Source organism: Tauraco erythrolophus, chromosome Z, assembly GCF_009769465.1.
Source record: "Tauraco erythrolophus isolate bTauEry1 chromosome Z, bTauEry1.pri, whole genome shotgun sequence".
Classification (NCBI taxonomy): domain Eukaryota; kingdom Metazoa; phylum Chordata; class Aves; order Musophagiformes; family Musophagidae; genus Tauraco; species Tauraco erythrolophus.
In genome coordinates this window covers 64,734,879-64,806,321 of record NC_141496.1, presented here as the reverse complement: position 1 = coordinate 64,806,321, position 71,443 = coordinate 64,734,879, and the positions used below count along the sequence as shown (strand labels likewise).

The 71,443-nt window shown below is 47.7% G+C and overlaps 1 protein-coding gene across 1 annotated transcript; it reads left to right on the top strand.

Moving 5' to 3' along the window:
- The first annotated feature begins 40,865 nt into the window (after positions 1–40,865).
- Positions 40,866–68,751, top strand: SLC49A3 (solute carrier family 49 member 3). The gene is made up of 10 exons (XM_086629574.1): positions 40,866–40,994; positions 51,276–51,434; positions 52,338–52,557; positions 61,678–61,754; positions 61,857–61,994; positions 62,557–62,673; positions 64,269–64,421; positions 66,253–66,410; positions 67,132–67,244; positions 68,597–68,751. Exons 1-10 carry the CDS (start codon positions 40,866–40,868, stop codon positions 68,749–68,751), a joined length of 1,419 nt encoding a protein of 472 aa, XP_086485700.1.
- Positions 68,752–71,443: the final 2,692 nt, after the last annotated feature.

The window sequence follows — 71,443 nt, the reverse complement described above, 5'->3', positions numbered from 1 at the left end:
CATGTTGCCCAGAGAAGCTGTGGCTGCCCCATCACTCGAAGTGTTCAAGGCCAGGTTGGATGAGGCTTTGAGCAACCTGGTGTAGTGGAGGGTGTCCCTGCCCATGGCAGGGGGTCTGGAACTAGATGATCTTGAAGGTCACTTCCAGCCCAAACCATTCTATGATTTTATGATTCTATGATTTACTGTGATCAGGTTTCATTGGAATTTCCCTTGCTCTAGGATGAATCACTGCTCTATAGTGGGATTAATGAGTACAGTGCCCCTCTACTTTTCTTCTATGTTGTTTGTTTCTCTCCTTCTGAATTCTCCTGATTGTACAATTCCAGTTATATCTTCTCACTACATTTTTCATCTGCTAGGTACTTCTCCATTTCTAAAGACAGACTTGCTTCAGGTTTCTTAATAGTGTCTTTTAAAACATAACTTTAAAATCAAACCAGTCATTTTTCTTTTTTTGTTACATTGGCTCAATTGGCACAAACCATTTTTGCTGCTTACTACAAAGGTTTCACTAATACACGAGCTTTATGCCGAAGTTTTAACTAATGTTCTCTACAATGACTAGAGATCTATATCACCTATTGTCTTGTGGGCTGAAGTGGCACATCTTTCCTTCCATGGGAAAAGACATATAGCCCATGCTATGATCTCCTGCATGGCTGGGAATTCTTGTAGTCTTTGATAGACTCTTTTTTAGGCTTTTCCTGAGCCTCCTTGTACTTTCCCCCCTAAGTTTTCAATTTCTCTGCAAGGTTCCTATATAGCATTTAGTACAATGATATTACAAGAGATTTATTAATTGTCTCAGAAGTATCTGGACAATGCCCAATATACCATTGGAAAGCATTCTCCCTGGTTAGTATACTTACCTGGTAGCTCATCCACATGGAATTGGACATGTAGTTATGAAAGACCACCAAAAGATTTATACATTTAGGATCAGCTTTCTTCTGGCAGAAAAAATATGGGGACATCCTGATGAAATGCTAAAGCTTGTGAGATCAACGTCAGTAGCAGAGAAGTTTCTGCTGATGTACTAGAAGGCAAATGTTTCAAGATGCTGCTGCAGCCTTTGAGGTGAAGCATGCTGTTGATCTATCAATCAGGAGAGAGCCAGAGGGAGAAAAGAAAGCTCAAGAAGACTCATTTACTACTATCAAGACCTCAGGAATTCATATGTTCAACTTGTAATCGTACCCATTTGTGAGACTGGCATATTCCTACTGCACCAGGCACAACAACCAACCACCTCACTCTGGAGAAATACTCATAGTCCATAATGAAAAGAGGTATGTTATGATAAGCTGCATCAGATGGCTGGACTTGAGTATAGCAAGAATAGGCTGCACATGCAGGCATGGGGAACCATGTCCTAAAATGGAGACGCTCTAGATGGGGTGGGCTGTGACTTTCCATTGTGACTGCGTCCAAAGGGGTACAGGGTTTCCATGTGAGACCTTCCATGTTAAATGATACAGAGGATACAGACTGAGCCATCCCATGCAATAGCTGGATCTGGACTGCATATGTGATTCTCACAGTCTTTTTCAAAGCAGGAACTACTTACACCACCACCTAATTAGCACGAAGCTCCCCAGGAGCATGTGAGACACTAAACTTTAGGCAGAGGCTCTCAGGACTGGAAAGCATTCAGATGTTCATATGTGAAGGGGAAGCAGGATATTTTAACCAGTTTGATAATGACCTGAGCTTATAAAGAGCTGTACTGCACCTAGGAAGCACTTTTTGTAATTTAATATCCAGTTAACTAGTGTGGCCCAGTGAAAAATAACTACATCTTCCCTCAGTGAGGACAAGGCACTTCAGTTTATTCTAAGTCAATTTCTTTCTGGTTGATCTTCATGATCCTGTCTCACAGGGGAACCAAAGTGCCTCGCTTTTGTAGTGTTTACTTTGAATAGTTCATAGTTACTCCTTTACCTGGGAAGGACAGAGAGACATAGCCAGGAGACAAAAAGAAATGTTTAATGGTAAGTGTAAGTCCCCAAAGTAGCTATTTCTTTGAGATGGGATATTGATGTCTTGAAGCCTATACTTTTGTGGCATAATTGTCCAAAAAGAGTCTTAGGCATGTCAAGTCAAGGCAAATCTCTGGTAGATGCTAACACTGAAATTGTTTGGACTCTACTAGTCTTTATTACCACAGAACACAGTTGTAAATCTTTATTTTGTTCCACCACCTCCCCCTCATCTGCTACTGTGTAGTGTTTCTCCTTTTTCTTTAAGAAAAATATAATCTGAAAACACAGAGACAAGTGAGAGGTAATTAAGGACAAGGTCATAGAATCATAGAATCATAGAATGGTTAGGGCTGGAAGGGACCTTCGAAGGTCATCTAGTCCAACCCCCCTGCAAGGAACAGGGATATCTCCAACTAGATCAGGTTGCTCAGGGCCTTGTCCAACCTGGCCTTGAACGTCTCCAGGGATGGAGCATCCACCACCTCTCTGGGCAACCTGTTCCAGTGTTCTACCACTCTCATAGTAAAAAATTTTTTCCTAATATCCAACCTGAACCTACCTCCCTCTATTTTAAAACCATTACCCCTTGTCCTATCATAACTGGCCCTCCTGAACAGCCTCTCCCCATCTTTCCTGTAGGCCCCCTTGAGGTACTGGAAGACCGCTATAAGGTCACCCCGGAGCCTCCTCTTCTCCAGGCTGAACAGCCCCAACTCCAGTCATCCCATGAACACATTTGCAACATAAGGCAGAGTTTGAGCCATCCTGAACCCTTGTGGATTCCAGGGACATGGCAGGGAAAGCAGGGAGTAAGAAGAAATCTTTGCCCCTAGCACAAGCAGGGAGAAATCTGCAGTTTTTTGCAGAGACAACACAGCTGTAGTGCTTGGGAGCTTTCTTTTAAGGTTCGCTGGTTGTCAGGTCAAGTAGAGCTCTGCTGCCATGTACCCAACAGGGAGAGGACAATCTCTCCCAAGGAAAGAAACAGTAGATAGCAATTGAGGCACACTTAAATTGTAATCTCAGTGTTTTCCCAGATCTCCTCTCTCATTCTGGCTGTACTACTTCTTCTGTGCCTCCACCTCTCAGCCAGATGAGGAGGAGGAAGAGTGACTGATCTTTCATTCAGCGTGTCTGAAGAGACCACATTGGTCTGATCAAAGGTTTCCAAGCTGTTCTGAGGTACCACTAAGCCAGCATGGGGGAAAAGGCTGCAGTCTGTTGAGGCAGAATACTGCTCTGAAATTCTTTGCATACCACTACTAGGACATATAACATAATTTGGTAATCCCTGAACTACAGAAAGAGGAAGAGGGATTCTGGATTCTTATGTCTAACAATTAAATGGGCAAATATGTTGCCTCCACCTTGAACCCTACCAGTCACCTCAGGGTCACTCTTTAGCATGCCATTTTGGTCCTAGGTTACATTTTGAAAATACCTCAGTTTTTAGGACTCAGTAAGATTAAAAAAATATGGGCCACAAAGTCAGATCATCCTTGGAATTTTGCAGGGTTGGTGGGCAGGTAAGCAGGAGTCAGAATTCCAGTGATGCCTTCAAAACATTACAATGAATAATTGCCCTTTCTGAGAGGAAGAATGGTTGGCCAGAGCATTAGAAATTATTTTTTTTCTGAGCTCAGGCAAGAGGTAAAAATCACACCAGGTTAACATTTCACAGGCAAGAAAGTGGTCACAATTTTCCTGTAAGTCAGAAAATGCTTCATTCTATGAAGAATGAGGGGAAAACAGAAAACAGCTAACTATCATGACAGTTATGATATATATGTCATATAGAATACTATATATTGACCATCCCATCTACCACCTAATCCACCAAGAAAACTAAACAAAAGTGAAGGATGAAAAAAGAATAAAAGTTGCTTTTGCAAGTATTAAATACAGTTTAGTCACAGTAGTCTGATTTTCAGACTGGAACCATTTTACCTCTTTTTATATCTGCCCAATTCTTTATTTAACAGTATTACTTCAGACATTTAAATACCTAACAAGACAATAACAGTTCTGTCTGTATCTAGGAGACCAGGCTGTCTCTAGGTTATGCATAACCATAAAAAAGTTTTGAAAAATTGTTGTTCTCCTAACGAAGGGCTTTAATTGAACTAAACCTTAGTACCTACTCGCAACCTATGGGAACAGGACACATTGCTCACTTTCTGAACAGCTTCCTAGTCTAGGTCAGTACAGTTATTAACTGGAGACCAGGAGCAAATGGTCATGTCAAATGGCCATTCCTGGTTAGGGAGAAATCACCTCTGTTGCAGAAGCAGCATTGACAGCTGGAAGGCAGGGGTGGCCACCATTTAATCTGCATACACCCACAGCCAGACATCTCTGTATTTGCCAGCCCTTGCAGAATCTTGCCCTAGGCAGAACCATCTGTGCTGTCTGCTTGCTTATGTCAGCCCTGCAGGGAGATATATGGCTCAAGGCAATAAAAAACATTGTGAGCTTTATATTTAAATTATTAAGTAGTTCTGTGTTTTCTGTCTGCACCACACTCAAGTCACGGACGGGTTTCCTACAATCCACTCCCTGAACTCAAATAGACATATTATAAACCAGGCCAAGCACCTTGTTGAGTAAGGCACACCTCAAAACCAATGCCACACTTAACTCTTCTTCAGAAAGTTTACTTCAAACATTTCTCTTCTCCTTTCCTCCTGGCTCTTCCCTATTTTTGTCGTACTTAAATTCTGCTTTGAGAAGGTTTGCACAACACTCCATGTTTTCATCAGGACATGTAAAAAGACTTGAAACAAAGGAAAATTTGGATTTATTTCATACTTTGATTGCAGCCAGAGATTTGGTAAGTTCTACTTTCCACTGCACCAACATGTAGTATATACAACAGTTCCTCAAGGGTGTTTCTGAAAGCTTCTCCCTCAAAAGCAGTTGTGCAGAGTCAGTACTTGCTGGTCGTTTTGAATGGTAGCACAATTGTCAGTGGACATGTTAGGTCACAGGTCAAATGCTAGATAAGTTATCTGCTTCAACATGAAATAGTTTTGAAACATTCTTAGCCAGAATAGAAGCTGAAGTTTTTCAGTATCATTCTCTTTTGAGGGCAGCTGTTTCAATGGGTACATTTCAGGTTGAATCATAGAATCATAGAATCATAGAATGGTTAGCGTTGGAAGAGACCTCAAAGACCGTCTAGTTCCAAGCCCCCTGCCATGGGCAGGGAAACCCTCCACTACACCAGGTTGCCCAAAGCCTCATCCAACCTGGCCTTGAACACTTCCAGGGATGGGGCATCTACAACTTCTCTAGGCAACCTGTTCTAGTGCCTCACCACCCTCAGAGTGAAAAATTTCTTCCTTGTATCTAATCTAAATCTGCCCTCTTTTCAGTTTAAAGCCATTGCCCCTTGTCCTATGACTACACGTCCTTGTAAAAAGTCCCTCTCCAGCTTTCCTGTAGGCCCCCTTTAAGTACTGGAAGGCTGCAATAAGATCACCCTGGAGCCTTCTCTTCTCCAGGCTGAACAGCCCCAACTCTCTCAGCTTGTCTTCACAGCAGAGGTGCTCCAGCCCTCGGATCATCTTCGTGGCCCTCCTCTGGACCTGCTGCAGCAGCTCCGTGTCCTTCTTGTGTTGGGGACTCCAGAGCTGAATGCAGTATTCCAGAGGGGGAATGATGAGAGCAGAGTAGAGAGGCAGAATCACTTCCCTCGACCTGCTGGCCACGCTTCTTTTGATACAGCCCAGGATACAGTTGGCTTTCTGGGCTGCAAGCACACATTGCCGACTCATGTTGAGCTTCTCATCCAGCAGCACTCCCAAGTCCTTTTCCTCCGGGCTGCTCTCAATCCGTTCTCCGCCCAGCCTGTACTCATGCTTGGAATTGCCCCAACCCATGTGCAGGACCTTGCAGGTCCCTCTGGATGGCATCCCTTCCCTCCAGCATGTCCACAACACCACACAACTTGGTGGCATCAGCAAACTTGCCGAGGGTGCACTTGATCCCACTGTCCATGTCACCAACAAAGATGTTAAATAACACTGGTCCCAGCACTGACCCCTGAGGAGCACAACTCGTTACTGGCCTCCACGTGGACATTGAACCGTTGACCACAACTCTTTGAGTGCGACCATCCAGCCAATTCCTTATCCACCGAGTGGTCCATCCATCACAACCATGTCTCTCCGGTTTAGAGACAAGGATGTTTTGTGGGACAGTATCAAATGCTTTGGATAAATCCAGGTAGACGATGTCACTTGCTCTTCCCCTATCCATCAATGCTGAAACCTCATCATAGAAGGCCACCAAATTAGTCAGGCAGGATTTGCCCTTAGTGAAGCCATGCTGGCTGTCACCAATCACCTCCTTGTTTTCCATGTGCCTTAGCATAGTCGCCAGGAAGATCTGCTCCATGATCTTGCCGGGCACGGAGCTGAGATTGACTGGCCTGTAGTTCCCTGGGTCTTCTTTTTTTCCCTTTTTAAAAATGGGGGCTATGTTTCCCCTTTTCCAGTCAGTAGGAACTTCACCAGACTGCCATTTCCTTTTAAAGAGAAGGCCAGCAGCCTGCTCGAAAACAGCCCTGCACTGCACAGATCACTGCTTTGTTGCCCTTTTGGAGAAGCAGGTTGCCATATGGAAGTATTGGGTCTCATCCTTTCCTGCACAGAGCAGTTTTCCTACCTGAGATGCTGATTCCCAGGATCTCTGCAAGTCATCTCGCCCCAGTGCTAGTATAAGCAGCTCAGCCCAGCTTCTGCTGCTCCCCTCAGCGCACCATGAGTGTTCATGGCAACCCAGCATAGAATCATAGAAGCATAGAATGGTTTGGGTTGGAAGGGACCTCGAAGATCATCTAGTTCCAACCCCCCTGCCATGGGCAGGGACCTTCTTGGGCAGCCCTGCCCTGGTGCTCTGGGGTGGGAGGCTGGGAGAGCACAAGGGACGCGTTGCCTGTTGCAGCCCTTAGCTGAAAGGAAATCATGGTGGTCTCCGAGAAATTCTCCCCTTTGGCTTTCCCACACTGCCGAGACAGTGATGGAAAGCTTACCCCGCGGTTGGCTGCTCTTTGGTCATGAAATACACACGTCCCGGAAAGCACAATAATGTTTATTGGGTGCAGAAAATGCGGATGCCGAGAGGACGCAGCTGCACCATGCTATTGTGTGGTTCCGGAGCAGCAGCAGGGCCAGCTGCGCACTCTCCTGCGCCCGACGGTGTTGGTTCCAGAAAAGCGGTGGGCGTGGGAGCTTGCTGGGAGATGGTGTCGGAGGGCCCTGGAGCCGCATCCGGCCTCAGTCCACAGTGAGGCCCTGGAGCTTCTCCTTGTCTTTATTGGTGACCGGGCCCCGGAGCTGCGCCCGGCCACCACCTCTGGGCATCCCCCGCAGCTGCAGCCAGCCTCTGCATGTGGGCATCCCCCACAGCTGCACCCGGCCACTGCATGTGGGCATCACCTGCAGCTGCACCCGGCCACTGCCTCTGGGCATCTCCCGCAGCTGCAACCAGCCTCTGCATGTGGGCATCTCCCGCAGCTGCGCCCGGTCTCTGTCTCTGGGCATCCCCCGCGGCTGCAACCAGCCTCTGCATGTGGGCATCCCCCACAGCTGCGCCCGGCCACTGCATGTGGGCATCTCCCGCAGCTGCGCCTGCTCTCTGCCTCTGGGCAGCCCCCACAGCTGCGCCTGGCCACCGCCTCTGGGCATTTCCTGCAGCTGGGCCCAGCCTCTGCCTCTGGGCATCCTCCACAGCTGCGCCCAGCCTCTGTGCAGGCTGAGGCCCTGGAGCTGCTCCCTGCCTCTCTTCACGGTTGTTCCCGGGAGCTGGTCCATGCCTCTGTGCACGGTTGTGCCTCACAGCTGCGCCCGGCCTCTCATTGCGGTCAGGCTGCTCAGGCCCGCTCCTGCCAGCCAAGGAGTGTCCATGTCCGTCCATGGGCCGACTGCGCAGGTCGGAGCGTCGGTGCGGGGACCGGCTGCGGGCCCTCTCCATGGCCGTCCCCCTGCGCAGGCTGGCGGGCGAGCCGAGCCGGTGCTCCCGGTTAGTGCCGTTGCCTCGCACGGAGCGCAGCAGCATTCTGCAAGGCTGCTGGCAGAGTGGGCAGTCCTGGAAATTCCTGATCCACCCCCGGATGCAGACCAAGCAGAAGACGTGCATGCAGTAGGCCAGGTACACTGCATTTTGAATGCTTCCCAGGCAGATGGGGCACTGGGAGTCTGCTGCTTCCTCTGCCAGCCCTGCCTGGGGCCGCTGGCTGCTGCTGCCGTCCCTCGCAGCAGAGCTGCTTTCCCCCATGGCTTCCTCCTTGCCCGACATTATGTCCTGCCAAGAGAGAAGTGCAGAGTGTTGGAGCACGTCTGATGGGGGGGTTTGCTCTCAGCCCACCGCAGGATGCACGGGTAGCAGAACCGGTGAAGGCACAGCATCACAAAGCTGGCCTCCTCCCAGCTGTTCAGGGACATGGGATGGTGCTTCTTCAGCTCCGTGGCCAGACTCTCCACGTGCTGCAGTGGGCTGGGGGGAGCTGGGGATGTCAAGCCGCTCCCTCTCACCGGCACTGCAGCAACGCGTGTTGCACAAGAACAGGAAGAGAGGCCACGATCGTGGGGTGGCCTGGGCAGAGGTGGAAGAAATACCCAGATGCCTCAAGAAGGACACCCTCCCAGCTCCCTGGCGTGAGGTTGCCCCACACAGCTCACCTCTGCTGCCGCAAGCGGTCCGCCCGCCTGTCCCGGCTGCCTGAACCTGGCAGGGCCAGGGAAAATCCTTGAGAAATGGCTCTGGGGTCGGACACTGAGAGTTGCAACAAACAACTTCCCAAGCACGATGCCAGCACCAAAGGCTTCACTCCCCACTCCAAGCCTCGCGACCTCGCTCAGCTGGAGTGTGGGCGCAAAGTGACTGAGTGAGACTCGTCGCCCTAATGTAAGCAGCGAGGGATGCGTGGTAACGATCCATCACTCGGTGATGTCACAGCGCTGCGGCCCCGGCAACCGTGTCTGGGGTACCACAATGCCACCGCCCACTCCATCCCCCCGTCTCTTGTCCTGTGCTTGGCATCCGTGTTTCGTGACGGTCACCAAGGCCTTGGCTGTATCTTCCCAGAACCCTGTCAGGTGTACTCTGGCCGTGGCAGACGTCTTCAGGCACGTACGGCAATAAGGCTCACATAAGACCACCTCACACCTCCCTTGGAGGCTGTAGGACAAAGTCCCACAGGCTCTCCCCACGCTCCAGTACTGACTGGACAACTATGATGACTGTGCGAGTGTGTCAGTATTGTGGTTTACAGTTTGATTATTTAAAGACTTCAGAAATTAAATGTATACATGTGAAGTGCATGCACGCACAAACCTTACGTTATAGTATTAATATAAAATATAAATTAACGTTTACTATAAATCCTATCTTATACTGCAAGATTAAAGCTCCAGCTCTGAGCTCTCCAAAAATAGTAACAATTGGATAGAGTTGCCTGTGCTTCCTAATTCACCACATGCCTTTAAATGAATAGATGTTTTCCCTAGAGAGAAGTCATAACATGGCAGTAAAATGGGCGTAGTTGGCAGGATAGCCAAGGATAAACTGCCGCAAGAACAGAAATGAGCCCCTTCCCCAACTGGGAAGGAGTGGGCTCAAAAGTATTGGAAGGATGAAGAGAAAGTGATAGAATGTGTTGCAAAATGTCAGACCGAGCAGCAAATTAAAGAGGGGAAGGGTATTTGTGTAGTAGTTGGAGCCTGTTTGTCTTGTGCACAGAAAGAGGCTGAAGATTTCCCTGTCTCCTCCAAATGAATTGCTGATGTAGAGTATATTGCTTTAAAATCAGAAAATGAGACATTGAAATCATCACTAGCCTTTGAGAGAGAGACAAAAGAAAAACTGGGAATCCAGATTGATAAAATTTTGATTGAAAATGATAAACTTATGACTGAAAATTATAAACTTGTAACTAAAAATTATCATCTTGAAAGTGAAGTGGACCACCTTAAAACTGCAGTGGACCATCTTAAAACTCTGCTTGCTGCAGCACAGTGCACCAAGAAGCAGTTGTTGGAAAAACAATCCACTGTTTCGGTCGAACAAGTCCGTAAGTCAGTACACTACACGGACACTGCGACTTGGGATGGGGACATTTGGAGTGATAGTGGTGACAGTGAAATCATGGGGACCCCTGATCCCGACTCTCAGCCACTTCCTTTAAGACCTTTAGTCAAGACTGAAGCTGCTGTTGATAACAACAAAGAAACTCACACCACTGTTCCAACAGTCCCCTGGTGTCCTACTAACTTGGCAAAATTAGAAGAAAAATCATAGAATCATAGAATGGTTAGGGTTGGAAGGGACCTCAAAGATCATCTAGTTCCAAGCCCCCTGCCATGGGCAGGGAAACCCTCCACTACACCAGGTTGCCCAAAGCCTCATCCAACCTGGCCTTGAACACTTCCAGGGACGGGGCATCTACAACTTCTCTAGGCAACCCGTTCTAGTGCCTCACCACCCTCAGAGTGAAAAATTTCTTCCTTGTATCTAATCTAAATCTGCCCTCTTTTCAGTTTAAAGCCATTGCCCCTTGTCCTATGACTACACGTCCTTGTAAAAAGTCCCTCTCCAGCTTTCCTGTAGGCCCCCTTTAAGTATGGAAGGCTGCAATAAGATCGCTCTGGAGCCTTCTCTTCTCCAGGCTGAACAGCCCCAACTCTCTCAGCTTGTCTTCACAGCAGAGGTGCTCCAGCCCTCGGATCATCTTCGTGGCCCTCCTCTGGACCTGCTGCAGAAGCTCCGTGTCCTTCTTGTGTTGGGGACTCCAGAGCTGAATGCAGTATTCCAGGTGGGGTCTCACAAGAGCAGAGTAGAGGGGCAGAATCACTTCCCTCGACCTGCTGGCCACGCTTCTTTTGATACAGCCCAGTATACAGTTGGCTTTCTGGGCTGCAAGCACACATTGCCGACTCATGTTGAGCTTCTCATCCAGCAGCACTCCCAAGTCCTTTTCCTCCGGGCTGCTCTCAATCCGTTCTCCGCCCAGCCTGTACTCATGCTTGGAATTGCCCCAACCCTTGTGCAGGACCTTGCACTTGGCCTTGTTGAACTTCATGAGGTTCTCACAGGCCCACCTCTCCAGCCTGTCAAGGTCCCTCTGGATGGCATCCCTTCCCTCCAGCATGTCCACAACACCACACAACTTGGTGTCATCTGCAAACTTGCCGAGGCTGCACTTGATCCCACTGTCCATGTCGCCAACAAAGATGTTAAATAACATTGGTCCCAGCACTGACCCCTGAGGAGCACCACTCGTTACTGGCCTCCACTTGGACATTGAACATGAAGCCATGCTGGCTGTCACCAATCACCTCCTTGTTTTCCATGTGCCTTAGCATAGTCGCCAGGAAGATCTGCTCCATGATCTTGCCGGGCACGGAGCTGAGATTGACTGGCCTGTAGTTCCCTGGGTCTTCTTTTTTTCCCTTTTTAAAAATGGGGGCTATGTTTCCCCTTTTCCAGTCAGTAGGAACTTCACCAGACTGCCATTTCCTTTTAAAGAGAAGGCCAGCAGCCTGCTCGAAAACAGCCCTGCACTGCACAGATCACTGCTTTGTTGCCCTTTTGGAGAAGCAGGTTGCCATATGGAAGTATTGGGTCTCATCCTTTCCTGCACAGAGCAGTTTTCCTACCTGAGATGCTGATTCCCAGGATCTCTGCAAGTCATCTCGCCCCAGTGCTAGTATAAGCAGCTCAGCCCAGCTTCTGCTGCTCCCCTCAGCGCACCATGAGTGTTCATGGCAACCCAGCATAGAATCATAGAAGCATAGAATGGTTTGGGTTGGAAGGGACCTCGAAGATCATCTAGTTCCAACCCCCCTGCCATGGGCAGGGACCTTCTTGGGCAGCCCTGCCCTGGTGCTCTGGGGTGGGAGGCTGGGAGAGCACAAGGGACGCGTTGCCTGTTGCAGCCCTTAGCTGAAAGGAAATCATGGTGGTCTCCGAGAAATTCTCCCCTTTGGCTTTCCCACACTGCCGAGACAGTGATGGAAAGCTTACCCCGCGGTTGGCTGCTCTTTGGTCATGAAATACACACGTCCCGGAAAGCACAATAATGTTTATTGGGTGCAGAAAATGCGGATGCCGAGAGGACGCAGCTGCACCGTGCTATTGTGTGGTTCCGGAGCAGCAGCAGGGCCAGCTGCACACTCTCCTGCGCCCGACGGTGTTGGTTCCAGAAAAGCGGTGGGCGTGGGAGCTTGCTGGGAGATGGTGTCGGAGGGCCCTGGAGCCGCATCCGGCCTCAGTCCACAGTGAGGCCCTGGAGCTTCTCCTTGTCTTTATTGGTGACCGGGCCCCGGAGCTGCGCCCGGCCACCACCTCTGGGCATCCCCCGCAGCTGCAGCCAGCCTCTGCATGTGGGCATCCCCCACAGCTGCGCCCGGCCTCTGCATGTGGGCATCTCCTGCAGCTGCACCCGGCCACTGCCTCTGGGCATCTCCCGCAGCTGCAACCAGCCTCTGCATGTGGGCATCTCCCGCAGCTGCGCCCGGTCTCTGCCTCTGGGCAGCCCCCACAGCTGCGCCCAGCCACCGCCTCTGGGCATCTCCTGCAGCTGGGCCCAGCCTCTGCATCTGGGCATCCTCCACAGCTGCGCCCAGCCTCTGTGCAGGCTGAGGCCCCGGAGCCTTTTAAAGATGGGGGCTATGTTTCCCCTTTTCCAGCCAGTAGGAACTTCACCAGACTGCCACGACTTCTGAAATATGATGGATAGCGGCTTAGCAACTTCATCCGCCAGTTCCCTCAGGACCCACAGATGCACCTCATTAGGTCCTATGGACTTGTGCACCTTCAGGTTCTTTAGATGGTCTCAAACCTGATCTTCTCCTCCAGTGGGCAGTTCTTCATTCTCCCAGTCCCTGCCTTTGCCTTCTGTGACTTGGGCTGCGCAGCTGGAGCTCTTGCCAGTGAAGACTGAGGCAAAAAGTCACTGAGTACCTCATCCTTCTCCATAATCCGGTTAGCCATGTCTCCCGTTTCCTTCCGGAGAGGGCCTCCGTTTTCCTTAGACCTCTTTTTATCACTGACATATCTATAGAAGCTTTACTTGTTGCCCTTGATGTCCCTGGCTAGATTTAACTCTATCAGGGCTTTAGCTTTCCTAACCTCATCTCTAGTTGCTCAGACAATCGCTCTGTATTCTTCCCAGACTACCTGTCCTTGCTTCCATCCTCTGTAGGCCTTCTTTTTGTGTCTGACTTGGTCCAGGAGCTGCTTGTTCATCCATGCAGGCTTCCTGGCGTTCCTGCCTGACTTTCTCTTTGTTGGGATGCACCACTCCTGAGCTTGGAGGAGGTGATCCTTGAATATTATCCAGCTTTCTTGGGCCTCTCTTCCCTCCAGAGCTTCATCCCATTGTACTCTAGCGAGGACATCCCTGAAGAGGCTGAAGTCTGCTCTCCTGAAATCCAGGGCAGTGAGCTTGCTGGGCACCCTCCTTGCTTCCCTAAGAATCTTGAATTCCACCATTTCATCATCACTGCAGCCAAGGCTGTCCTTGAGCATCACGTTCCCCACCAGCCCTTCTTTGTTGGTGAGAACGAGGTCCAGCAAAGCACCTCTCCTCGTTGGTTCCTCTACCACTTGGAGAAGGAAGTTCTCATCCACACATTCCAGGAACCTCCTGGATTGCCTATGCCCTGCTGTGTTGTCCCTCCAACAGATATCGGGGTGGTTGAAGTCCCCCATGAGGACCATGGCTTGTGAACGTGAGGCTGCTCCTATCTGTCTGTAGAGGGCCTCATCCACTCGGTCCTCCTGGTCAGGTGGTCTGTAGCAGACCCCTACTACTATGTTCCCTGTCCCTGCTCTCCCTTTAATCCTAACCCATAAGCACTCAGTTGGGACCTCATCTGTCCCCAGGTGTAGCTCCTTGCACTCTAGCTGGTCTTTGACGTAGAGGGCAACTCCTCCTCCTCTTCTCTCCTGCCTATCCTTCCTAAAGAGCCTGTACCCTTCTATTCTGACACTCCAGTCATAGGATTCATCCCACCACATCTCTGTGATGCCAATAAGATCATATTCCAAGAGGCGCGCACACACTTCTAACTCCTCTTGCATATTCCCCATGCTGCGTGCATTAGCGTAGCGGCATTTAGGTTGGACCCCAGATTAATCTGACTTCCTGGCTGGAGCGGCTGGAATTCCTTTCTGCTACTCTTCAGGTGCTTCCAGCATATCTTGATCAAGCTTGATATTACCCCCCTCCCCCTTAGAATCTAGTTTAAAGCCCTGTCAATGAGCCCCACTAGGTGTTGTGCTAAGACCCTCGTTCCCCTTTGAGAAAGGCAAGTCCCATCTGGTGCCAGTAGGCCTGGTGCTGTGTGGCCCATTTCATTATTGAAAGAACAGGTCTGCTTTTTTCAGTTTATGTGCTCCAAGACCCCAGATCAGACTTTGTCGCTCTACAAAGAGAAAAGTATTTGAAGAGAACAGGATTATCTTTGGGGACTGTAGGTAGGCTTCTCTGAGTTTCCTAGGCTGTATTACCCGTAGGACAAGGAGACAAATTAAAATAATTCGTAAGGCCTCAAATCTGAGTGAGATTTTAGACGATGTAGGAGAACAAAAAATGGTTCCCCAAATGGTGCAGAGACCTAGGGCTGATCAGCAAGAGTTGTACCTGCTAATGCATGTCTCCCCAAACCTTCAAGATACTGAAGAAATTTAGCCAGAATCCTCAACTGCACACCATAGGCAAACAGGACAAACTGCCACAACCATGAGACTTACTGACAGTTTATTACTGATGATGGAGACAAGCATCAGTGTTTCCATTGACAGCTGTGAGGACTTCCCTGGGAAAATAACAAACCAGTAAAACCACACAGGACCTAGCTAGATGCCAGGAGGGAAGGTTGAAGTCCAATAGAACCAGCTGCTAAACCAAGCAGAAGGTCGGGCAGGAATAGAAACCATGTCCTACACTGAATTCTGAGCCACTGGCAGGCTCCGCTGACAAGTCCATGTCTCCAATGACAGATCAGAAAAATGGAGTTCTGGAAGCTTATATGGAAACTGCAGCCTAAGAACAGACATTCAATCTGCTTAATAAGGTGGAAGACAGTCATATGGCTAACAGGTATGGAAAAGGCTCACAGGTTACCACATATCAAGGGCTTGGGAACTGCCAAATAAAATACAGAAGATTGTAGCAGAAACTTTTCATTGCCTATGGGCTAGGAGAGATCTCCAAATGATGTCTTTTCCAAACTATGCAATTTCCCAGTTCTCCACTGCATCAACCTTCCCTCTGTCCTCCAAGACAGTCTCAGTTGCCAATTTTTCTGGTGTCAACATAATTTTGCCTGGAAAGATGCTATGAGGAGTCTTCCCTCCTCCCAGCAGGGCAAGTTAGTTTATGCACTGTTTCATTCCAGCATAGATCAGTCTTGATACATTGCCTTATTTATGTCCTGCATTGGCATGAAAGGACTAGCCAAGCTAATATGTTTGTAGTACTCACTAGACAGGAATTCAAAGCAGCAAGCTCATTTTCAGGGATGAGCAAACCAAGTTTCTCTTTGCCTAGGAGAATTACTGCCCTTATTTCTAATGTGCATGTGCTATGAATACTCTTTTCCCAGGAGGCTGAGGTAAAGCTAGGTCTTTTGCCTCACTGGTGTTGAAGAACTCCTGAATGTATATGTGGTATGGGTGATTAACACTTTCATCCACTTCCTATGGTAATCCAGCCCAGTCATGACCACAATGAGATTGTCTTCACAGAGTGGTATCATCTTGCCCATAATTACTTTCTCAAGACAGAGCAGTCAGCATCGAGCAGGATTGCCCACAGATGTCACCTCCTGTAGCGGTCAGGAGAACCTGCTGTGGTGCCTTTTCCTCTGTGCTTGGCTGTTAGTGTCTAAGGGCATGATAAGGCAGCCACTATCTAGGGGAGCTGGAGGAAGCTAAGCAATGGGTGTGAGCATGGGATTATAGTAAGTGGGGATAGCATAGGGGAAATTTGTTATGTCAAAGAAGGGAGAGTGGACGCCAAGGTGAAGTTCAAAACAGATTTCAGAAGGCAGCTGGTTTCTGGATGTGCTAATGCAAAGAACTAACAGTGAGAGAGAGGCTGAGCATGGACATACCCACGTGGATAAAGTTGCAGTGCCATGTCAGAATGGGACTGTGATGGGGTCCCACAGCCAAAAGTCCTTTCAGCAGTCAAGCAGTAATGCACCAGAAAGAGCTGGGGACAATGGAGAGGAGAGTGCTGAGGAAAGTGTGGAGGACAGCTTTGATGAAGAAAAAAAAACAGGAGTGCACAGGGCTGACAGTCCAGTTAAAGGAACTGGACAAGGGAAGATGCCCAGGGAAGAGTGATGTGTGGGTTTGACCTCAGCTGGCTGCTAGGCTCTCACCCAGCCACTCTCTTACCCCCTGTCACCAACAGGACAGGGTGAGAAAATAAGATGGAAAAGCTCATGAGTCAAGATAAGGTCAGGGAACTTGCTTGCCAGTTACTACCACAGGCAAAACAGACTCAACTTGGTGAAAATTATATAAACTTATTGCCAGTTAGAAATAGAGTAGAATGATGAGAAACAAAGACAAGAGTAAACCATTTTCTCTTCACTCTGACACTCCTTAGGCTCAGCTTCACTCCTTCACTTCCAACTCCTCTACCTCTTCTCATCCCAGACATGCAGGGGAATGGGGAATGGAGGTTATAGTTGGTCCATAACGGTTCTTCTCTACCACTCCTTCCTCCGCACACTGTTCTCCTGCTCCAGCATAGTTTCCTCCCGTGGGATAAAGTCTTCCACAAACTGCTCCAACGTCAGAGTTCTCCACAGGGTACAATCCTTCAAGAATAGATCGCTCCACTGTGAGTCCCCCATGGGCCGCGGTTTCTGCCAGAAAACCTGCTCCAGTGTGGGCTCTCCACAAGCTGCAGCAGCTTCCTTCAGGGCATCTCCACCTGCTCCATGGGCTGCAGAGTGGATATCTGCTCCACCATAGTCCTTCCTGGGCTGCCATGGGACGACCTGCTCCACCATGGTATCCTCCATGGGCTGCAAGTGAATCTCTGCTTCAGCATCTGGAGCACCTCCACCCCCTCCTTCACTGATCTTGATGTCTGCAGAGCTGTTTCTCACGCCCCTTTTTTTTCTCCTTTCCTTCTTTGCCTTTGTGCCATTTTTGCCCTTTCTTAAGTACTTCCTCCCCAATGTGCCACCATCTCAGCTGAGGGGCTCAGCTGTGCCCTGTGGTGGGTCTGGCACAGGGCAGCCCTGGCCTCTCCTCACAAAGGCCTCCTTACAGCCCCTCCGCTACCAACACCTTGTCACATAATCCCAATACAAGTGAAAAACTCTGTAGGGTTTTCTCCATGGGTTTCTGCATGGGGAGATAAGGAGCGCTTGCTAACCAGAAAGAAGAGAGGAAACCTGGAGAGACGTCAGAAGTGCATGAGAGCTTCAACCACTGATGGAGAACAAGACATACGGAAAGAAGTGGGCAAAACGACAGAAAAACAAGGAGGAAGGGCAGGGAGGAGCAATCAATAAGGACAGCAAGGAGGCAGAGACATGGAGGAGTGGCAAATCAATAGGCCCGTGGCTGCAGGGAGCAAGGAGGAGCGGCCCTGAGCAAAGCAATGAGCTATGCGAGAGAAGCAAAGGGAAGCTGAGAGATACACGCCCTGAGATACACTAGGAAAGCTAAGCAGGGAAAAATTAAGCACAAATTAACACTAAGGGAAAGAAGAATATTGCAGAGAAAAGGGGAAAGAGTTGATATAAACTGCTGTGAAAGTCTGCAGGAAGGGAGGAAGGGGAGGAAGAGAGAAAGTGGAGGAGACAGCGTATGAGGTTTGGATTTGTTTTTTTCTCAAGTTTTAACGAAAATGTCATACCTATACATAAAAGCTGATTCCCCATTTATCACTTTCAGGTATCCATACCACAAACACGCGCCTTTCTTGCATGCAGCTTGAACGCATTGGTAGGCAAAATGAAATGGGTGATCCTCCTTCTGTTCAGCATGTGACCTGTGCCTGAGTCCAGCAGGTTATGTGGCAGTGGCACAAGATGATATGCCATGACCTAAAGCCACCTGGCTTGTTGGGTTTGGATTGTGTTTCCTAGCTCTGGCACTAGTGCGTTGCTTCTCTTTAACTTTCCAACCAAGATACACTGCACTAAGGCACAGTTGAAGCTGTGAATTTACATCCAATTTGGGAAGGATATTTCAGCACGTGGGCCGCCTCCTAACAGCCAGCCACTGTAAAGCCCAGGGATTTCTGGGTTGAGTTTTTCCAGATTTCTTTTAAGCAGCTTTAGCTAAGGAAATGCCAAGTTGGGGCACTCAGCTAGGTTTTATCCAGCTCTGTGTACAAAGTCCAATACTTTCAGGCTAATGACTAAGATAACTTTTTAACAGTAGTTTATGCCAGAGAACCTTAAGACTTGGATAAAGTCTACTAAACTGTCTCCTCTTAGTCCCCTCCACACCTGCAATAACTTGCCATCCCAGGTGCCTCTGTACGACAGGTATGAGGCTCTGGCTGTGGAAGGCCAGTCAATGGAAGATGTGGATGATGTGGTCCATCTACACCAGAGGTGTTGCCAGGATCAGAAAGGCCTATCCCCAGTATAATCACCACCTCCACAAGGAAGAAAAGGCAAGTTATGGTTGTAAGTGACTCCCTTCTGAGGGGAACAGAAGGTCCAATATGCCGGACAGACCATCCTCTTAGACCCTCTCTGCCTCCTTGGGGCCCGGGCGAAGAACATTGCTAGGAAACTTCTTAGCCTGGTACAGCCCACAGACTATTTCCCATTACTGCTCTTCCATGTGGGTGGTGATGAAGCCGCAACACATAGTCCAAGGTCTACCAAAAGAGACTTCAGGGCTCCGGGATGGTTGGTGAGGGAATCAGGAACGCAGGTTATTTTTTTTCTCTCTCTTTCCAGTTGCGGGCAGCAACTTTGGAAGAAACAGACACACCCAGTCTATCAATATATGGCTCCATGGCTGGTGTCACCACAATTTCGGGCATTTCGATAATGGGATGGCCTACACAGCACTAGGCTTTCTGGTACCAGATGGGATTCACTTTTCTCGAAGAGTGGAGTCTTTGCTCATGAGCTATTGAGGCTCGTTTTACAGGGCTTTTAACTAGACTTGAAAGGGGAGGGGGATACTACCAGGCTTGCCAATGACAAGCTGAGAGCACCTGAAGAGCAGCAGAAGGGAATTCCAGCCACTACATTCAGTAAGTCAGCTTCATCGGGGGTCCAACTTCAATGTCTCTATGCAAACATATGTAGCATGGAGAATAAACAAGAGGTGTTGGAGACATACATATGCCTGCAGCTCTATAGTCTTATTGCCATCACAGAGACATGGTGGGATGAATCCTATGGTTGGAGTATTGGCATGGAAGGATGCAGGCTCTTTAAGACGGATAGGCAGGGTAGACGAGGAGGAGGTGTCGCCATCCATGTGAAGGAGCTGCTGGAGTACATGGAGCTCTGCCTGGGGATGAATGAGGGGCCAACCAAGTGCTTATGTCAGGGGTCAGGACTGAAGGGAGGGCAGGCATAGGTGACATTGTAGTGGGGTTCTGCTACAGGCCACCTGATCAGGAACAGCAGGAAGGGATGAGGCCCTCTATAGATAGATAGGAACAGCCTCAAGTTCATGAGCCCTTGTCCTCCTGGGGGACATCAACCACCATGATATCTGTTGGAGGGACAACACAACAGGGCATAAGCAATCCAGGAGATTACTGGAATGCATTGCTGATAACTTCCTTCTCCAAGTGATAGAGCAACCAATGAGGAGAGGTGCTTTGCTGGACTTTTCTCTCTCCAACAGGGAGGAACTGGTGGGGAATGTGAAGCTCACTAAGGGCAAATCCTGCCTGACAAATTTGGTGGCCTTCTGTGATGGGGTTACAATATTGGTGGATAAGGGAAAAGCAACTGACATCATCTGCCTGGACTTGTGCAAAGCATTTGACACTGTCCTGCACAACATCCTTGTCTCACAAATTGGAGATACATGGATTTAACGGATGGACCACTGGATTGATAAGGAATTGGCTGGATGGTCACACTCAAAGACCTGCAGTCAACGGATCGATGTCCAAGTGGAGATCAGTGAAGAGTGATGTTCCTCAGGGCTTGGTATTGGGACCAGTACTGTTTAATATCTTTGTTGGTGACATGGACAGTGGAATCGAGTGCACCCTCGGCAAGTTTGCTGATGACACCAAGTTGTGTGGTGTGGTCGACATGCTGGAGAGAAGGGATGCCATCTAGAGGGACCTTGACAGGCTGGAGAGGTGGCCCTGTACGAACCTCCTGAAGTTCAACAAGGCCAAGTGCAAGGTCCTGTACATGGGTCAGGACAGTGTCAAGCACAAGTACAGGCTGAGCGGAGAATGGATTGAGAGCAGCGTGGAGGAGAAGGACTTGGGGGTGCTGGTTGATGAGAGGCTTGACATGAGCCGGCAAGGTGTGCTTGCAGCCCAGAAAGCCAACCGTATCCTGGGCTGCATACAAAGAAGCGTGGCCAGCAGGTCGAGAGAGGTGATTCTGCCCCTCTACTCTGCTCTTGTGAGACCCCACCTGGAATACTGCATTTGGCTCTGAGGCCCCCAACATAAGCGGGACATCGAGTTGTTGGAGCAGGTCCAGAGGAGAGCCACAAAGATGATCCGAGGGCTGGAACACCTCTGCTATGAAGACAAGCTGAGAGAGTTGGGGCTGTTCAGCCTGGAGAAGAGAAGGCTCCAGAGCGATCTTTTTGCAGCCTTCCAGTACTTAAAGGGGGCCTACAAGAAAGCTGGAGAGGGACTTTTTACAAGGGCATGTAGTAATAGGACAAGGGGCAATGGCTTTAAACTGAAAGAGGGAAGATTTCGATTAGTTCTAAGGAAGAAATTTTTCACTCTGAGGCTGGTGAGGCACTGGAACAGGTTGCCCAGAGGTGTTGTGGATGCCCCGTCCCTGGAAGTGTTCAAGGCCAGGTTGGATGAGACTTTGAACAACCTGATCTAGTGGAAGATGTCCCTGCCACAGCAGGGGGGTTGGAACTAGATGATCTTTAAGGTCCTTTCCAACCCAAACCATTCTGTGATTCTACGAAGATTTTAGGAAAGCAGAGAACAGACAAGGACTGTTTACATAAGTCATGTTTTTTAGGAAAAAAGAATCAAAATGAGAAGACTACAGCCTAATGTAAGACATGCAATTTATTTCAGTCAGGCATTTCAATAAAGGAGCAAATCTGAATCATGGCTTTCTGGCACACATAGCAGTCATCCATTGATTAACAATCTCCCCCCAGGGTTAATGAGTCAGCCAAATCACCCACACATTATGAAAACTACAGATAAAATTTAGAAGTGCTGTCATTTTCCTTGAGGAAAAGGCAGTGCTGATTAATGAATCTTAGCCTGCTGAGGTCCCCAGTCATGCACAGGAAGATTTTTATCCCTTCTGCGAACTCTGAAGATGATGTTATTCACCAGTGACTAATGATTTGGTGTGTTTTGAAGAGGTGTGGTACAGGAAGTATTGCATGCTCACTCTGAAAGTCAAGCATCTGGTTTTGGTTTCTTAAATCGATACCTTTAGTCCCTTTTGAAATATTTTGATTTTTTTTTTTTTTTTGTTATCAGAAGCAAAATTAAGTTAGCAACCTACTTCCATGCTTAAGTCCCATTTTGGGTTCCCTAAAGTTTTTGGCTTGAACGAAAGACTGCCGTGTTTCTCTGAGAATAAAAAAAGATGATTGCTTAGGTCGCTTCAATAAAACTGCAAGCAGTTCCAAAGTACCAACCATTGTACCAGCCTGCTTTGAAACCCTGGATTTTTCCTTAACATTTTTCTGCCTTCTTTGTACCTGAAATGCAAGCTTATTAATGCCATTTTGATCTTTTTGGAGAGTTAGTCCTCATTGTTAACCTTGGGGAAAAACAGGCTGACAGTAAAGGATTTTGGAGAAGGTGAACAGTTAATAGAGCTAAAACCTTCTTTAGCCAGCACTCTGTGAAATCAAGTTCAGCTACCAATTTCAACCTAAACATCTTTGTGAATACAAAGTGTTGTACTTAAATCTATGCTTAAGACATTTAAATGAAATTTCCATTATCTATGGAAAAAGAGAGTCAAATCTTCACATTTACCTCCAGTCTACTGAAGTGGACAGTCTGCTTACTGGACTGTTGCATGGACTGAGGACAGTGTTGAGACCATCCAAGCACAGGACTACCGCTGTTCTAGCCTCCTCTTTTAGAGGTGGGTCTCCCAGCAGATTCCTACAGGACGACCTTTCACTTTGGTGGAGTGTGGGTGAGGGGGGTGGGAATAGGTCCCACTGTGAAGCCCAAATTTCTGGTAAAGAGAATTCTGTTGAGTGCTGCAGGTTAGAATTTAATCAATTTCTGAAGATTCCACATGGGTTGGGGCAATCCCAAGCACAAGTACAGGCTGGATGGAGAATGGATTGAGAGCAGCCCGGAGGAAAAGGACTTGGGAGTGCTGGTGGATGAGAAGCTCAACATGAGCCAGCAAGGTGCACTGGCAGCCCAGAAAGCCAACCGTGTCCTGGGCTGCATCAAAAGAAGTGTGGCCAGCAGGTCAAGGGAGGTGATTCTGCCCCTCTACTCAGCTCTCGTGATACCCCACCTAGAATACTGTTCAGCTCTGGAGTCCCCAATACAAGAAGGACATGGAGCTGCTGGAGAGGGTCCAGAGGAGGGCCATGAAGAGGATCCGAGGGCTGGAGCACCTCTCCTATGAAGACAGGCTGAGAGAGTTGGGGCTGTTCAGCCTGGAGAAGAGAAGGCTCGGAGCGATCTTATTGCAGCCTTCCAGTACTTAAAGGGGGCCTACAGGAAAGCTGGAGAGGGACTTTTTACAAGGGTGTGTAGTGATAGGACAAGGGGCAATGGCTTTAAACTGAAAGAGGGCAGATTTTGATTAGATATAGGGAAGAAATTTTTCACTCTGAGGGTGGTGAGGCAGTGGAACAGGTTGTCCAGAGGTGTTGTGGATGCCCTGTCCCTGGAAGTGTTCAAGGCCAGGTTGTATGAGGCTTTGGGCAACCTGATGCAGTGGAGGGTTTCCCTGCCCATGGCAGGGGGCTTGGAACTAGATGATCTTTGAGGTCCCTTCCAACCCTAACCATTCTATGATTCTATGATTCTATTATAAATCTCTAATGGATAATCTGTTCCTATTTATTTAAAGAATCAGCTTGGCTCATATAACACCGGGTAATTCCAAGATTTGTGGCATGCTACAATATACAGTTCCCGTATGGGTGCTTTTCTCTTTCTGAGTTCAGTGTCATTATAGCATTTGCATACTGAGCAGCCATCTTGCACTTCACTAAAATAGCCCGTTTGGCCAATAATACCAGCTCAATTACTGAATTTTCTGAAATACATATATTGCTCAATTATAGTTAAAAAGCATAGCAATAAAAAAATTCTGAAGAGCTAAGAGACCTACACTTGAGCAAGTGGCCTTAAAAATGATTCCTTCTCATTAGCCGTATATCTAACACCACATGAACACTGAAAACCCTGAAGCTTTCCAAAATACCAAACAGTGCATGATTCTCCTTTGAGGAGGAGAAATTCTCTCACAAAGATTTGCAGTGCATCCTGATTTGGTAGCATGTGTAGCCTTCAAGTGGTGCAGCATGCAGAAGTTACTGTGCCCTGAAAATAGAAGCTGGGAAGAAACAGCTCTGCAGGGAAAGACAGAAGTTACTTCACTTTGACCTGGTCTGATTCTTTTAGGTCCCTGGGTTGTAATTCACACTTTCTGCAAGCAGAACACATACATAGTTTGACTTCTTTTCGTGACTGTCTTTCCCTCATTAAAAATCAACTTTTCAGCCTCACTTACGGCCTTCCTAGAATTGCAAAGAAATCCACTTCCACTGTGGGTTTCCAGAGGTACTCCTCTACCAGTGGTCAGAAGACAGCCTCTTGAGCTGTGCTTCCCTGTCTGTAACAGGACCCAGCCCAGAGCGGTATGTCACAGCTCTTCCCCATGCCTTCTCCCTCCCACACACCCCATGAGCCTCCAGCAAGTGGGTTTAAACACTGACAGGGTTCTTGTATGTAGCCACTCTCCCCAGTATGTAATCCTCACTGACAGCACAGCTCCATCTGTGCCGCGTTTCCAAGCACATGGGGGAGGATCTGCAAGCTGCAGAATTATTTCAGTGCCATAAGACTTCCATAGGCTTTTTACAGCCCTGAGTGGGCAAGAGTTTGAGGGCAGGGAAGGTGCTGTCCCACCTTTCTCTCTTCTCTGCTTCCAAGCTAGCCTCAGTATCAAGGTGCAAACTGCAAACACAGGATAAACCGAGATGCCGGGCTCCTACAAAGCAATGACAGTGACTAATAATGTGATCATGCCAAGACATTTATGAGTTAGCTTACTGGAGTCCAGATTGAAAAAAAGAGAATTGAGAACTGGTTTTGCATGAAAGACTCACAGTGACAGGGTATTTCTGTGGTGATCAGTGCAGCATCATAGTTAGATTATAGTGACAAGAGATGTCAGTGGAGTCCTGGCCCCTGAGGCAGCCAGATCTTTAGGGAAGCTGAGTACACTTTGAAAGGAGCAAGAGGATGTTTCAAACAAATAACAAAACAAAAACACAGATAGAAACACTGTCCCAGACATGCAGAAATTTGGAGCTGAGGTAGGAGGGCTTTTGGATTCCCAAGCACAGCTCTGCTGCTACAATACTGTTTTTTTCAGTATTTCTAGTGCAACAGGCAAAAAACAAGCAGAAACAATGGGCATATTTGTGAAGCTGGATACCAGAGAAATACAAAGGCTGTATTTTCAGCATCTCATTAGGAAAACATCACAGCTCATTTTCTTCACCATGCACATTGAGGTTTTTTTACTAAGGAAGCCAAGGCAAATCATGGGACACAAAGCTCAGACCCAGGAAATAGAAAAGAATTACAAAGTCCATGTCTAGATACAAACCACACAGTATTTCTTAGAAGAGCTGTCTGTAAAGGGAGACACATTAGCCCTTAGGTCTGTGCTCATTTCCTCTGAAGACTCTTCATGTTCTGAGCAAGCCAAGCTGATAGTATTCCCCTTTTTTGACAAACTGAAAGCATAAATCCGTGTTAGATTTCAGCTCTGTCCCTTTCCTTGCTAAGCCATTTTTCCTCAAGTAACACCTTTGTAAATATCTTGTGTGACTCTTCTCCCTGGAGTAGACCATTAGCCCTTTCTACCTGCTTGTACCTGATGCTGCTACTACAGTTTCTGCCGTCAACTTTTCTTACCCTTTCTACTGTCTTGTACCTAAAATTCAGTCTGATTTTCTTTGGCCTCATAAGAGGAAAAAAGTGACAGGTTTAATCTTGTCATCTATTTTGTGTCATGAGACCCTCTAAATAACTACATTTATTCTTTTTTTTTTTTCATTACTGGCAGATGCTGATGTGTGAAACAGTGACCCAGAGTCTTGCATAATAAAATGAATGCTGTTCTACCGCCTGTCTGCCAGGACAGAGGGTTTTCTTGTCCAACAGAAAACAACTGAAAGGCTGCCGAACACTGCCACCTTGGGACATCTACACACACCATACTAACGCTTAAATGTAGCTAAAATTTGTTTAGTTCAATTTTTTATGAGTACCTTTCAGAAATTACACAGAGACTTGTCTCACACAATGATCTAAAAGTTATCCGTTTCCATTAAAAAAAAAAAAATTTCAGGACTAAAGAATTTCTCCAAAACTCTCTTTAAACTTCTCTCTCAAAAACACAGATTAAATTTTAGGCATAAAAATGCGTAGAAATTATTTTAGGTCCTGTAAGTAAGCTATTGGATTTAGAGCTTGACTTCAAAGATGATCAGTTACAATTGCGTTCTAAGAGGCTTAAGTAAGACCTAAATTTGAAAAACTAAACCCTTCTGAAGAAGGGATGCAGCAGCAGATTTGGGAAGCTTTTCTCCCCATTTCTGAAGCAGTAACCCTGCAGCAGGCTAGAGATCTTACTTAGAATCATAGAATCATAGAATGGTTAGGGCTGGAAGGGACCTTCAAAGGTCATCTAGTCCAACCCCCCTGCAAGGAACAGGGATATCTCCAACTAGATCAGGCTGCTCAGGGCCTCATCCAACCGGGCCTCGAACGTCTCCAGGGATGGAGCATCCACCACCTCTCTGGGCAACCTGTTCCAGTGTTCTACAACTCTCATGGTAAAAAATTTTTTCCTAATATCCAACCTGAATCTACCTCCCTCTATTTTAAAACCATTACCCCTTGTCCTATCCAAGGTGCATTCGACCCTGGGATCCAGTAAAATCCACAGCAGAAGGAAGTGTCCAGAAGAAAGGCAAAGAATAGCCAGCATCACAGAGCATGAAAAGCTTTGATTTGAGTGGTACTTGCTGTTCGTGCCACGTGCGTGGTCTCAGCAAGGCGCAGTCCATGTTGTTATGTTTTATCTGCCTTCCCCTATCAGTGGCCATCATCATAATAGGTATCTCCATTCATGGTTTATTCACTATTAACTTCAAAATAGTTACTCTAGTTTAAACATTGAACATTATCTAGCACACTTGCTGTTCAGTGATATTATTCTACCCAGTCTTTTGTTCCTCTAATTAGTTAATATGCTGTCACTTGAAATGGTGCTAGTCTGTCAAACTAAAACTAGATTGAAGAAAAGAATGTTAACTATTAATATAGGACCTAAACACATGCTTGAAAAGCTCCCCGACAGCTTCACTGATTGTTATACTAGGAAGTCTTTTATCTAAGTGAACCTAGATGTTGAACCTAAATAAAGGTAGGAAAGTTAATTGGACTTTTACTATAGAATTAGGTCTACTTTTCAAGCTGCCAACTCTGCTATAGAATAGTCAGAGGCCAAACAAGAAAATCAGCTAAGTTTGAACATATGAATGCTTTTGGTTTTATGAATGATATCAAGAAGTCTTATGCAAGATACCTCCCCTTAGGAAAATGAAAATACAGGAGAAGGGTGGTATAGCTAAGTTGCAGAGAAATGGCTTTTTGCCTTCTCAAAGTTTTTTGAACTATTTATTCCAATATAGATGGAAGCTTTATTAATGGACAGTCTTTGCTTTTACACTAACACACGCAGATTGCTATAGATACAGAAGGGCTCAGGGGAGAAAACCTGGCCTACACGTGTTAAAAAACAGGTACCAGAAGCTAGGGTCTTAACCCCAGCCCTGGGATCGAAATACATTGTGCCAGTGTCAGAAGTGATGGGCGTACAGCAGCTGACTGCAAGGAAAGCTTACGAGCATGCTGTGGTGAAACGCAAGTCCCAAGGAGTCTCTAAGCCTGTTGTGGAAAACAAGAGTTTACAGCCCATTGCAGACATCATCTCTGCCCGACTTGGTGGGCAAGAAATAAAGGAAGACATGGAGGTTTAAGATGCAGCCTTCTCCACTTAATTTTCTACATTTCAGCTCTGAATTGAAAGCTTGCATTGACAAACAAAATTCCTGGTACCCTGTTGGCTGATCAGTAACTAAGCAAACCAAACAGTTTTACTGGAGAGCTCATACTGACTGACTTTGGAAACAAAGCAGAGAGCAGCTTGATTTATTGTCAGAAGGAAGATGCCTCTTCCACTGTGAGAATCTGGTACTTCAGGAGGCAACAGGAGCTTCTGCTCTAATTCACAGTACTTCTGACATGAGAAAGATAAGGGCATGCTTTTTTCCCCAACAGTGTTATTCATTTTCTAAGTGTATATGTGAAAAGTAAGCAACCTCACCTTTATGAAATGAGTATGCACACTTCCCCATTTACATTCAAAATACAGGATCTTACTGGAAACCTTTCAGTCAGCAAAGGAGCCCATCTAAAAATGCAATTGATGGTGTGTTCCATGTGGAAATGCACAGCTGGATTCTAGAGCATTAATGTAGTAAAATTTTAGTAAATGATCCTCGTGTAGTTTTTCTTTGCATTAGTAATGAGTTAGCATAATGTATTGCAGCATTAGCCCAAATGGCTAACTGCATTGGCTTTCCTACCACAGTTCACATTTGTTGTACAACCAGTTAGTTCTACATGGATTATCTTTACTGGCCTCTGTGCTATGAAGTTTATCCCATGCTCTTTGTATGCACAGCTCCTTATGCCGGCTCTGTGTAACACTACAAATTCTGTCCTGAGCTCGTGTAAAGCCCATAATGATAGTTAAATCTGAATGCGATTTCTGCTGAAAGAAAAAATGTGATCAGTTCTATCGCTCAGAAGTTTTGCTGTCTATGCAGTCTACCAGGTTTTCTAAGTCAAATGGTTATTGTGTCTTCCTAGTCTGAAGCCACAGGATGTAAAAAAACCATCCTTAATACAGATGCTAATTACTCCCTAAAAGTATTCAAAATTATCTGTAACAATCCTGATTTTAAAAACTTGTGCTATTAAGAATATTTAAATGGTGTAATTGCATTTTCAGCTACACTAATGTGTGACAGCACGGAATAGAAAACGAATCAGCCTCTGGTTGATTAATTTCTGACGTGAATTTAGCTCTACAGCATCAAGAGAAACTTCAGTGATTCTGCAGGGCCGTAAAGGGAATTTCGAATTATAACAATTGAGATCTCTATAAAATAATTCTGCCTTCAGATATGTTAATTATGTATTGAAAGAAGAACGGGGTATTCCTCAAGGCAGGAAGCAACTGTGACGTTCAGCATGAAAACACAAAAAAGGTACTTTATGAAATACGATCCTAGTCTGATAGATTTAAAGTAACGCCTAAACTATATTCCACACATTTTCTTAGCAACTCTGTGATCCTGTGAACCAAGAATCATTGAGACTGAAAAAAGCACCAAGAAAATAGGCATATTTTTTGACCAGCCGTTTTTTACTTTCTGGTCTGCTGTAATAAAAGTCCAAACAAATTGTTATTTCTACAGAAGCTATATTTTCCAGAAGATTCGGTCTAGTATCCACTCTGCCACATTAATCTCTTATTTTGTTCTCCCTCTACCACCTAGAGTGCCTCCCATGTACCCTGAGCTCTTTTTGGTTGAGTGGACAGGGCGTCAAGAGGCAGTGTGTGCCATGGCTGGCTTAGAACAGGAGTCAGGATGCCAGCTGCCCAGATTACCCCTGCTTCTGAGCTTTTGAGGAGCTGACCAGAAAAGAGAATACCTGACCTCCTTCTGCCTTCCCTTGCACACAGTACTGGTGGTCTATTTTCCTAGATGCCATGTTTTAGGAATCATAGAATCATAGAATGGTTAGGGCTGGAAGGGACCTTCAAAGGTCATCTAGTCCAACCCCCCTGCAAGGAACAGGGATATCTCCAACTAGATCAGGTTGCTCAGGGCCTCGTCCAACCTGGCCTTGAACGTCTCCAGGGATGGAGCATTCACCACGTCTCTGGGCAATCTGTTCCAGTGTTCTACAACTCTCATGGTAAAAAATTTTTTCCTAATATCCAGTCTGAATCTACCTCCCTCTATTTTAAAACCATTACTCCTTGTCCTATCACAACAGGCCCTCCTGAACAGCCTCTCCCCATCTTATAAGACATCAAAGTCATTGGGATTTCCAGCATCACTGAAGCTGGCCAGGAGATATGAAAGTTACCAGAGAGGGACTAAGAAAATGGATACATGCAGATAGCCTGAATGCACAACCCACTTTTCCAAAGCAAACTATTCTAAAAAGGCTCAGGACAGGTTATAATAGAAGAATATTAAAACGCTAAAGAGACCGCTCCTTTAGCAATGGAAAGAAAAAAACCAAAGTGCAATCTGCAGTAGAACCTCACATGGTAAAACCAGAACATATGGCACAAGAGACAACCCATACTCGGAAAGATAGCAGTTTCCAGCTAAACAGAACTGTAGTTCCTTCTACCTTACAGTCAGCACTGAAAAATAGATGTGCCTGATGGGGAAAAGGAGGATGGGGGAAGGAGGAAGTTGTTGTAGTATAAAAAAAAAAAACCACACTATGAAATAACTCTGAGGGAGGCAGGGAACAACAAGAGGAGAACCTTGAACAATTCTTTCCTCTGAATAAGCTGATGTTACATTAACAAAATAAGAAATCCAGAATAGGAAATTTTAATACCACAAGCATGTGCAAAGTTTGCAAAATGAAGTGCAGCTTTTCCCAAGAAACTTTCCTGTATTTCCCCTCTAAATAATTTTTAATGGTTCTGTAGGGAAATAATATAAACTGAGCTCAATTTTGTTCTGAAACGTAGAGCCTTAAGTAGCAGATTTGTGTCCCAAGTGTCCTGTTTGGCCCCCTCTCTGCGCTACACTGATCTCAGTGGTGCATTCTGGCAGAGTATCAGTAAACGGCCACGCAAGAGTCACTCATACAGATCGCAGATTTCTCCCTTGGCAAAGGGTACGTATGGCCTTCTAGTGTAGTACTAAGGAAACTGCTTCTTTCCCAAACACTTGCTAGCTCTCATTTTCAGTAGCGTTGAATACATGCAGGACGAATATAGTCCCTGCGCCATTTCTCATCCTTCTGGGCTAGTTTAAGGGCACAGTTGGTTCCTTTACGTTTACTGGTCATTTCTGGCCACCAGCTATTTCAGAAACAAAAGAAGGGCTGAGACTAGTCTTAAACAGTGTAATTACTTCTGGACTTCTCTGAAGTTTTTACATGCCACTTCCTGCAGCCACTACATAATAAAAATATTGAATTGCTCTTTGCAATAACACAAACTGATAGCAGAAGGCCAGGAGTGAAGTAAACATGCATGTGCCTCCATGTGTTGTGGAGTGTGGGTGTGTGAACACGCTGTGTGTCCTGTGTGTTTTTCTGCAGAGATAATAACAAGTTCCATTCTGAGGATTTCTGGCAGGCAGAGAGAGAGGCAAAATAGAGGAGAGGGAAATGTGCTTATAGTCCTTTGCATGGACTTGTCTAAAATCCTGTCAGCCTATATAATCCTCACTCAGCCTGTATATTGCGGCTGCTCTCTGAAGTTGTATAAAGCAGAAGGAATATGTTAGTGACTCTTGACTATTGAAAGACAAAAAAAAAAACCCCTACCAGCTTTTGAGAACTGCTCCATAGCTATTAGCAATCACAAATGGTGATATTCCCTTTTGAGTTTTAAATAATGTTTGGGAAGGGAATTCCATTCCAGGTAAATGTCCAGCTGAAAGACTATGAAACAGAGTATGCATCTGCTCACGTGGTAAATTGCACTGAAGAGAAATTGCAATTACCACAAAACAAGTCTTCCAAACGCCAGAAATTGAACTAAGATGATGAAACGTTCAGGAGAGGCATGCATAAATCATCCAACCTTTTTATTTTGTCTTGCAGAAAGAAAGGAAAGAGGAAGGGGAGAGACAGAAAGAGAGCGAAAGGCAGAACAGGGAGCCACTGCCCACAGGCATCACTGCTTTCTGAGAATATCAACAATGATGTGTTGGGATATGTGATGATAGCAATCATATAGCCCTTGCACAGTATCCCTGCAGAGCAGCTTTAACAAAGTCCCTCGTGTGCTCTACCTGGGTAGTTCACTTCCAGAACTGAGCATGTCTTCTTGTCTACGTCTTGGATGCAGTGCACCTGGACTTACAGCAGTTGCTTTCTGGGACCGTCAGGCATCCGATCTTGTGTACAGTATGTGGATCCTTACTCCATTCTTTAGCTCTCATATAAGACATTGCTTTGTGCAGAGAACAAAGGATAAATCTGGCTATGTTTCTGAGAAGACGACTGTCTTTGCTTGTCTCATTAGCACTGTGCTTGCAATACAGCAGCGGCTGCTTGTGGGTTCAGGACATCTCTGGTGGCTTCGGAACGGACACCACTATTGTACTGGGGATCAAGCGAAGATGACTCAACATTGTAACAATTAGATGTGGTTGTGCGCCAGCATAGCAAGTAAGAATGAGCAAGAACTCAAGTAAGAATGAACAAGAACTGTGAAAACAGGGTAATGCTGGAGCCCTGATTGCTATGTTTAAGAGGAACGTGTTTTTAAAAGCTGACGACAGTGGGGGAAAAAAAAAATCAGAAAGGAGGAAACTAGAAAAGCTTTGTGGTTAGAATGACCTAACAACAGAGATCCACGGTACAGAGCAAAGCCGAGTCTGTGGCAGGTAAGAAGCCTGTTGCTACCGTGCCACTCCAGCCTCCCGCCTCCCCGCCAGCTGAAACCCCTCTGCGGGCGGGCGGGCGGGCGGCCGCCGCGCGACGCTGAGGGGCGGGCGAGCGGGGACGGGGCGGGGGCGAGCGGGGGCTCGGCGCGCCCGTCGCGGCTCCCGGCGGGCGGTAACGCGTCGGTACGGCTCGCCGTGCTGCCCATGGCTGCCTCTGCCGGGCCCGGCGGCGGGGGCGGGCGGCCGCGGCGCGCAAAGCGGTGCGGGGGGGAACCGGGCTCCCTGGGGACGGGTCCGCGGTCATAGAATCATAGAACGGTTTGGGTTGGAAGAGACCTCAAAGATCATCTAGTTCCAAGCTCCCTGCCATGGGCAGGGAAACCCTCCATCACACCAGGTTGCCCAAAGCCCCATCCAACCTGGCCTTGAACACTTCCAGGGATGGGGCATCCACAACTTCTCTGGGCAACCTGTTCCAGTGCCTCACCACCCTCAGAGTGAAAAATTTCTTCCTTGTATCTAATTGAAATCTGCCCTCTTTTCAGTTTAAAGCCATTGCCCCTTGTCCTATCACTACATGCCCTTGTAAAAAGCCCCTCCCCAGCTTTACTGTAGGCCCCCTTTAAGTACTGGAAGGCTGCAATAAGATCACCCCGGAGCCTACTCTTCTCCAGGCTGAACAGCCCCAACTCTCTCAGCCTCTCTTCATAGCAGAGGTGCTCCAGCCCTTGGATCATCTTCGTGGCCCTCCTCTGGACCTGCTGCAGCAGCTCCGTGTCCATCTTGTGTTGGGGACGCCAGAGCTGAACATAGTATTCCAGGTGGGTCTCACGAGAGCAGAGTCAGGGAGCACCGCACGCAGCTGGCGCTGCTGACCCCGTGAGCCACCCTGGCGCTGGAGGAGAAGTGTTTAAAAGATAAGAACAGAGACAATGCGCCACTAGGAAAGCTAATTGTTAAAATTTCCTTTTGCTTCAAAACGTAAATTGGACACCTACTTTGTTTGGATTTTGCACTCATTTTAAATGGAGCACGAAACATGGTCAGATACCGTGATTCTAAAATAGCTTCAGCTACTCGTGTTTGCAAAGCCATGACATTGATTTTATTTTCCAGTTGATTGTGATTTAAAAAAAATGAAATGAAATAAAATATTATTTCTATTTATCTCCTTGAAACATTCGTCCTACAAGGCACTAGTGGTGCTGTCGGTGCACAGACAATTGATTTTTATGTAGACATACCAATAATTCCACTCGCTTATCTTACGTGAGCAGGTAAGTTTGGTATAGTCATAAAAGGAAAAACCTGTGTCAAGGACAACTGAATCCCAAAACAAGAAAACACTTTAAAATATCAGCGTTTTAAGTCTTTAATTGGGTTATCTTGGGCTTCAGAAGAGATTGGCAGCACAGGTAGAGCAATCAGAAGAGTGTTTTTTGTAGAGTCCACATGCAGAACTTTCTAAGGGACATGTAATTTATTTTAGCCAGAAAAGTCATATTGTCGGGTTGAGTTCACCCATTGCAGGAATGGTTACAGCTACAATGACAAATCTGTACTTTGCCTTGGAAAAAGGAACATCCTCACAAGGAGAAGCAAGCCGAAGTGTAGACAAGTCCATAAAACTGTATTCAGTGGAAAACTACATGGAGATAAGACTGCAAAATCGATTAATCTTTCACTGGTGGTTGAAGTGGCAGAGGTGGCTGTTAGCTCCCTGCACTTCTGTCAGCTGCTTGCAGTTCTCTTAGAGGACACGTCACTTTTCCAGGCTACAACTGGCAGAGATGGCAACAAAAGTAACCATTCCCCACACCTGCCTCTCTGTGAAGAGACTCAGCCCCCGGACAACTGGTTTACTACACAGAGTGCTGGATCTGCATTTTGCTGTCTCCTAAGATATTCTTCTGATTTGACTGGCCTGTTTTGCTCTGTTTGGCCAAGCAAGCAACTAATCTTTATGTCTGGAGGAAAGTGTCTGGTTCAGCAGACTGCAAACATGCCGGTGGAGCTACTTCCGCATTCCTGTTTCCTCTCTGTACCTGCCAGTAATGCAGAACTTGCATATGCAATAGTCTGTTGCAGTCTAAGTGATCCTTTGCACTGGTTTGCTCTGTGCACTTAAAAATTATTGCTCTCCTTTTTTTTTTTTTTTTTTTTTTTATTAAATATATGATCTTCTGCCCCATGAAGGGTCTTAGACTTGCACCGTGACAGTCTTGGAAACAAATATTTTACTAGTTTCTTCCCATTCATCTTCCAGTGTGCACTGTGGAAACAAACAGGATGCTGGCCTCCAGGTATGCAGAATAAGTCTTCGGAGCCCTCTCTGCCACAAACCATACAAACACACACTTTAATTAGCATTAAAAGCTTCAGATCAACTGAAATCCTAGATTCCCTGGGGAAGTCTCCTCATGCTTCTAATATCAGGCCGAGAGACAGAACAGCACTTTTCACTGTACTTTTGTGGAATTAAAATTAATCAAGGCTTGTGAATTTAAACATTAAAACATTAGGAAATGCCAGAGTAAAAATCATTTGAGCAATCCTAATTACACCTCCACCTCCATACACACATTCTGTACCTAATGAGACTGCATGGCCTGTAATTACACTTTCAGGTACCATTTTAACCTGGGCTCTTTAGATAGTAAGGAATGCACAAAACTAGTCCGTCTGCCTATTTCCTTCCCCTTCCTTTTTTGTTTTTTAATGTTAATGAGTTTTAATGGAACTTGACAGAGAGACAACCTTCTGAAAACCAGCAAACTTCCTACTGTTTCATGAAAATCTGTTGCTGAAGAGAAAAAAACTATTAGTACTCCAGCACAGAAAACCTGCAGTGTCAGCAGCAAGCAGATAATCCAGGGGCAGCAGGGGGATATTACTAGTGCCTCAACCATGGTGAAAGGTTGCAGCTTACTCAATGCTAGTGAACCCAAAGGTGCACTCCTAAGATATTTGGCTTCTTAGTTCTGCAGCTCAGGACGTCTTGTTCCCTGCCTCTTTCAGTGCACAGTGGGGGAAGAAGCATCCTTTTTCTATCACTGTCTCCAGCAGTGACGAGGTCTCTGAAGCTTCAACCAAGTGCAAGAATAGGCCATCTCAGTATTCAGGAGAAAAGGAGATATACCAGCAGACTAGCTTGGATAAGTAGTGAATCACAGAATCATAGAATCACAGAATCGTCTGGTTGGAAGAGACCTTCAAGATCATCAAGTCCAACCATTCACCCTGTATTGGCAAGGTCCCTAAACCATGTTCCTCAACACCAAATCCACACGGTTTTTAAACACCTCCAGGGATGGGGACTCAACTACCTCCCTGGGCAGCCTGTTCCAATACTTCACAACCCTCTCTGTAAAGAAATTCTTCCTGATATCTAACCTAAATTTCCCCCGGTGCAACTTGAGGCCATTCCCTCTTGTCCTGTCCTTCATAACGTGGGAGAAGAGACCAACCCCCATCTCCCTACAACTTCCTTTCAGGCAACTGTAGAGAGCGATAAGGTCCCCCCTGAGCCTCCTCTTCTCCAGACTAAACAGTCCCAGCTCCCTCAGCCGCTCCTCACAGGACAAGTTCTCTAAACCCTTCACTAGTTTCGTTGCTCTTCTCTGAAACCGCTCCAGCACCTCAACGTCCTTCTTGAAGTGAGGGGCCCAAAAATGGACACAGTACTCAAGGTGTGGCCTCCCCAGTGCTGAGTACTGGGGGACAATCACTTCCCTGCCCCTGCTGGCCACACTGTTTCTGATACATGCCAGGATTCTGTTGGCTTTCTTGGCTGCTTGGGCACACTGCTGGCTCATGTTCGATCGGCTGTCGACCAGCACCTCCAGGTCCTTCTCTGCTGCGCAGCTTTCCAGCCACACTTCCCCAAGCCTATAACGCTGCAGGGGGTTGTTGTGGCCCAAGTGCAGGACCCAGCACTTGGTCTTGTTGAATTTCATGCAGTTAGCCTCAGCCCATGGATCCAGTCTGTCCAGGTCCTTCTGTAGAGCCTCCTGACCCTCAGGCAGATCAACACTACCTCCCAATTTAGTGTCATCTGCAAATTTGCTGAGGGTGCACTCGATCCCCTCATCCAGATAATTGATAAAGATGTTAAAGAGAACAGGCCCCAGCACTGAGCCCTGTGGAACACCACTGGTGACCGGCCGCCAGCTGGATCTACCTCCGTTCACCACCACACTCTGGGCCCGGCTGTCCAGCCAGTTTTTGATCCGATGAAGTGTACACCCATCCAAGCCATAGGCAGCCAGCTTCTGCAGAAGAATGTTATGGGAAACAGTGTCAAAGGCTTTGCTAAAATCGAGGTAAACAACATCCACAGTTCTTCCCTCATCCACTAAATGGGTCATTTTATCATAGAAGGATATCAGGTCAGTCAAACAAGACCTGCCCTTCATAAATCCATGCTGACTGGGCCTCATCATCTGACTGTCCTGTACATGATGCATGATAACACTAAGGATGATCTGTTCCATGAGTTTACCTGGCACTGAGGTCAGACTGATAGGTCTGTAGTTCCGTGCTAGAACTCCAATGCAAAAAAAGAGCATGCAGGAGGTGGAAGCAGGGATGGGCTACAATTGAGGAATTTAGAAACATTGCCTGGGCATGTAGAGATGGTGTCAGGAAAGACAAAGCTCAGCTAGAGCTTCAACTTGCATGTCAAGGGTAACAGGAAGAGCTAGTCATAAAAGGCTGAACAAGGAAAACAGCAGATGGTTACTGCATAGGCTGAGTGATTTAGTGAGAGTGGACACAGACGAAAAACAGAGGTAACTTCTTTACCTTAATCTTCACCAGCAAGATCTCCCAGGCCTCAGGGTCTGGGATTTGCAGACAGGAAGGATGACCATTAGTGGATTAATCAGGGACTAATGACTCATACAAGTCTGTGGATCCAGAAGGGCTGTGACTAAAGATGCTGAGGGAGCTGGCTGATGCCACAGCAAGGTCATTTTCGATCACCTTTGAGAGGCCACGGATACCCGTGACAACTGCAGAAATGTTGCATCTCTGTTCAAAAACCACTCAAAGGACAGCCCAGGCAACTGCAGATTGTCCAGTCTCACTTCAGTCCCTGGAAAAAACATGAACCAAGTTCTCTTGAATTATATTTCTGGACACATGAAGGAGAAGTAGGCAAGTGGGAATAAACAGCATGGGTTCACTGAGGATGAATTGTACCTGGTGAACCTGCCTGATTTCCTTTTTTTGGTTAAACGAATGAGATTTGTGGATGGGGGGAGAGCAGTGGATGTCATTTACCATGAGTTTAGCAACATTTTCAACACTGTCTCCCACAATCTTCTTATATCTAAGTTAGGACATTGTGGTCTGGACAGGTATAGCCAACTGGATGGGTAAAGTACTGGTTGGCTTGAATCAGAAAGTTGTGGTTGATGAGTTGTACTCTACCTGAAGGCTATACTGTGGCATCTATCCTAGGACCAGTCCAGCAGCAGAATGGGTTGCCCAGAGAGGTTGTGCAGTCTCTGTTATTGGAGGTTTTCAAGACCAGATTGAGCCCTAAGCAAACTGGTCTGACTTCATTACTGACCCTGCTTGAAACAGGAGGTGGGTCTAGAGACCTCCTGAAGTCTCTTCCAACCTGAAAGATCCTGTAATTCCTACCATGAGTGCTCAATATGGGAAAGCTGCTTTGGATGCAGAATCCTCCCAACACTAAGTTGTTCCACACCCATTTTACAACCAAGGTACAGAGACTTCAACTACCCCATTGCTGAAAACCTTCTTTCACATACCTACTGTCTCAGTGTTTCCCTCTCTGACAGAACACAAACCTTAAGTTTTTTTTCTGGTTTTGGTTTGTTTGTTTTGTGGTGTTGTTTTTTTTTAATAGCAGGGACTGTTCCGTGTACAAGTTGTGTAGCTGGACCTATTCAGTGTATATCAATCACATATGGCCACACATCAGAGACCACAGATAACCTCAAAACAAGTATCTACAAAACAAGAAACTGCTTAACTGAGAAGCACTTATGACATCTGGTTTAAGCTGTTAGTCCCTGAAAACAAAAGCCAGGATGAAAAGAGAGTATAGGATGTGCTGGGGTGTGGGGAAGAGAGAGTGACACTGGGAAGAAGGGGACTGATGGAGATATATCAGGCAGAAGCAGAGCACCAGGAAAGAATGAAGAGGTGCAGGGCACATGGGGCCTTTCTTCAACACTAGTACTGCCGGTGTTCTTGGTGTGCTGCCAGTAACAAGTGGTGCCCCTATTCGTGGGAGACATAGTATAGAGCAGAGGAATAAAGTCGTACGGAGCTGCTCTGAGTGCTCCTAGCTCCCTGCAGCCCCAGACTAGTCCTCATAGAGTACGTACAGCAAAGTAATACACCTAGGAGAAGCATGAGGGGGAAAAAAAATTGCATTTCCTCACAGATGTGACTTACACAGATTCCTCTGGTTAGTCTGATCTAAAGAGCAAAGCAGTTCTCTCCTGCTACAGTGTCCTTTTCCCTTTCTGTGGCTTTGCTTGACACATACTTTCTGAGGTCTGCACCCAAGGTGACAGAGCTCTCATAGACAGCAACTCCTTCACTGTCCAGCTACAACTCCCTCCTAGACCCTATTTCAAGTAGAAAACAGCACACCATGTCATGTTATCTTGACATCAAAAATAATGCAGAAAAGGGCTAAACAGGGCAGTCTTGATTCTGGTCTGTTCTACAAATATGTGCAATTTGAGCTTTTCATGTATTTTACTAACGAAATGGATAGCAGAGAGCAGAAGCAATAAAGGCATTTCACATTGGATCCTGGTTGCTGCCAGCATTATTCAGACTTCTTTGATGATAAGACAGATTTTTGAGCTGAAAAAGAAGCGGACATGGTGGATGAATCACGTGGACAGAGCCCCAGAGAAGTTCATTTTCATGCACGAATTGCCTGCCAATAGAAGAGGCAGGGGAGAGGTGGGAATGATGGTTGTCCTGGTGAGCTTTGACTGCTGGACCTTTCTGCTGTCCCATACAACTGGGCCTCTTTTTAGTGTATTGATGTACAAATTTCTACCCATGTGTTAGCACTGACGGGTCAGGAGAGCAGTTAACTCATGTGTACAACGCAGGTCACAGCACATCTCTTCAGAGCAGGGCAGAAGTTGCTGTGCATCAGCCTACAGCATTCCAACAGCAGTGCTCTTTTGTCAGCGGCTCATGAGCCAGGCAAACCTGGTCAGGCATCTGTAGGCACTTGTAGACAGGTCAATCATTAGTATCACCTTAATAGTCCTACTTGCTATTACTAAATGTCAACTCCCAATTCTAGGTGAGGGAGACTGGAAGGCATGTTTTATCAGTCAGCAAAGCTTGCTCACTAGCACAAACAACCCAAGCTTCTCTCTACTCTGCAACAACAGGCTTGGCTTGGAGCTGAAATGCTTATATCTCCCTCCTTCCTCTCTCTGTGCTGCTCACTTCACTCCCCCTTCCCCTCCGTGCGCTTCACCCCAGGCATGGAAAATTTCAGCTAAAATTGCTCGCGGGAGAATACCTGCATGTACGTTAACCCTCCTCATCTACTCTTCCAAATATGTCCACAGCATTTGAAATAAAGACCTTCTCACAGTAAATGACCCCAGTCTCTGACTGAGAGGGTGTTGTGCTCTTAGCAGGTTGTGGTGAAGAATGGCACAAAGACTTCAAAGGGCTGAGCAAGAGGTGACACGGTGGATGACAGTGCCTTGGAGCCATTTCTGGAATCCACTGGCCTATGGGCTCGGCACTCCTGAGGCTGAGCAGTGAGGGCGTGGTGGGTGTGGGAGGGTGATCAGCGCTCAGGGTTGGGACAAAGACATCCAAGCACTATCCGTGTCCAGCCAACCTGAAGTCACAGGTCTTGTTTTGGAGTGGAGGAGATTTTTGCTTTGCAATCTTGGCTTTTTCCCTTGGTGACTTTTTGAGAAGGAGGTAACAGCTAGTGCGGGTGTCTCTGCATTCGGGGAAGAAGACACTGCTGTCTGCAGCATAATCAGTCACATAAACCCAAAACCAAACTGTACATCCAGTGGCTGGCTGACGGACCCCTGTGGGTCTTAACATCCTCTGTTTATTCTCCTCTAGTCCTTTTTCTACTCCAGCAAGCGACCACTCTCGGGCGGGGCGGCTCCCACAAAACTTCTGCCCCTCCTGGTCCCGCTCCCCCAGCCACTGCCGCTGCCGCTCCGGCGCTGCCCCGAGGAAAGACTGGACAGTGACTGTCACGACAGCGCGGAGCTACCAGCGGGCAGCAGTGATATTGTTGCTGTTGTTGTTGTTGCTTTAACGACACGCGGGGAAAGAGGAGTTTCCTCCCCCGAGCGCCTTAACAGTCCCCGGCTTTCCCCGCTGCCAAGCGCGACAGGGCGAACCCGGCTCCCCGGGCGGGCACCGGCAGCCACCTGCGGGCCAGGCCCGGCACCCGCGGGTGACGGCTGTCGCTCGGCTTGGCGCGGCTCCGCGCCCTGCTGCCCCGCGCCGCCAGCCTTGCCCTGCCCTGCCGCGCCGTGCCGGGCTGTGCCGGGCCGGGCCGCGCCGCGCCGCGCCGTGCCGAGCCGGGCCGTGCCGTGCCGGGCTGAACCCTGCCGCCCTGCCGCGCCGCGCCGTGCCGGGCAGCAGGCGGTGGCTCGGCAGGGGCCGCCCCGGGGAGGCCGGCGAGCGCGGCGGGGCGGGGCCGGGCAGGGCAGCGCCGCGCCGCGCCGCACCGAGCCCAGCCGAGCCGTGATGGAGGGTGCCGAGGCGGCGAGCCTGCTGGGGGAGCGCGGCCTGGGGCGGCTGGCCCCGTTCAAGACCTACCGGCGGCGGTGGTTCCTGCTGGCCGCCGTGTGCCTGCTGAACTGCTCCAACGCCATGGTGAGTGCGGCGCGGGCGCGGCACCGGCCCGGCCGAGACCTGCCGGCCGCGCGGCTTCGGCCGCCGCGGGGAGCGGCTCCCGCCGCGCGGCCGGCGGAGCCTCCGCAGCGGGCACCGGCTGCGGGGTGCGGGCCGCGCCGGGCAGCGGGCACGCTCCTCCGCGCCGCGGGTGGGAGAAGGGGCAGCTACCGGCGGCCCCCGGGTGCCCGAGCAGCCCTGAGCGGAGGAGGAGGCGCAGAGCAGGCAGGGGAAACAGCCCTCTCTCCTGCCTACCTGTGCCGGAGCTCTGGCTGCTGCTGCTGCCGCTGCCCAGGGAGGATGGGGTGACAGCTCACCTGAGCCAAAACCACCTCCTGTCTCTTCCTAGAAGCAGCCAGGAAATCTCCAGGGCTCTGCCCCAGTGCGCTGTCTCAGATCCACCCCCTCGTCCTTGGGACACCGAGGCTCAGTTGTACTCGCACGGCGCGGGGAAGCCTCAGCCTGGCCGTGCCTTAAGGATCGAATAAGCGGCTTTTCCTTTTGAACTCTCTTTCTCCCGTTACGACTTGGGCCTGTACATCTCCCTTCCTGACCGGTGGGATCTGGGGCATAGACGAGTGGTGATGGGGAAAGGGTAGGATGGGGCGGGGAGGGTATGTGTGATCTAGAAGAGCACAAGGAGCATGTAATTGCAGCACCGAGCCAGGCTGGGATGGAGCAAAAGCTCCTCTGGACCATGGCTGAAATGGCTGCCAAGCCCACGTCCTAGGCCATGGGGAGGAATAGAAAGTATCCAGCGTCTGTGAGGGTCACATTGTTCAAACCTAAGAATAGGAGAACAGTGTTGAAGCTCCTTGGGGAAAAGAGCAGGAGTTAGCTCTGCCTTATTGCTGGCCTGTGACAGCAGATTTGTCTGGCCAGAAAAAGGAGCAATCATGTTTCCTTTTGGGATCTGTTTCTCATACAGAACAGTGTAGAAGTGATTCTGCACTAAACATACAGGTTTGTGAACTTCTTGTTGTCTACATGTACTTTATTCTGAAAGACCTGAAAAAAAAGGTGCCATATGACACCCCACCTGTTTAACAGATTAGAACTAAGTTTGGTAATTATCAAGATAAACACACAAAGTTTCCCCTTAACAAGTCCTAGTATGCAAGATGGAAGCCCATATCTTTGTGCGCCGTCTATAGAATCATGTAATGATTTAAGTTGGAAGGGACCTTAAAGACCATCTACTTCCAAACCCCCTGCCATGGGCAGGAACACCTGCCACTAGATCAGGTTGCTCAAAACCTCATCCAATCTGGCCTTGGACACTTCCAGGGATGGGGCAGCCACAGCTTCTCTGGTTATGTCATTGAGGACATCATTGATAATTATCAGACTGATGTAGAATTACTCATGTGCTTGAGGATTACCCTGCTGCGAATGCAGGCTGTCTGGCAGCCAAGACAGGGCACTGCAACCTGCAAACATTTAAATGCTGGGAAGGAAGAGCAAGTTTTCCATGGTGCAAGAGTGCTGGAGTAGAGAAGTGGGAAAATATAGTGAGAATTTAGCTGTATATGGAAAACAAAACATGAATGTGCCTTCTCAAGAGAAAATCAGTGTATCCTTTAAGGGTGTAAAAAAGCATCCTGCAGAAGAGCAGTGTGAAGCACCGCTGCTTGCTTACTGTTTACTTGGCACAGCATGATAACAGTACACAGCAGGAAAAAAAACACCCTGCTAGAATTGGACTGTAATAGCATGGGTGAAGGAAGCTGTATGAAAACCTTTGCAGAATGTCGTGTCAGACTTTGACTTATCTGAAACCTTAGCAGTGAAACTGGAGGGTTACTTAAAAAGGTCCTTTCAGTGCGTCTGCAAGTATAACTGAGTCCTGAGTCATGTTGCTGAAAAATTTGTAGCCCTGAAAGATTGTACTGTTGTCTGTCTGCTTGGTTTCTTGCTAACTTCCTGGCAGTATTGTTTTCCCACAGTATGAACTTGAGCTAGAACTTCACCACTTTGGAACTGTGTGCTTGGTAAATATCCTAGGTGGCAATACTGTTTCTGAGCCACTGCAAAGGTCTGGAATGGCAAGTATTCTGATATGCAAAGTTGTAATCAAACGTTTCCTGATGCTAAAGTTTCTCCTAAATGTTCCTGATAAAAATCACATTAAAATGGAGGGAGTGGTTGAAAGGGCATGAAATCAAAGTGGTTGGTTGCTGTTTAAAAGTTCCAGATGGGAAGATTAACTTACCAGTTCTGTGGTGTGAACATTGCCTTGCAAGTTAAGATGTGTCCTCAATTCCTGTGCAGATGTTGCACGCAGCACTTTGTTCTATGTATTCCTGTGCCAGGCCATTTGGAAAAATGAATACGGTGAGGACACATGACTTTTAAATTGTCTGACTTGGAAAGAACAGGTCGCCTCATGTGCTGGACCAAGCTTCCAGGATGGTGCCTTGTATTCCGCCTATTCCTACCAATGCACACGTGCAGCGTTCTGTTAGTAGCCTTCAGTGTCACCATCAGTTGCAGGCAGGAGACAATCCTAAGAGGGAGAGACTAACAGTGTCAGGAATACAAAGTAGGAGCAACTTAACTGCAGGAAAGCACACTCAGTTATGCAGCAAGTGCAGGCTGAGAAAGAAATGTTTCTTAGTTCAGTCTGTTTGAGGATTGTGATTGAGCAAAGCCACACCAGACCATGTGGTGATGAAAGGGGCACTCTTCCCTATTTCCTCCTGCTCCGCATCATCATGTGACATCCCTTCTTTAACCAGAGCACAGTAGGGTAAATATGATCTAAGGGAGGCTTTTACACCAAGGATAAATAGCTCTTTACTTGAATCTCTATTACTGACCTGAGTTTAAAAGCCTCTGTCTCTCCCTGCTGTACAAAGTGGGTACTATCTTACCAGGAATTGGTTCTCATTTCCTATATATGGCTATTCTGGGAATTCCTAGCTGACGAGGTAGTGTAAGAAATCCTTGTGTTATCTTAAGAAGGCTATAAGTAGGCATCAGTATATTTCACTTGCTGCCTGAAGCCCTTGTCTGTTCTGACCACAGGTAAGCTGAGATGGTTCCTCCGCAGCTGTCTCTTGCACCACTCCTGGTTAGGGGTGACATAACTGTGCCTGCAGTTGCTCCCCAGATTTATTTTGTCAAACTGATGCTGTGGTTTTGAGCGTGTGGGTTTTTTAATCTGAAGACTTAACGTTTAAGAGTATTCAGGGTGTGCTGACAGCTGCTGTAGCCGTGAACTGCTGAGGCAAATACCTCCTTCCTCATTGCCTCCTTCCTGTGAGGCTGAACAGGTGGCAACTTTGTGTTTCATAGGAGGAACTTTTTCTTGCTTTAGTGCTGGGGACAGAGAAATGCCCAGAAGAGTGAAACCGAGTGTTTCCTGCCCTGTTCTGTGCTTGTCGGCGTGAGCAAGCTGGGGAGGAGGAGCAGAGCAGAGGGTTGGAGCTGGCTCACACTTGCCTGGGTGGTTCCTGACTCACCAGCCTGGAGGACTTCCACCACCACTTAGTGTACTCAGGAGAGGAAGGAGAGCTGCACAAGTGGAGACTGGCATGCTCCAGGGCAAGGTGCACACGCTCCTCGCCCACACCTGTCTGCTCCAGCAGTGCCCCTGTAGATACGCATGCACACACAGTTGCGGCTGCCTGGCTGCTTGTCCTGCTAGTCCTCCTCAGAGCTGTGGAGGCTGAGTGATGTCTAGGCAGAGATCTGACCTTTCTGAAGATCTCACCTCTGGCCTTACTTGTAGGCTGCTGTGTCAGCATGGGTGCCTTCGGTTGAGGCCAGGGGCTGTTTGCTTCCAGACTCTGGCCCTTCTGACCTTGAAGATGAGGAGTCTGGTGTAAGGGCTTCATAGCACAGTCCCACAGCGGGAGGAGGCAGCCTGTGTGTCTCAGAAAGACGTCCTACATCACTTTCAAAGCAGTGTCTGGGTGCATGGGAGGAAGCATGCTGGGACTGGGAGAGCTGCTGCAGGTAGTGTCTGTTTGGGGATTGGTGAGCTGTGCCTGTGCCTGTTTCAAAGCAGAAGGTCCCATTTCATGTACCTTGGCTCCTCCTTTTTAAGCTGTACATAGAAGGTATTACAGGGGCATTGCTGCACTGTGCACAGCTATACAGTACACCAGACAGTGAAGAGCACTCCATATGGCAGCCTTAGCTAGCTCAAACCACCACTGAGATGGCAAAATGGCTTAATTTCCACCCTGCCTGATTGCATTCACTTGCCATTCTGCAAATGATTTTCCTTTACACCTTTAAAGTCTTTGTTGCTGAGGAGGGTAGATGTTGGTTAACAGCTTGCCTTTCATGAAAAATAACATTTTTGGTACTGCTTCTGGCAGGGCTGCACCTGGTTATACATGTGATGCATCAATATATCATTACTGCTTTTTGAGCTCCAAAAATCCTGGGGCTGTTTATTTGTGCTGCCTTCTGCAAATCACACCTATTACTTACCAAAGTGTAGAGTCTGTATGGATTCCTGTCTTCAGCCATCACCTTGCTAGCACTGCAGACAGAGAGTTGGTGACTCACAGCACACCAGTAACCTCCTGCAGAAGTGGGAGGGAGGACAAATGTTGGGCTCTCTTGGAATGGGTGGAGAGAAGCTTGGTCCACAGGTGAAACAGGTCCTGGAGAGTCTGGTGTGGCGGTGAAACAGTAACGGCAATAGGGTAGAGGAACTGAACCTGGAGAAGATGGAGGGAATGAGAGCAGGAGAAAAACTAGAGGGTTTGGGCTGATTCTGGGAGAACAGGGCTGAATCCGTGTCTGAGAATCAGTTAAGAGTCTACAAGGGTATCAGAAAGATCAGCAAAGAAGCTTAGAAGTGGGAGCAGGATGAGAACAGCTATAACCTGTTCTTGGTTACAGGAGTGCCCAAGCAGGCCTGCAATTAGTGGGGATGGGGGCAGGCAGTCTCTGGGAAGTGTAGAAGAAGAGAGAACAAAATGTCAGCTAGAAGAAAGTGAAAGCAAAGGGAGGGAGAGCTGAAACTGGAGCCAGTACCCCTCCAACATCAGTATCAGTTGGATGGTTTGCGTTTCAGTTCACTTGCTTTCCCTGGTGATCCCACCAGCTCTGTTGTTAAAGGAGGTGTGGAGGGGGATCTCATGAAATTGAGGATGTAAGTAGACACTGAGTGGAAAAGTCTTCTGTCCTTTTCTTCTAGTGATGGGGCGTGGCTACCCAATCAGCCAGCTGTGTGCTGAAAGCAGTGGGAGTTGCAGCGGTACCCAAGCCAGAACAGGCTCATGAGTCTTCAAGGGGGTCTCCTGTCCTCTTCAGCAGTTGCTGTGCCCACTGAGTAAAGCAGAAGGTTTTATAGTGAAAAGTGTGTGCTGAGGTATGACTTCCTGCCCAGACTGGCATGCATTGGTGCTTTTGCTGTCTCTAAACTCAGAAATCACAGTGAGATGAACATACTTCTAAAACTTGAGCTCAGGAGAGGAGGAGAATGCAGGAACTACAGTTCTTGCATTTGGAGAAGAAATGGTGTATGTTCTTACAGTGGCTATTTCAACATCCTGTTAGATCCATATCTGAAGGGAAGGAAAAGTCCATCCCAAATGCTGAAGAACCAAATACTATGGTCTACAACATGAGTGACCATGGTCAGTGATACTGGAATATACTAGAGCAGGAACTGTCATTTGAGAACAAATAATGCAAAATCTGTGAGGTAAGATCCCAGCAAGATCATGGAGCAGATCCTCCTGGCAACTATGCTAAGGCACATGGAAAAAAAAAGAGGTGATTGATGAGAACCAATATGGCTTCACAAAGGGCAAATTATACCTGACAAATCTGGTGGCCTTCTGTGATGGGGTTACAGTGTTGGTGGATAAGAGAAGAGCAACTGACATCATCTACCTGGACTTGTGCATAGCATTTGACACTGTCCCGCCCGACATCCTTGTCTCTAAACTGGAGAGACATGGATTTGATGGATGGACCACTTGATGGATAAGGAATTGACTGGATGGTCACATTCAAAGAGCTGCAGTCAACAGCTCGATGTCCAAGTGGAGACCAGTGACCAGTGGCGTTCCTCAGAGGTCGGTATTGGGGCGGGTGCTGTTTAACATTTTTGTTGGCGACATAGACAGTGGGATCGAGTGCACCCTCAGCAAGTTTGTTGATGACACCAAGCTGTGTGGTGTGGTCAACACCCTGGAGGGAAAGGATGCCATCTGGAGAGACCTTGAGAGCTGGGCCTGTGAGAACCTCATGAAGTTCAACAGGGCCAAGTGCAAGATCCTGTACATGGGTCAGGGCAATCCCAAGCACAGCTGGGTGGAGAATGGATTGAGAGCAGCCCTGAGGAAAAGGACTTGGGTGTTGGTTGATAAGAAGCTCAATGTGAGCCAGCAATGTGCACTTGCAGCCCAGAAAGCCAACTGTATCCTGGGCTGCATCCAAAGAAGGGTGGCCAGCAGGTCGAGGGAGGTGGTTCTGCCACTCTACTCTGCTCTCATGACACCCTAATGTACTGTGTTCAGCTCTGGGGCCCCCAGCATGAGAAGGACATGGAGCTGCTGGAGCAGGTCCAGAGGAGGGCCACAAAGATGATCCGAGGGCTGGAGCACTTCTCCTACGAAGACAGGCTGATTCAGCCTGGAGATCGAGTGCACCCTCAGCAAGTTTGCAGATGACACCAAGTTGTATGGTGTTGTGGACATGCTGGAGGAAAGGGATGCCACCCAGAGGGACCTTGACAGGCTGGAGAGATGGGCCTGTGTGAACCTCATGAAGTTCAACAAGGCCAAGTGCAAGGTCCTGCACGTGGGTCGGGACAATCCCAAGCACAAGTACAGGCTGGGCGGAGAATGGATCGAGAGCAGCCCGGAGGAAAAGGACTTGGGAGTGCTGGTGGATGAGAAGCTCAACATGAGCCGGCAATGTGCGCTGGCAGCCCAGAAAGCCAACCGTATCCTGGGCTGCATCAAAACAAATGTGGCCAGCAGGTTGAGGGAAGTGATTCTGCCCCTCTACTCTGCTCTCGTGATACCCCACCTAGAATACTGTGTTCAGCTCTGGAGTCCCCAACACAAGAAGGACATGGAGCTACTGGAACGAGTCCAGAGGAGGGCCACAAAGGTCATTTGAGGGCTGGAGCACCTCTGCTATGAAGACAGGCTGCGAGAGTTGGGGTGTTCAGCCTGGAGAAGAGAAGGCTGTGGGGTGCATCTTATTGCAGCCTTCCAGTACTTAGAGGGGGCCTACAGGAAAGCTGGAGAAGGACTTTTTACAAGGGCGTGTAGTGATAGGACAAGGGGCAATGGCTTTAAACTGAAAGAGGGCAGATTTCAATTAGATACAAGGAAGAAATTTTTCACTCAGAGGGTGGTGAGGCACTGGAACAGGTTGCCCAGAGAAGTTGTGGCTGCCCCATCCCTGGAAGTGTTCAAGGCCAGGTTAGATGAGGCTTTGGGCAACCTGGTGTAGTGGAGGATTTCTCTGCCCATGGCAGGGGGGTTGGAACTAGATGATCTTTAAGGTCCCTTCCAACACTAACCATTCTATGATTCTATGATTCTATGATAAGAGGAGGCTCTGGGGACACCTTCTAGCAGGCTTCCAGTACCTAAAGGGGCCTACAAGAAGGCTGGAAGTGTTACAAGTTTGTGTGGTGATAGGACAAGGGGCAATGGCTTTAAACTGAAAGAGGGGAGATTTAAATTAGGCATAAGGAAGAAATTCTTCACTCTATGGAAGAAATTCTTCACTCTGAGGGTGGAGGTACTGGAACAGGTTGACCAGAGGAGTGTGGATGCCCCATCCCTGGAAGTGTTCAAAGCCAGGTTAGATGAGGCTTTGGGCAACCTGGTGTCTGTGATCTACAGTGGGGAGTTTTGATACTGTTTTTGATGTGCCAAAGCTGAGTTAAAACAATGGCCCTTGAGGCGTGGAGGAGAGAGAAACCTCTCTCAGTCTCTGCTGCTTCTTTAGAAGTTACGGGACTTAGACCTCACCAGGAGAGAACTGCATCGTCCTCACCGTGGTCTGCATGAGGAGATGCGTATCAGGGCAGTCCCTGCGTAAGTACGAGCCTTGGCAGTGCGGAGTTTCAGGAACAACATGTAGGATAAGGGCTCTAGTTCCCAGCAGAAGAGCTTGCTAACTACTGTGGATGAAGACATTGAAGCTGGTAAACTAAAAGCAGAAGGTGGCATACTCACTTGCTTACCATGGCAATTTCTCTGTGTTGGCAAAACCCCACAGTGCCATCTCTTTGTTGCAGGGCCATCTGGCAGCTGCCTTGACCACAGCTATACCTTGAGCTCCATTGCGATGTTCTCAGTTTCTCTGTTAGAGCATCACATGGTAAACAACCCCTGCCTAAATGGAAGCAGAAACATACTTTTTCTCTCCAGACGTAAAACCCGCTTCCTATTTTGAAGAAGAAACTCAGGCTTGGACAGGCTGCAACTTGCCACCTTCTGTGCTCTCACACACATATGCTAGAACTGGAGCTCTTGTTTAGGATAGAAATACAGGGCAGCCCAAATGCTTAGTTTTCAGCAAGGAATGGTTTTACTAGGTCTAATGGAAACATGCCAGAGTGCTTGATCTCAGCATGCCTAGATGCGCACAGCCATGGAACACAAAGTGCTGTGCTCTGGCTTGTGGGATCATTCTCCTAATGATGTCATGCATGCATGAGTGTCTTGTGTGGAGGAGCAGGAAGGGTGAAAATGTACCTGAAACGGGCTTATAAAATGTATCATAACTTTAATTATGCTATTTCCTGGTACAGTGTTTCATCACCACCACCTCCATCTGGAAGGCAGTGAGGAACTGAGAATTGCTGTTGCTGGAAATACACAGCTGTATTTTGTTTAGCAGCAGTTTAGCATCCCATAATCAAACTAATGCTCATGCTTTAGTGATGCTTGTAACGTTTAAACAGTTACATTAGCGTTTAAATTTAAATTCCCATCCCAATCTGTTGGAGTTGGAAAAACTCCAGTTCTGGAAAAGCAAAGGTGGGTGAAATTCGTTCCCAAGACAAGATGGTAACATCATTCCACTATAATATATTATTTCAAGGAAGTTTTAAAAAGCTCATTGTATTAGAAGTCTGCTGTGAGCCTCCCAGTGACCTGGAGTAGCCACCTTGTTGTCTCACAAGAGTACAATTTCCTTCATCACCCAGCATCTTCATCCTCCTGATTGTAAAAGCTGACTAAACACCAAATCCACACCCTGCCAGACCTTTGACTGATCACACATGGGTGTGTCTGAGCGCAGCATGGCGTTGTGAGCTTCGTGTTGCATGCAGGAGATCTGGCATGTCATCTTCTTTCAGAGAAGAGGAAAGAGCTGATGCTAGGAGTCCTTGCTAGGACACTGATAATGCAGTCAAAACTTCTCTTCCATCCGTATTATTGAAACTTGTTCTCAGGTTAGGGCAGTCTTTTTGAAAAGTACCAGAGAGAGCATCTTTGCAAAGAATCTACGGAAACATCCTTAAATTTGGGGTAGTACCTTCATATCTTTCTCATGGGCATGATCTCTGGACCTGATTTGAGGATCGAAGCAGGCCTTGTCATTCCCAGAAGAAACTAGAAGCAGACAGCAACCTTATGAAACCAGTGCCTAAAACAAGGTTTATGGAAATATTTTCAGGTTTGGCACTAGAAGTTTAAAATGGATAATTAAAGTACTTCTTGTGTTTCCTTGTTATGTGTTCTGATATATTGAATAATGCAACTTTCTAGGCTCTTTCGTAACTATAGAATGTGTGTAGGACAGCATGGAATAATATCTCTCTTGGCTGACACATAGCAAAGTTGCTCTTACAAGGCCACATCCAGGGGTTACGAGAAATACCAGGCTGAGTTTAAGAGGCTCTTAGTTGCAGAGAGGAGATGGCAGCCTCAGTTTTGTTTATGCTAACGTAGAAAGGTAGCTGGTGGTTTACATCAAGTAAGTAAGTGCATCAGGATCCAACATGTTCAACCCTGGGACAGAAAATGTACTGACCTCTGCTTCTGCCAGCTCCCAGCAGCAGGACCAGAGGATTGGGGATGAGATAATGAAGGGGAGCTCTGGGCCAAGATAATGATGATATCAGTGGTAAAATAGTCCTAGCATGAGTAACTACAGACACTGGGGGTTTGAATTTTTATTATCGGCCTTAACATCTTAATTTCAATGAGGGACTAAGATAGTGAGCCCCTTCACAACTCAATTAGACAGTCTGAGGGGATGCTGAATTTCTGTTCTGGTGGAGGTGATCATGCTTACCCATCTTTGCTTTCTAACCTGCAGCTGTGGCTGACGTTTGCTCCTGTGGCTGATAAGACAGCTGCCTACTTCCACATTTCACTGGAGATGGTCAACTGGCTCTCAATAGTGTACCTCCTCATCTCGATCCCATTTGGTCTGGTGGCGACATGGATTCTCGACAGCGTGGGGCTCAGATGTGCTGTGAGTTGAACTGTTCTGTTTCCCTGAGGGCGTTTCACCTAGAGGTAGCAGTAGCTGCACAAAGCACTAAGATGCATTCTGTGAATGGAAGTCTTGCCAAATGCTGCAGAGGATGAGCATGTTGAAAACTCTGTTCTGGTTCAGTAATAGCTGTCACATCACCTCTGAGGTGGAGAGCAGTGGGAATAGTCAGAATAATGTTGCATCCCTACTTGCCCTTTTCTGCTTCAGATTTTATTGTCTTAGCCAACTGACAGGGACAGATGCTGTGAGCTGATTCTGAAGAGCTTGCTTTAACTGGGTAGGGTTTGCTGTGGCAAAGCATTAGCACGGCTATTTTGTTTGCAGGGCCAGTTTAAGGAGCAGCAGGGCAGGGTGCAAGCGAGGGGCCGATCAGCTCAGAGCTTAGTCTACACTAAGCCAGCTTGGGATCCCTACACAGGCTTCCCAGAAGCAAGAGTGTTGTGGAATGTGACACTGGTGGTATGGAAGAGCATTTTCAGGATCTGTATGCTGGATGACTCATTGCCATGATCTTTGCATTGTTGCAGCAAAATATGGGTGATGGCGCAAACTCGCAAACAGAGCGTAATTAGTGAACTTTGGATTTCTCATCATTTCCATGTCAGTGGCTGCTATCTTGCGTAAGTGACATTGTGGTGTAGTTCCCCTGTGAGGCCAGGACAGCTGCCTTGCTCCCTAAGGAGACAGGTAACTCAGTGTTGGATCAGGAGTATCCTGCAGTGGCCCAAAGGGGTGGGGTGGTCTGCAGGCAACTTTCCTTACAGTTTTACCATCACTCAGTGTCTCCTGTAAGGGGTCTGGAGACCCTGCTCATGCTGCTCTGTTGCATTAAGTTCTGCCCTTCAGCACATAACTCCTGTCTGTTTCTGCTTGCTGCAGGTGATCCTGAGCGCATGGCTGAACATGACGGGTAGCATCATCCGGATGTTCAGCGTCTTGAAGTTCCTGAGCTTGGGTTCCCAGAGTTACTGGTACCTGTTTATTGGGCAATGCCTTTGTGCACTGGCACAGCCCCTTATCATCTTTTCACCGACAAAACTGGCAGCACTATGGTTCCCAGACCACCAGAGAGCAACAGCAAACATGATTGCATCAATGTGTAAGTGATAGCTGCAAAGTTATATTGCTGCCTCCCAGAACTTGCTAGCATTCGTTTGCCTTCAGAGGCAGCAAGCGGAGGAAGCCCTCTGTACTGCAGCCATTTGGCCCTGCAAATACAGCTCTACCCAAGAGTCTCATAGCCATGTGCACTAAACCAGTGCCTTCAAGGCCTCGCTAGACAGGCAGGTGTTTCCCTGTTGGGGAGCAAGAAGTGGGCATTAGCCACCTCCAGGTGCAAAGTTCCAAATAGTCCACCCAGTCTCCCAGCCTTATTCCTCTCTGCCATGACAAGGTGATCATTTTTTGCCTGAACACTACAGAGGCTGCGGACAGCCCTCAGTGTTACTAAATCTAAAGTCTGTAATGGCTTTAATTCTGCAGCTTGTTAGGAAGGTGTCCAAATTGCATGTGATGGCAGTGGTCACAGTTGCCAAATTCTGTAACTGCATAGAGGTGAGGCTGATGTAGCAATTTCATCCATCAGTTTGTCATGTAGCAAGGCTGAGCATGTATTCCCAATTGATATATATGCATGCACAGATAAAATATACTCAGCTGGCCACACGAACATGTTGGGCATGCTAAATGTAGCAGGACTACCCACGCAGAAACCACATCTGCCTTGCAAATTGCCTGCATGCTGGGAAACTGGAAGGGAGGCACCAGACAGCTTGCTCTAAACTCATTCTTCTCATAGCTTCTTTGAGCCCTGCTAGAGGCAGGACGCTGCACTTGATGGACCTGTTTCCTCCCTCCATGTGACAGTCTCCCCAGCAGCCAGAAGAAATCTCTAGCTCCTTTCTCCAAGGACTTGAGAAGTCCTTGGAGAAGTTCCAGCTCCAGCTGGGAAGTCTCACAGTACCTACATGTGTGGGGGAGCCTCACTTGTCCTTCCGTCAAAAGAACCAACAGCCACCTTCCTTCCGCACTGCCTTGGAGTTGTGAGGAAGGGGAAGGCATGGTGAAAAGGGAGGTATAGAAGCACCCCTATACAGCTTGCTGCTGCAAACCCAGAATATGGGCACTGTTGTTTAGCAGGAATGGGTTTATGGTGTCAGAACATATAAATTCTTTTTGCACTGCCTTCCCTAGAACAGAGTGGACCTGATCATAGAATCATAGAATGGTTAGGGTTGGAAGGGACCTTAAAGATCATCTAGTTCCAACCCTCCTGCCATGGACAGGGAAACCCTCCACTACACCAGGTTGCCCAAAGCCTCATCCAATCTGGCCTTGAACACTGCCAGGGATGGGGCATCCACAACTTCTCTGGGCAACCTGTTCCAGTGCCTCACCACTCTCAGAGTGAAAAATTTCTTTCTTATATTGTTGTGGGTTAGGCTGAACCCCCCCACGCAGCTGGTCACTCCCCCACCCCCAGGAATGAGGGAGAGAATTAAAGGACAAACGGGAAACCCGTGGGCAGAGATAAGAACAATTTAATACAGATGATTTAATACACAGTGTAGGTGCTCACCACCCCCTCGTATGCGAAGCCCGTCTCGTCACGAAGCTGCAAATCATGGACGAACGTGAGGCCCCGAAATAGAGAGGGGCAGAGAGAGAGAGAGAGTACTGTGAGAGTGGGAGTACTGGAAGAAAGAGGGGAAAAAAAAAGCAATAGAGCAAAAGCGCAAAAGCGGCGAAAGAGCCAAAGCGCAAAAGCCCTTCTGTCCGGCTGCCCCTCACTTTTATACTGGGCATGACGCTGCATGATATGGAATACTAATTGGCCAGTTTGCTCCTCAATCTTCACAAATCACAAGGGGAATCAAAGTTCCAACAAATCACAAGGGGAATCATGTCCCCCTTGTCCCTGCTATGCTCCCCCCTTATCCCGCCGTGTTTCTGCACTCTGGCACACTGAAAAGTCCTTGGAGTCTCAAACATCAGCTTGTTATCAATGTTCTTCTCAGAGCGAGCCTCTGAGTAAAACCAAAACACGGAGCTCTTCTAGCTGTTAAAAAGAAGAGCTAAATCTGTCCCACCTAAAACTAGGACATATATCTAACCTAAATCTGCCCTCTTTCAGTTTAAATCCATTGCCCCTTGTCCTATCACTACACACCCTTGTAAAAAGCCCCTCCCCAGCTTTCCTGTAGGCCCCCTTTAGGTACTGGAAGGCTGCAATAAGATCACCCTGGAGCCTTCTCTTCTCCAGGCTGAACAGCCCCAACTCTCGCAGCCTGTCTTCATAGCAGAGGTGCTCCAGCCCTCGGATCATCTTCGTGGCCCTCCTCTGGACTCGTTCCAGTAGCTCTATGTCCTTCTTGTGTTGGGGACTCCAGAGCTGAACACAGTATTCCAGGTGGGGTCTCACAAGAACAGAGTAGAGAGGCAGAATCACTTCCCTCAACCTGCTGGCCACATTTGTTTTGATACAGCCCAGGATACGGTTGGCTTTCTGGGCTGCCAGTGCACATTGCTGACTCATGTTGAGCTTCTCATCCACCAGCACTCCCAAGTCCTTTTCCTCCGGGCTGCTCTCAATCCATTCTCCACCCAGCCTGTACTTGTGCTTGAGATTGCCCCGACCCACATGCAGGACCTTGCACTTGGCCTTGTTGAACTTCATGAGGTTCTCACAGGCCCATCTCTCCAGCCTGTCAAGGTCCCTCTGGATGGCATCCCTTCCCTCCAGCGTGTCCACAACACCACACAACTTGGTGTCATCTGCAAACTTGCTGAGGGTGCACACAATCCCACTGTCCATGTCTCCAACAAAGATGTTAAATAGCACTGGTCCCAGTACTGACCCCTGTGGAACACCACTCGTCACTGGCCTCCATGTGGACATTGAACCGTTGACCACAACTCTTTGAGTGCGACCATCCAGCCAATTCCTTATTCACCGAGTGGTCCATCCATCAAAATCATGTCTCTCCAGTTTAGAGACAAGAATGTCGTGTGGGACAGTATCAAATGCTTTGGATAAGTCCAGGTAGACAATGTCAGTTGCTCTTCCCCTACCCATCAATGCTGTAACCTCATCATAGAAGGCCACCAAATTAGTCAGGCAGGATTTGCCCTTAGTGAAGCCATGTTGGCTGTCACCAATCACCTCCTTGTTTTCTATGTGCCTTAGCATAGTCGCCAGGAGGATCTGCTCCATGATCTTGCCAGGCACAGAGGTGAGACTGACACCTGATGGCTCACCTTGCTTCCCAGGGCTGAGATAGACCTTCACCTTCCCTGCTGAAGAAGCAGCTCTGTTGTTAATGTGGTCCAGTACAAGTACTGCCAGAGACTACTGTGAACTCAGTCCTTCACTGCCTCGAAGGACCCCAGCCTGCAGACAACTTGCTCTTTTTAAGTGAGAGGAGAGCTAGAGCAGCCAAAGAGCATTTCTTTCACATAGTGTCCTCCATCCTTACAGGAACAAATGGATCTAATTATGGGAAAGAATAAAACTGAAAAGCAGGGACCAGTGGAAACCCAAGACCTGAAGCTGTTCAATCTGTGGCATGTTGAGATATCAGTGTGAGAACTGAATGGGCTGTGATTATTATATGCTGCAATACCTGCATATTGCTGTGTAGAGAGCTTCCATTAATAATGTCTGGTTACACCATTATTGTCTGCTGTACAAAATGAGGATTTTATTTCAAGAAAGTTTAATTATTGCCTAGAAGGAGCATCTGCCACAGCCCCAGTCATCTGCTCCAGTGGTTAATTACTTCACCGGCAAATGTCTACATGTTACTTCTCGTCTCGATGCTCCTTATCCCCCAGCTATTCAGTCTTGTTGCTCTTGTTTGTCAGGTAGTTATGGACAGTCACCTCTTCTCTCCTTTGTCTAGAAAGACTGAACGGCTCCAACCTAGTCATTTTACAGGCACATTTCCCTTTGCCTCTTCCCACATGTCTCCATGCCTGCCAGTTGCTCACAGGTGCTTTTTCTCTGAGCTTGGTCCAATTTATCGTTGTCTGTGTTAATGCCAGAGCAGCACTCAGCATTGCTGTACTGTTGGTGTCAGTGCTGCACACAGAAACTGGCCCTGCAGCCTCCTGTCAGTATCCTCACAGCTCCAGTTAGTATCTCTGGGTAGGCTTCCCTGTGCTTGTGTGCAGATAAAAATGGACCCTGCACCCAGGATCCTGCTGAGCAACTGAAATCACTGTGACTCAGCCATGCTCTCGAGTATTTACGGTATCTCAGTCCTCTCCATCACTTGTAGAGACTTAATCACAGAGAAGTAGTGCAGGGCCAAGAACTGATCCTCTGTGAAGACCATGAGAAATTCTCCTGTGTCAGGAGAAGAAAGACTTTCTGAGTCCACTAAAGTGGCCTCTGCTTCATCCATGGGATTCTTCATTTACTGTGGTCTGTCAGCATGCCATTTTCTGCACCCTGCAGAGTTTTAGTGCATCAGCATCACTGTCCACAAAACACGCAGCTCCATGGCAGCGTACTGCAAGCTAATCCACCAGGACCCCTGGACCATAATGTACAGTTGATTAACTCCTTTCCCTTCTTCGTCTAGGCTCATATAATTTTTCTTCCGAAGAAAAGAAGGCAGCTGAAACCTTGTAATTGCTCAGATAGTCTCACTTAATCTTTTGAAACATAGCTGAATGCTCACATTTCCACCCCGCACCCATACCTTCCAGAACTGGTTCAGAATGCCAGTAGTTCACGGAAACACCTGATAGTAGTTTTCAGGCAGTCCCCTACAAAGCCCAATGGAGAAGCATTGCTCCAGCTCCTAGGAAACTGCTGTTTAATTGTGTCCATGTACTTAGAAGCAGGTAACATTTCACCAGGATCATAAGCTAGTACTTTCCCAAGTACAGAGCAGAAATGCTACGATTGTTGTGCGCTGTAGCACTATTAATGGTGCCTCAGCAGAATCACAGAACAGGCAGGATTGGAAGGTACCTCTTGAGATCAGATGGACCACTCGGTGGATAAAGAACTGGCTGGATGGTCGCACTCAAAGAGTTGTGGTCAATGGCTCGATGTCTACATGGAGACCAGTGTCAAGCGATGTTCCTCAGGGGTCTGTTCTGGGTCCAGTGCTGTTCAACATCTTTGTCAGTGACATGGATGACGGCACTGAGTGCACCCTCAGTAAGTTTGCCGACAACACCAAGTTGTGTGGTGCCGTGGACTCACTTGAGGGAAGAGGTGCCATACAGAGGGACCTCGATAGGCTTGAGAAATGGGCCAGTACTAACTGCATGAGCTTCAACAAGTCAAAATGCAAGGTCCTTCACCTGGATCGGGCCAATCCTGGGTACAGATACAAACTGGGCACAGAGTGGGTTGAGAGTAGCCCTGAAGAGAAGGACTTGGAGGTGTTTATAGATAAGAAGCTCAACATGAGCCGGCAGTGTGCTCATGCGGCCCAGAAGGCCAACCGCATCCTGGGATGTATCAAGAGAAGCATGGTCAGTGGGTCAAGAGAGGTGATTCTCCCCCTTTACTCTGCTCTTGTGAGACCCCACCTCGAATACTGTGTCCAGTTCTGGTGTCCCCACCATAAGAGAGACATAGATTTGTTAGAGCGTGTTCAGAGGAGGGCCACAAAGATGATCCAGGGGCTGGAGCACCTCTGCTACGAGGACAGGTTGCAGGAGCTGGGATTGTTCAGCCTTGATAAGAGAAGACTTTGGGGGGACCTAATAGCTGCCTTCCAATACCTGAAGGGAACCTACAGGAAGGCTGGGGAGGGACTTTTTACTAGAGTGTACACTGATAGGACAAGGGGAAATGGGTTTAAGTTGAAGGAGAACAGATTTAGATCAGATCTTAGGAAGAAATTCTTCAGTGCGAGGGTGGTAAGACTTTGGAATAAATTTCCCAGAGAAGTTGTGGATGCCCCCTCCCTGGAGGTGTTCAAGGCCAGGTTGGACAGAGCCTTGAGTAGCCTGATCTAGTTGAGAGGCATCCCTGCCCATGACAGGGAGGTTGGATTAGATGATCTCTGAGGTCCCTTCCAACCTATGCCATTCTATGATTCTATGATTCTATGATCATTAAGGTTAAACTGCATTCGCCCCAGTATCAACCCCTGGCGAGCACTACTAGTGACTGGCCTCCAGCTGGACTTCATGCCAGTGATGATAATCCTCTGGGCCCAGCTATTCATTAGACTTTCAGTTCATCTCGTTGCCCACTTATCTAGCCAGTGCTTCGTCAGCTTGTCTGTGAGGGTGTTATGGGAGACAGCATCAACAGCCTTAGTGAAGTTAAGATAAAAACCATCCAGTGCTCTCCCCTCTTCCCCCCAGCCTGTTACCTCACTGTACAAAGCTATTAGGTTAGTTAAGCATTTCTCCTTTGCTGACTACTCCTGTTCACCTTGTTGTCCTTTGTGTGCCTGGAAATAGTGTCCAGAATTAGTTGTTCCATGACCTTTCCAGGAATCAAAGAGAGACTGAAAGATCTGGAGTTCCTTGGATTCCCCTTCTTGCCCTTCTTGAAGATGGGAGACATTCGCTCTCTTCTAGTCCTGAGGAGCCTCTTGGAATTGCAGAGGCTTTTTACAGATAGCCAAGAACGGCCTTGCAATGAAAATGGCCTGCTCCCTCAGCACCGATTGGTGCATCCCATCAGTCCCATGGACTTGTGTATGTCTGGTCTATTTAATGTTCCCTAACCTAGTTCTCCTTCACTGAGAGTAAATATTTCTTGCTCCAGACTTTACCTCTGGTCTCAGAGCTGAAGGCCAGTCTTATCACTAAAGACTGAGGTGAAAAAGGCATTGAATACCATGGCCTTTTCCATGTCGGTTGTCACCAAGTCTCCTGCTCCATCCAGCAGCAGGCCTACATTTTCCATAACCTTTATTTTGCTACTAATATACTTGTAGAAACCATTCTTGTTGCCTTTTACACCTCTCACCAGACTCAATTCCAGGTTGGCTTTGGCTTTCCTAACCCCATCCTTGCACACAAGTAGGAAATCAACTTCACTTGATTGACTGTTTACAGAATATTGTCTTAAAGTTAAAAAATTTTCTCCTTCAGCTTTGGACGTTCCCAGGCTGACTGCCAGGAGTGCTGCTTCACACGCTGCTCAGCTCCAGCCCCATAACAAGGCAACCCCCTGCTCCAGTACAGCCAAGTGTCCAAGATTCTCTTCTGCAATGTGATTTTTGTAGTTGGTAGCAGAGATCAACTTGTATGCCAGCTTGAGCTTTACTGAGGAAATGTATTGGCTTGAAAGGTGTCAGGAATGACCTAGTGTCACTTTAGAGAGCTGTCATAGGGCTTTCCTGCTTTTCATGCTCTTTTGGCAAAGAAGATCAATGGCATCCTGGTTGTCGTGGTTTTTTTTTTGGACTGAGGGTCGAGACAAGAACCGAAAAGGGAGCACCCACCAACCATGGTCTCGGGCAAAACATGACTCAGGCTTATCTTCTTAAAAAAACAAAACAATTTATTAACAGTTACTAAACAAGGGACATAGGGGAACGAAACCAGTTACTTGAGAGGAGAAAAAAAAGAAAACAAGGCCAGATCTTAAAACAACACCTCCCCACCCCCTATTTTCCTTTCGTTCCTGGCTCTGTCTTCCCCCCAGCGGCGCAGGGAGACAGGGAATGGGGGAGTACAGGTCAGTTCATCCATGTTGTTCACTGCCGCTCCTTTCTTAAAGGAGGAGGAGTCTTTACACCATTTTTCCCTTGCTTCGGTGGATCCCCTACTCACAAAGAAAAAAGTCCCCAAACTTTTCCAAAGTAAGTCCTGCCCGCAGGATTGCAATCCTCCCCATGGATCGCACCAGTTCGGGCTTTACCAGTCTCGGCCTCTTAGGGAGCTGCTGCCACTCGCGTCGGCGTGGGTCGTCCCACGGTCTCCAGATGCCTCCACGACCTCGTCGTGCATTCCATGCCCCATTATCAACAGTACCTGGTCGCGCATCCCCTGCTCCACGACCTCTCCTGGGCTCAGGCATCTCCTTCCCGACGTGGGTTTCTCCACAGGCCGCGAGTGGGTCGCTGCTCCGCCGAGTACACCCTGGCTGCAGGGGGGCCGCCTGCCATCTCACACCGATTTGCAAGGGAAGCCTCAGCTCCAGCACACCTCCTCCTGCTCCATCTTTGCTGACCCGGTCGTTGTGGTTGTCTTCTCTTAGATATTAATCCTCTCTGGGGGAGCTCGGCCCGGCGGGCACCCCGGGAGCGGGGTGCTTACCGAGTCCCCCATGTGGCTCCCCCGGCGCCATCTTGAGCACATGGCGCCGGCCCGGGCCCGAGCGGCCGCTCGGCCGGGAGCCGGGAGCGAGGGCAGCGCCCTCCTGCTCTCTCCTCGCTCCTGAGCAAAAAGCCCCTTTTCCCGCCCCTTTGTCTCAACTTAAATAGGGCAATTCGCAGAGGCGCCGCCTTGGCTCAACCTCCCCCGGGGGGGATGGGACTCAGATCTGGTGGCACAGGGAGCAAATCCCCTCCCCTGCCACCAGAACACCCCCCCACACATCAAACTATCACACTGGTAACCATTGGGAAGAGCATTGCCAGCAGCTTGAGGGAGGTCCCCCGTCCACATTTGAAGAGCCGTGTCCAGTTCTAGACTCCTTAGTACAAGAAGGACATGGATATATTAGTGTAAGTCCAGTTAAGAGCCACTAAGGCAATTAAAGGAAGGGAGCATCTGTCATGCCAGCCCATGTTGAGAAAGCTGAGACTGTTCATCCTTGAGAAGGCTCAGAGGGATCTTATCTATATGTATACATGCCTAATGGCATAGCGGGAGTAAAGAAGGGAAAGCACCTCTATTTGTTACTGCTGCTGTATAACATCAAGACAGATGACATGGATTCGTCCATCTTCATTCTGTCCTTTCAGCTTAGCATTTCGTAAGGCAACCTTGTGAGGGTGAGGACACTGTAGTTCATACATGAAAACCAGTTTACAGGAGTTTGGGGTTGTAGGGAAATGGGTTTATAGAATGGACTTCATGGGGGTGAGGGAACAGATGTGGCAACAGTAAGACCACACAGTCAGCTTCTCCAAATGTTCCTCTCCTGGTTTCTCCCTATATATGCCTTGTTCTGTCCTTATTCATTGCTCTGCTGCACACTGCAGCTCTGGTGCTGACTGGCAGTAGGTGTGGACACATGATTCTGATTGTTTGCATGAAAAAAGTGTCTCTCTGTTTTATATCCTTCCAGCCAATCCCTTGGGTATTCTTATAGCAAACGTGCTGTCACCTGCACTAGTTCCTGAAGGAAAGCATATCCCATTGATGGTAAATGAAAACTGCTTTAATCAGTCCAGCTGATTTATTTATTTATTTGGAGGCAGCGGAGCTGGAAAGGTTGGTAACATGTCTTTACTTTGTGCTGTGTAGCTAGGTGTTTATGCCATCCCAGCAGTAACAGCCTGTGCTCTAGCAACTGTGGGGATTCATGAGAAGGTTCCTCCAACACCACCTTCGGCCAGTGCCACTAACTCCACCTCCCAGCCGTTCTTCATGGGGCTCAAAATGGTAAGTGCTGTAGCAGAGGGAGACCAGTGCTGGAATGAGGGATGCAGCCCTGCCAGAAAGGGATATGCTGGGCAATCTGCTGTCAAAGCAGACTCTGAACTCTGCTCCACTGAACCTGCCATGCAAAGCCCCGTGAAGGAGACTGGGATCCCTTCCTTCCTCAGAGAGTGGAAGCTGCTCACAGCAAAGCTGCAAGAGACACTATCTGACTGCTCGGCTGTGGGCTGGCTGACGTTCGGCTAGCTCAAACAGGCGCACCTGGGCTCCTCCAAGAGGACCACACAACGTGAGCCTTCTGAGCAGATGTGTTAACAGGTAGGACAGCGCATGGCAAAATGAAGGAAGAATTTGGGCGCTGAAGAGATCCTTCCTCCCTACATGGTTCCCATTTTAATTTGTCCTCTGGCTGAACTGACAGGGGAGAGCCAAACTCCTCTAATGATCACAGGGTGGCCCTGTCACCATTTCCAGCTGAGGGGACAGAGCCACTGAACTGCAAGTCTACTGTCACAGCCAGGCCTTTTTTCCCCCTCCAGTTGTTTAAATTAACTTCTTTCTCTAGCTCCTGAGAAACAAGCCGTACATCATCCTGGCAGTGTGCTTTGGAGGAGGAATTGGGATGTTCACCTGCTTCTCAGCTCTACTAGAACAGATCCTTTGTGAAAAGGGGTATTCAAATGTGAGTCTTCCTCCTTTCCTCCCCATTGTCTGCATCATCTATGATACAATCAAAATTATTTTCCCTGGTAAGGGACTTGGAGCAAAATGAAGACAGTTGAATATGCTGCACTGTCTCATATCTTATTTGCTCACATTATCTAGTATAGATTAGGCAGTACATTGATCCAGTGTACAGTCAATCTCTCGGTATAATGGATGATCTGCATTTTCATTACTGCCCATGGCCAGACTCCCATTTGCAGATGAAAAAAATTTACTCCTCTAATACTTTTTAGGAAAAAAAGAGTATTGTGTTTTTTCTAAGCCACTCCAGAGCTCTGATGTCTATGCAGCCTTCTGACACGTTCCTCACAGTAGGATGGGTCCCAGGCAGGCCCTAGAGTGAAGCTGAAGGCAGGCCGATGCAAATGTGTTTTCCTCTTTGCACAGTCTTACGTGAAGCCAGGGCAGCAAAGTCACAGGTACTGTGACAGCTGTTTCCCATTCTTCCTGTGACACTAGCCAGGTGCTGCTTTTACAGTTGAGCACCGTGTATGCACAGCTGGTTCGTCCTGCTCTCTCCCTGCCATAGCAAGGGACTGCACCAGTTCCCATTTTTCCCCTCGGAGAGGGAGCACATCAGTCCTGCTGCTTGTATCCCCTCTCCAGCTGTTATGTATGCACATCTGCATGTCTAGTCTCTGTCCGCTCCCTCTCACCTCCCAGGTCTGATAGCTGGCTCAGTGATCCATAGCCAGGTCACACTTGCACACTCCATTGGCTTTTAACTGGAAACCTTTTAAACTTTGCAGCCTTGCTTTCTGTGAATCATGATGCTTTTGTCTGTGTGTGACTGGCTTGCCCTGGCTCTTTAGCCCTCAGAAGCTCTTCTAGATACCTTTTCCTTCCAGTCTGCCCCTGAGGCTCCCAAAAATATTTACCCAAATTTGTTAAAGCTTCCTTGCTTTCACGATTGGTGTCTGCATTTGAATTCTTACAGAGCTGAAGGAGTGAGACAAGCAAAGATAGTCACTGCAGGCAACAGAGCTTGTTCCCTATCCTACTATTCACTACCTCTCTAATTAGACCTCCTTGCTACAGCTGGTGATGCTGTAACTCATCTAACACACTTTGGGGCTGCCAGCCTTGTGGAAGGCATTCCACCAGTGCAGGTCCCTGGTAAGAAAGGGGCCAGGACCACGATTATGAACAAGAGCAGATCCCAAGGCAGTTGAACCTGTTACTACAGTGTGGACAAAGCACCTGATTGCCCCTGGAGGAGCCAAGAACAGTCTCATGCCCAGGCTGGAGCATTTAATGCCAGGGAACTGCTGCTGCTCTGCACCCAGCCTCCATTGCCAGGTGTGCAGAGACTTGTCATCCGTTGAGACCTTGGGACTGCTATGACCCTGCCGTCCCCACACACTTGTAGCAGTGCCTGGGCTCTGTGATTTACTGTGCAGAGCCCTCTGGAGGCCTCAGCTATTGCAATAGGCAGGGAAGCTTTTACTGCCTCCGTAAGTGACGCACGAGCAGCAGGCAGATGGGTCAGTGACACTCAAACCTCTTTCCTAACTGCTCTAGTTGCTCAGTTACTTGTTCTTCTGCCTCCAGGAATTTGCTGGCCTGAATGGTGCGCTGTTCACAGTGTGTGGTTTGCTGGGTGCTTTCCTGCTGGGCCTGTATGTCGACCGGACAAGGAAGTTCATAGAATCCACCAAGATTTGTTTCTGTCTGAGTGCAGTTGCCAGCACCATGTTTGCAGTGGTGAGTTCTCCCTTGCATTGCACCATACCTGTGGGCTTAGTTCTGTTGCCATCCAATAATCATCAACTAAAACCAAGGTCATTTGATGTCATAGAATTTATGCTTTGGGATTATCTCTTTGGGCTATGAATGTTTTAAAGAAAAACCCTTTACTGAGGATTTCAGAGTCACTGTAGAGCCTGAGACAGCCTGCTTCAGGATATGAATAAATTGGCATAATTTCATTTCCTTACTTTGGATCACAATGTTTGTTCACTGGCCCTGAGACAATTCTTTCCAAAAAGAAATGGAATTGCTAAATATCTTACAAAAATAAACAAGAATGCTATAGTTTTTCCAGCACCTGCCTTTAACAGTGGCAGCTGCCAGGAGTGTAAGATTAGCAGAAGGGACCTAGTTATGTGCCTAGTTCTGCAGTAGTTCCTCGAGGAGGACAAGATGAGGAACATGAAGGAAAAGAGGATGCTTGAATCCAGCCAGGAGAGGGGTGCAGAACCTGGAGAGTTTACACCCATGGGGCTGGAGTGCAAATACGGCACTCAAGCATAGTCATCACCAATGGGAGTCATCACCCAGCAGGAACCTGGGCATGAAGCACAGGACTCCTAGCACTGCAGGGGACCCAGACTGGTGCATGTCTCTGCTTTCTCAACAGGCTTATGCTGTGCATTTCTCCTGTGTGTTGAAAAACCCAGTTTCAATACGGCATGATCTCACCTCTCCCTGGGCCAAGATCCCAGTGATGTTAGATCCACATTAAAGAGAGAGAAATGCAATGTCTTTCTCAGTGTAGGACAAGGTGCCTAAAGCAGATCTTGCATTTTGCCCCTTAGTACTCTGGCATTTGTTGGGGCGATGCTCTGAATACAAGTCACCATGCCAGGGCTCGGGCAAAGCACAGAGTAGGCAAGAGGCTGTGTCAGGAGCAACAAGCAAACCTTTCCCTCCTCCCCTTCCATCCATCCCATACAGATGAACTACTAGTTCAAAGTAGTAAAACAAAAAACACCCATTCAAATCGGTTTGATACCTTGACACTTCGAACTCAGATTCCAGACACACACAGAGTTTTCCTTGCCTTTATCAGTTTAGCTCGGCCAGGCCTGCTGGAGCCGTGCCAGGACAGACACGTGGCGTGTTCCTCTGTGGGAATTTATTACATGGTTAAGGAAGGAGGTACCAGCACTGTGGCTGCAGGATTTATGCCCTTGATTTTACGGACATTGGCTGGACAAGGCCATGCTCTTTCCTCCAGAGTTAAGGACTAAGGCTGTTCTAGGCACTAAACTAATCTCTAGGGTTTGTGAATCTTTCCGGTGTTTTTTTTTGTTTGTTTTGTGGGGTTCTTTTTGTGGTAAACTCGCAATATTACAAACATGAGTCTGACATGATAAGAAGTAGTTTTCCTTATGAATGAGCTTCAGCAACCCAGTGAATTCTCATACGTAACCCAATGCAAACACCACTTCTGAAATGCAAGCTTCCATTGGGAGGAAGGTGAGTGTTTCACTTAGTGCTGCAGATATGCTGAGTGCATTCCTGCTAAGTTACTGACCAGGAAGTCAAGTCACAGTAATACAGTCACATCAATGCTTTTCAGGTAATTCTACTGATCCTCTCTCCTGTTGCTTAAATTCAGCAGCTAAATCTCCATCATGTAGCCATTTGTTGTGTCTAGGGGGTTGGAGGTAAAAGAGAGATTTCAGAAACAGGTAGGGAAGGTACTGGCAAGAACAGTGAACCCTTAGGATTTCCTGCAGGTTATGGGTTCATAGACTTTCTGCACAGCAGTGCCGACACTGAGACTTTGGTGTTGCTTTTCTGCCTGCAGACGTCTCGGTTCAGGCATCAGGCTGCCATGCTGGCCATCACCAGCTCACTCTTTGGTTTCTTCGGTTTTGCCATCTACCCCATTGCCATGGAGCTGGCTGTGGAGTGCTCCTACCCTGTGGGAGAAGGCACATCTACAGGCTTGATTTTTGTTGCAAGGTAAGCAGTCAGGTTAAATCCAATTGACAGCTGAGCTTGGGTTCAAACATACACACACAGAGGGGTGTGGGTGCAGATAAGAGAAGAGCATGGACATTGGTGCTAGCCCATCCTGGACTTGTCTCTGGTGTCTGTGCACATGACTGTGGCAAGGGAGAGCAGGCTGGCTGAGCTGTAGGGCTGAAGAGCTAAAGGTTTTTAAGCAAGGAGGATTATGTGGAATTGGTGCAAGAAAAGCAAGAAGGAAGATGAAGGTCTCCCTTGCTTGGCACAAGGTGGGATATTAACCATTACCAGCTTTGAAGCAGGGGGCTGTGTGCCTGAGAGGAGCACCCATTCCCACAGCAGTACAGGGACTCGTTGCGTCTCAGTGCTCTGCTGAGGGAGATGGGGTTCATCACTCACAGGGCAGCTGGTCACAACAGGTGGGGCAGTGACAGTCCTTCCTGTGATCAACTTACATACCCAGGGCGGGCACTGGACTGCAGCAGGAATGACTTGTTGGAGTCCTAAGCAGTGAAGTACGTGGCCTGGACACCCTGTCAGCCAAGGCCACTTAACCAAGCGCCTGGGCCAGAGGAAGCCAGCAGTAGCTTTCTCTGCTAGAAGGACCTTGCTCCAGAAAGGGGCCTCGCTTTCTGCCCACTGGGGAACCTGGGCTTGTCCGCAGCACTGATGAATTGGGCAGGCGCCATGAATGAATGTCGGCTTCTCCCCACAGCCAGATTGAAGGTGTGGTTTTAATGATTCTGCTACAAGCCCTCACTGTGCATGTTTCTGAGGATCCATCCTCCACCTGCGCCCTTGACCAGGATGGAGCCCTGGACTGGACAAGTAAGTATGACCTTGGGAAATGATGCTGGACACTCAACTGCACTCCGCATACCCACCAGTCTCCTCTAGGTCTCACTGTGAGGAAGCCTGCAAGACTGATGCCTGTTGTAGCACATCTCTGAGCCACCTTTCCCAACCTGATGGGGCTCTCCTTGCTGCTTCTGGGGTAAACTAGGCCTGCAAGATTGAAATGGGAAGACCTCTAAGGTGCCATGAATGCTGCTGCTGGCTCTGGGTTAAAATTTCTGTTATGGCCACCCTGCTGAGACCTAAGCTTCATCAAACTAGAAAGCAGCTGTTCTGGGGGGAAGACACTCTCCACATACCACAGCCAGTGCTGCTTCACAGTGTGGGAGGCGAAGACTACAAATGCATTGACTGAAATCTACTCCTGGCTTCTGCACTCACAGCTGCCTGGGTTTGCAACGTGTCGGTATATTTTTGTTCTGACTTATTGCTCATTTCCCTTCCTTTCATAGCTGGTCTGGAGAAGAGATGGCAACTGAGATGAAAAGGAGCACAAATGTGTTTTCACTGCAGGCTGAACCCTGGGCTTGATCTCTCAGCTGGTTCATATTTATGTAATAATGACACAAAGTCCTGGGGGGACACAAACACCTTTTAAATGTATCCTGCTTGGCCGAGCAGAAACTCTCCAGAACAAGCTCCACTAGCTGGCAGGGAACAAGGCTTCACAGAAACTGCCCTCAAAAAGCAGTTTGACTGCTACATGTTTGAAAGCCCATAACTCTCCATCTCATTGGATCAGAGCTGGATCTCATGGTTAGGTACCCATTCCTACTTACTTTGTGGTCTGATACATGCAGGGACATCTGTGGAGAAAGGCGTGGAGGTGTTTATTTGAGACATTGCTGGAATGAGAATGTGACTACTTCCAGGCCTTGTTGCATAGCCTTTTAGATTTACTTCTTTTTCTTCAGAAAAGGTTCTTTCAACACAATTTTTTCTTTGATTGTTTATCCTGAGTGAACCTTTTGTACACTTTGCTCTCAGATGATACAAGAATCACTACCTGTGTGGACTTGTTCTCTTATGAAGCTCAAGTCTTTTGATTCAGTCCTTCCTATAATGTTTTTCATCACCCCCCAACACACAAAAGTGTACACATACACAGGAACACACTCCCACAGACACACTGTGTACACTAATGTAAGACCACCAACCCGTAGGGTCATGCAGGACAAGAGTCCTGGAAGCTTTCATTTCACCCAAATCTTCCTGTGCCAGTGTTACATGAGACAGGGTTTGGCTGTTACCAAACTGGCATTGCTGCACTGCAAGCTGCACACTGTCCTTATGAATTCGCCATCTAAAGCGTGTCTTCCTTGCAGCTCCAGTACTGGTGCTGGCTGGCCTCTGCAGTGCTATGGCTTGTTTCTACGTCATCTTCTTCCACACTGACTACAAGAGGCTCCATGCTGAGACAAACAGTGGTGATTCGGTTAAGGCAGAAGATACAGAAACATCAGATGTCCCTGAAGCCTAACCAGGCGAAAAAAGGGATGCCAAGGACCCAGTAAAGGAAGGACTCAGGCCTGTGGGCAGGGGCCATAACTGCAAATGCTCAGCTGGCACACTGGGATATCCGGGTGCTGTTGCACAACAAGCAAGGGCCAGAGCAGAGTCACTGGGTCACCTTTGCTGTGCTTCCTTCAATCTTGCATTTATTGGTGAGTCCGGGCTGTAAGAAAGGTTGTGCTGCCAAAAAGGTCAAAGTGAGACTGGACAACTATGCAGGTAACTGAGATTTTTAGCTGACTTGATTCAAAGCCAAAGAAGAGAGGAGCATCATATTTTAGCCATTTTTTTCATTTTCATGTACTTGGATCAGGGATGAATCTTTCAGAGGGGTGGAAGCCGTGCCTATCACAAACCTACTGGAAAACTGTCTAAGGACTGTGGTTCTTGTTCAGCGTAACAGCTCTTCCACTGTAAGGTTGGAGCTAATTGTGTCTCTCAGCTAAAGGGCGGTGGGAGCTAGAGCATCCTTCCATTGCAGCAGGGAACTGTAGGCATGGGATCTGTCATACAAGTTTGTTATTGTGAGCCACTTTGTCCTCTCCTACAAACAGAAAAATAAGAGTTCTGCCTGCAGTGCTGCCTGTAAAAGAAAATACCACTAAGCAGCAGAAGATAAATATGGCAGTGTTCCTCACTTTTCTGGTTCTGTGCCAAATGCTGAGACGTTCAGGATAAGCTTGTTTTACTTGGGCTTCTGTTGTTTGTCCACTTCTCCTGCAATTCCAGTGGTTTAAGTTTTCCACAAGAAGAATGAACCTGCTGGTGTACCCTCCCCAGGCCATGTCATACTCTCCTGTAGGGGATCATTGAGAGGGCAGCTTACTTTTTTGGAGAATGACATGGCAGTGCTTGGTGTGATGGAAGCTGGCAGGAGAACTGGCAAAGGTGACCACTTAGAGAATGCAGGGACCTGTCACAAGTTTCTGAAGATGATAGGGGCTTTTAGGGGAAGACCAAGTAAGAAACAACATCAACAAGCACCTCCCAGTTTTCTCTGCAACTGACAGCTATTCTTCAGTGTTAGAAGAGATGGGTAGTGACACAAAAGATCCCATTTTGGGTTCAATTACCCTAACAATTGCAATGGATACAACTGGATTTTTCATGCTACAGTACTTCCGCAGCAGTCCAGTGTCCTGCTTTGGTGTTCAGGTCTAGATACACAACCTGAGAACTTTTTACCCTATAATATTTCAGTGGTAAACAAATCAGATAGATGGGACTTGGTGATGCTTCATACCATGCATCTTGCCAGGGGATCTGAGTACTTGCTGATTAAGGGAACTTGATGCAAATTGGACGTGTGACTGGCTTTGTCCAGTCTAGCTATAGGATGATCCCAAAGCAAAGGATGCACTTTCCCTGAGGAATACTGTACAGAGGACCCCTCTCAGTGCCTGAATTCTCTTCCACATAAGCAACTGGAAATCTCTCCCTTTGTAAAACACCTAGCTGCATCCTTCTAGGGAGCCTGTTAGGCCCTGCAGCTCCAGCCTTGCTCTCACCAGTAAGCACTGATGTTTGTCAAAAGGAACAGGAAGGAGGTCTGAAACTGAGGTGAAACAAGATCAATTTGGATCTGTCAGAAGAATGACATTAGCTGTCTTTTGCAAAACTAGCTGGTCAGTTCTGCAGCCCTGGACCTAACACACTGAACAGATTAACACCAAATTTACCTGCCACTCCTGAGTCCTACTGTACTGGGAAGCAAGAAGCACTTGGTACTTTATAATTTTATATATTTACAAATGCTTATGTTTTTTAATAAAGTGTGGTTTAAGAAAAGATTAATCTATTCTTATTATATTAAACTTAAAAAAGCATTCTATAGATGCAAGGGTGCATCAGAACTGCTACACAGCACAAAACAAAGATCTCCGTATTTGCCAGATGTGCATTAAATTGTGCTCAAAATGATGATGTGAAGTGTTATCTCAGATCCTTAAAATGACAGTGTGAAATTAGCTGTAGGTTAAACTACAGTCAGCTCTATTTAGAAGGATAGCTTAAAGGCCTGAGGAAATACTGCTAGCAAATGTCTCCAAAATCTGCTGTTGCCCTCGTCAGTCAGCCTTGCACCAGCTAGGACACTCTTATCTTTATCCAAGCGTATAAAAGAGATTTGAAAGGAGAGATTTTTCTCTCTAATAATGCATCAGACATATAGGTGTGTGAGGCTAATTCTGAATTCCTAATGTGTAGAGGAGCTTCTCCACTATACAGTTTGTCATACCCTGGCAGCATGCCATAGAGGCATTATGGCACTGCTGACAGTGAGGCCAGGTAGCTCGCACAGATACCTACCTTGCACCATCAGCTGCTTCTGCTGGCTCAGCTAACTTCTCATTTTGTCTTGAGGACAAAAAAGGCTCCAATTTCTTGCTAGTCTGTAACTACCACCATAGCTGAAGTCAACTTACTGCTGTACACCCTTCTCCTCAAAGCTGCGTAACAGGTCTGTCTCTCAGTGCTCTTTCCCTGGAAAGCCTATGGAAAGTGTGAAGCTGAAATCTTAGCAGAGTGACCTTGATGTTAAGGCATGTGCCTGGTATGCTGGGGGGTGGACCCATGTCCTCTCCCTGACAAAGGAGTGGTCTGGCTGCCTTAACAAGCCGCCTGTGACCCAAGTAACCCCAGCAGAGGCCTCTGCAATAGGT

Bases quoted from the DNA above. Each gene is read 5' to 3' on its own strand.
- SLC49A3 (XM_086629574.1), top strand. From the start codon at position 40,866: ATGGAGGGTGCCGAGGCGGCGAGCCTGCTGGGGGAGCGCGGCCTGGGG. The intron at 40,995-51,275 runs GTGAGTGCGGCG...TCTAACCTGCAG, and splicing joins TGAACTGCTCCAACGCCATG to CTGTGGCTGACGTTTGCTCC. The intron at 66,411-67,131 runs GTAAGCAGTCAG...TTCTCCCCACAG, and splicing joins GGCTTGATTTTTGTTGCAAG to CCAGATTGAAGGTGTGGTTT.